Consider the following 71,823-nt stretch of genomic DNA (forward strand, 5'->3'; position numbering starts at 1 on the left):
CTGGCCTCTCGAATGACGCCAACAAGAATATCTTATGTTGTCTACCTTGCGTGCTACGGGCGTCAGAAAAAAAGTATTCGGCATTCCCCCAACTTCCCCTACAATAAACTTGAGTTATTATCGTCAACATAACCAGGTCTGTCCCAGAGCCAAAGACTCGTTCAACTGATTGATGTCAGAAAAGGAAAATTGCCAAGGAATTTCAACTCCAACTTCAGGAAGTAGGAACTTGCATAGCTCTTCCTTTAGCCGATAACTAGCTAAGGCAGTTCCACCATGCGTTTCGGCCTCTTCCCAATATGTATCAAGTTATTTTGCGTGTCTCGACATGTAGCGCAACATGAGGCAGCAATCTACCTCTGTTCCTGCGTCACCGATCTGGCTGCGTCACAATCGTCGCCGCACCCGCCGCGTGGCGCGGTCAGCTCTGTCTTGCGTCGCCCGCCCGTCCAACCCGACACTTTCAAGGTCAATGACGTCGGCCGTCGTGATCCTGTCCGGTTGGGCGCCTCCGGGTCTGAAGGCTAGCCGGGTTAGACACAGCCCGGGAGGGTCTCCTGTGCTCGGCTCGGCTCAACCCGGCGGGCTGAGATGATAGATAACCGCGGTGCCTAGACCGTCACGGTGCAGGAACGGTGCAATGGCCGCCGACCGGACCCGCGGGGAAGGAAGGACGGTGCCCGGGGCTGGAACGGAGTGTGGGAACTCACGAAGAGCCAGGACCGGAACAGAGAGGTGAAGGGGTGAACAATCAGTAGCGGCGGAACACCCTCAAGCAAGGGGGGGGGGCACTGCCGACTTTTGGTCCTATTCTTTCCATGCAACGCCCATAGGGCTAATGTTAAAATGCCAAAATCAAAGGGGGGCACGGTGCCCCGGTGCCCTCCCCGTTCCGCCGCCTATGTGAACAATGATAGTCATATGGGACTTGGGAGCGCGTGGGTAGGACGGAGGACAACACTCAGCCATCAGTGCAAATATTTTGCATAGAACCACTGCCAACTGGAGGAAAACAGTTGCTGCAGCTGCAGAGGACAAAGAATGTGCGTGAAATTAACCGGTCGCATTGTTGTACTTTATAAGCCTGCAACGGCGAGTCGGATTCACTTCCGTTATTGCAAAGATCTCAAACGATACCGACACTATTGTTCTTCATTTCCTTGCTGCAGTAATAAAATAACGAAAACATTTTTACAGCTGTTGAATATAACAGCAAGGCTATTCAGCCGTCATAACGATGCTCGTTTAGAGCCAGTATGTTGACGTTCGGGCGATGACGACAAAGTAACCAATTTGAAGAGTGTTCTCCTTTCCTCACATGTCTCACTACTCGTCTCGCCAGCCTTCATCGGAACCGAGTGAGCACGACTGAATTCGCCTCTCCTTCAACACCCAGCCGTTGACCTGGGGGATGGATGAAGATGTCTGGGAGGAAGGGGATAGAGAGGCCCGAACCGATTTTAGCCGTTGGGTCACCGGTATTTCTTTGCCCTGTGCTGCGGTACTTTCATGAGAGATTATTCCCTATGTCCAACGAACTTTGCGAGCAGCGTTTGACAGTCCCGCGTCTTTCCGTTTTCCACAGGTTTTCATTATGCTGTGCTGCTTCATTGCCGACTGACCCAGCCCGCGGCCGAGCGGGCGACCCCACGACCTGCCGCGACCCGTGACGACGCCGGCCGTTGTCATGGCGACCACCGCGGAGTGGACCGCCCCCGGGGACGCTGCCCGTGGCGGCGGTGACCTCTGACCGCTGCCCCTCGTCCCAGGGGAGGGGCGCGTCTCTGTGGCTGGCTGCTGCCCAGCCCATCATGCCGTGACTGTGATGCACGGGTACAAACGACAAATACACACCATCGTGAGTGTAACTGACGTGTTTCCATGGGGCCAGTGACGGCTGTGACGAAAAGATAGCGCAAGACCTACTCAGGAATGTTAAACATAAGCATACCTATGTAGCTCAGCTTCACGTTGCTTGCTTTGCACTGCAGAGAAAAAGTCCCAGGCGTCAAGTCAGGCTAGAGTCACTTTCAATCTGTCAGTATTCACGACTAAGCTTGCGATGCACTAACAGGACACAGCCGAGGCAGAGGAGGCATACCTACAGATGGGATCGGTAGAGGAGGGAGAGCCTGAGCAGCACACGGAGAGGAGGGAGGGGAGGGCGGCACACCGGTCGCAGGTGCTGCAGACCGGTCTGGCAGCATGCCAACCGCACGCAGAGGCGGAACCAGCGACCAGACGGTGGGGAGACGGGAAGTTTCCGGCCGGAAGTGGCGGAGATAGATATCACTCGGGAGGGGTACCAGAACAAAGGATGCGGAACCGAATAAACGGGTGACGAGTCGAAATATCCACTGGACAGGCGACGAGCAAGGGCGGATGCAGGGATCTTCCAATCCTAGGCGTGAGCACCGGGCAGGGCGCACCAACAAGGGGGCACTACAAAGGCATAACCGACCTTCCGCACACCATCGCTCATAAGCTACTTGAATAATCCGGGTGCCTCATTGAATTGCAAAGATAATTAATACGCATTCCGCAATGCTCTTTTGAAAAGAAACACCTTTCTCCCACATTTCTATCTTTCCAAAATGTTGATCACAATTTCTTCCGATTCGCGGTTCACATCAAAGCCTTACTTCAGTTCTAATCGATCCTCTGGCGCAATACCCCATCCTCTCAAGCACCAAAACTCATCGTTCAGCACTTGCGATAAGGCCAACAGACGCCAAACCTATTCTACGACGCCACAAGCGGCCGTGAATCACGCCTCGCGTCAGAACGTGATCGAACTGACAGCGAGTGCCGCCGCCGGCCCTCGAAACTGCGCCGTATTGGAGTGTCCATTGCCCAGCTCAGCCCAGCCCAGCGTGGACCAGGGCAGCGGCAGCTAGGGCGATGGTGGCGGCGGCGGTTAGGGCGGAGGCGGTGAGAGCAAACAGCTGTGTCAGCGGCGTTATCATCGACACAGGCAGGCGCAGGCCGTTGACCCCACATGAGAGAGAGTGCAGGGCGGCAGGACAGAGTCGCCCGGGGCTAACACGACAGCGCGCTGTCAGCTGACTCGGCAGTGGGCTCAGTCAGCTGGCTACACCGGACATCCACGCCCACCAGCCGTTACCACGGCCCGCTCCACTGAATCGGCACAGGACAGGCAGCCGTCCGGCCGGTCCCACAGTCCGCTCCACTATGTATACCGGCACAGGCCAGGATAGGCTAGCCATCCGGCCGGTCCCACAGCCCGATGCTCTGGAGTTCAGGGGAGAGAAGCGGCATATTTGGTGGAAGCGTGTGGTCAGCGGAACCACTAGTTACCAGGTCCGGTGGCGAGACGATTGGTTCGCACCAAATGCAGTAGATGAAGCAGCTCCGGGTTTCGAATGAAGCCCGGAGGTGAACAATGACCACCAGCCTGCAAGTACACACAAACAAAGCAATCCGAAAAGCAATGCAATGCTCAGCAGGCGAAATGCATTCACAAATGCAGCCGTAATACCTCCCCCGCATTTTTCTTCCAAATATCCGTCCATCAAGGCCCACAGGCCACGATCGACTAAAAAAGTACCCCGTACCATGCGGATAGGCAGTAGCATTAGGACGAACAGCGGAAGCCAAATAATGATAAGGTCGCGGATAGCTCCAACACAACGGAATAAAGCAAATAAGATATAAGGACACATCCAGGGGAAAATGTGGCCACAGTCTAGTCTACAGTGAGACTTAACCCTCGCATGTGTAGGGGGGGGGGGTCGGATGGACCCCCCCATGGTTTTTCGCGAATAACTCGCGTAAAAAGCGGCCGATCGCGACGAAACTTTCAGTACCCTCGCATTGATCAATTTTACACCTACCCTGAAAATTTCATGACCCTGACCCAAATGACCTTTGACCTGTGACCTCTTTTCCGAGACCATGTTTGGCCGGAATCGCGATTTCGCGTATGTCGGCTCGCACTAGCCGCGTGTTTGCAAGCTTTTCGTGGTTTCAAACGTTCAAACATGTGATTTGATGTAACTCCCGTGTGTGTCAAGGTCACCTGAAGGTCAGGTCAGGTCATTGACCTTTGGTGACCTCGGGTGACCTCGGGTCACTTTTTCGAGTTTTACATGTTTCTAGGCTAGTTTTTGGAGCTGAATTCGAATTTAGCAACCATTTGAACATTTACGAAGTAGTTTTGGTGACTTCGTAACATGTTACGAAGCTGTCAGAGGCGGTTGACACGTACTACGAATACCCGTCACGACGCCTACTGGTTGACCTGACCTGACCTGACCCGACCTGGTCTAAATGCTTCAAGACATCATCTGTGATCAAAACTAACACGATATTCGTGATCAGCACCCCGAAAAACCCCTTAGCAGCCACACTTTACGACTTTCTAACAGGTCCCGATTTTCCCGACTTTGGGTCATTGACCTGACCTGGAAGGTCAACCAATGACCTAGGACCTTAAAATTGGGTATCATCGGCTTCCTCTCGTCACGGGCAACACGCTCGTTTTTTCCGCGAAGCTCTAGCTCGATCAGGGGCCAAACGGCAAGGGGGGGGGGTCCAACTGACCCCCCCCCCCCACATTAGAAGCTGGCAAACGCCGCACACATGCGAGGGTTAACCCTCGCCGGACCTATTGTTTTTTTACATACGCGCCGGCCGAGGGGCGGGGGGGGCGGGTACGACCCCCCCTCGCCGTTTCGCCCCTGGTGGTGCTAGCGCGGCGCGGAAAAAACGAGCGTGTGCGCCGTTACTACAGGGTGCGGAAAAAGTTCTGTCATATGCATGCTAATCTCGCCTACGAGCGCTGCGGTTGAGTTCTGGGCAGCGAATAGCCGCAGGCGTGACCTTCGGTGACCTAGCCACCTGGCCGGAGGGCAAAAACTACCAGCCATTCACGGTCAGTCATGAAAAGGCAGGCTAAACGACGCCTCGTCGCTGGGTGCCTGCGCGCGGCGGCCAAATCGGGCATGACCGATAAGCAGGTTACGGCAAAATGTGGAGTCACCTGGCGAACAGTCATGCGCATTAAAGCCAAAATACGAGCAGGGGAGACCAAGGGGGAGACTGTCGATCCGATGGTTCGATTCAATCAGGTGAATAAACATCCACACAAGGTGATGGTGCTCGGCGTGGTGGGTTCGGACGGCAAGAAGTGCCCGATGCTCTTCATTGATGCTAATGAGAAGGTGAAGAGGGTGGTGTACGAACGTCTGCTGAACAATGACGTCATCCCATGGATCCTGAAGACCTACCCACTCGGCAATTTTGTGCTCCAGCAGGACGGAGCGCCCGCGCACACTGCAAGTTCCACCCAGCAGAAGCTGACGGAAGAGCTCGGGGGAGGCCCATTTCTGGCGCAGGGAGATGTGGCCTCCTCAGTCATCCGACCTGAACTCCCTCGACTACGGCATCTGGAGCGTATTGCAGGAGGAGGTCCAGGGAGTGTCCCATCCTAATGTGGAGGCTCTCGAGGCGCACATCGTGAAGACGTGGGAGGCGATGGACCCCGCCTACATCTTCAAGACATGCCAGTCTTTTAACCCCTGTGTGGAGAAGGTCATCACCGCTGAGGGGGGTTATATTGAGTGAGGGGGGAGTGAAAGCATGTGGTAAGATGTGGCAAACCAGTGTTTGGTGGTTTTATTAAATATAGCTGCTCAGGTTGCATTTGTTTGTGGAAATGCGGAGATATGACAGAACTTTTTCCGCACCCTGTAGACGCAGAGATTGGTACCCGATTTTAAGGTCCTAGGTCAACCGGTGACCTCTGAGGTCAGGTCAAGTGCCCCAGGGTACGGTTCAGTTTTTGGTGAATAACTTCGCAAAAAACGGCCGCAGAGCCGCGATTTTGGCAGCATCGTGTTCGCCTCGCTCAGGCGCGTCGAATGATATACTTTTTGTTCGGGTCAGGTCAACTTGGGGTGTTGACCTCAGGTCAAGGTCAGGTCAGCACCCCCAGGTCACGAAGTTGGTGGAAAGAGGTCATGTCGCATATCATTCGATTCGGCAGGTCTTCCTGAGTCCATTGGTGGTTTTGCCGACTCGCTAGCTCAATTTGATCAAGAGTTATTGACGAAAAACTAATATAACCTTGATGACGTCATAAATGACGTCACGCAAGGTCAACATTGCAAAAGTGACGCATCTCACCTTGCAAGGAGTGCATCAAATCACGATTCTGTGTGCTTGAGATAGTTGGAGATCGTTCCCGGCGCCAGAATAGCAGTTTTCATTTTTCCCCATTGACTTATCCCTCGCCCTGGCAGGGCATTTTTCATAACACGGCCTGGCAGGGGGGGAGGGGGGTCGATGCGACCCCCCCTCGCGATTGGCTCATATGGCACCTAGAAACACCAAATTTGGTAGGTAGGTGGGCCCCCTGGAGTTCTCGCCCCTGTGCAAATTTGGTTGCTCTAGGTCAATATTTAGGGGGGTTTTGGGGGTGGTATAAATGTAAAAATTTCGCTAAAATCAGGTCAAAAGTTTTTCGCTTATAACTTTTGATCTAATTAAGATAGAGCAAAAAAGAAAAGCACCAGTGAACTCAGCACGTCAAGGCGCGTCGAATGGTATACTTTTTAGCATGCTTAAGTGTACTTAAAGTTGTTCTTAAATTTTAAGTAAACTTAAATTAATAAATTACGTTAAAGTTAACCAAATTGCATCATATCGTATATCATTCGATTCGGCTGATCACCAGGAACACAATGATACCATTTTTTTAAGCTCTAGCGTCATTATGTGCCAAGTTATTGGCAAAAACGTCATTTGACCTCAGTTGACCTCATTTGACCTGACCCATGGATAAGTACACCAAACAAAGAAGCACCAAGTGACCTGCTGTTAAGTACTGTGGTTTCAAAGCACAAAAGTGATAGAACGAAGCGAATATCTCCAGTATTTTCCGAATTTATTATTTTCCCATAGGCTTAACATTACGACGTAATGACCTCTAACTGACCTCAGGCCAGTGACCTCAAAAAACCCGAACTATATGTTATACAACTCGGTGAACTTAGCACATCCTGAAAGTTTGAAGGAAATCAGTGCAAAACTGTGAGTTGGACAGGTGCAAAAAGAAAATTGAAATTTGACCATGACCTTGTACCGGTTTTTCTGACCTGGTGACCTGACCTAAGGTCACCCGGACCTGAAATTTTCAGGTCATATGTAAAAAGGTTGCCCCATAGGCTGTGCCAAATTTGGCGGCGCTGCGCGCCGCCGTTTTTACGCTATCTTCCAAAAACCTTAGGGGGTGGGGTCGCATCGACCCCCCTGCCAGGGCGAGGGTTATAATGGTGAGGTCACGAAAATGACCTGACCTCATATGACCTTTAGAAAAAAATCCGAGATATACAAATTGTGAGACTCATAATGGATACTAGATCCTGCAAGTTTCATTTCTCTGTGACATCTCCTCTGGCAGTGAGGGCGTTGCGAAGTTGCGACATCTGAAGACCGTGCAGAGGTTCACTTATGACGTCATAGGTCAGTGACCTAACCTGACCCAAAAATGCGGTTGGTGTCAAAAGATGCGGCTTGGATCAAAGGTCAGGTATGCCAAGTTTCAGCTCTCTATCGCCGGCGTGTTCGGAGCTATCACGAAGAAAACCCTAGGGGGGAGGGGGCGGCACCCGCCCCCCCCTCGGCCGGCGAGGGTTAAATCCACAAACCAAGGCTTACGGATTGATTAGGTTAGATGGGTGTTGGATCCGGTTTAGTTAAGGACCACACCACATCAGCAGAAACCAACTAATGAAACGCTCATATCAAACACTTTTACAGCCTTTTTCTCTCGATTTATTTCGACACAGCCATGGATCCGATGAAGGATAATGAGGAGAGTCTGGTCCAACGCCTGCGAAATGTGACGTGCGTGCACATATGTCTGTCACATATCAGTGCGACTAGCTGCAGTCACATCACTCTGACTCATATATCTAATGGCTGCATAAAACACAATTGAACAATGCATCTCTTACTTAAAATCTCAGAGATACGAAAACTCAGAACAATTGTTATTGATTGATGACAAACCATATCAATCAACAAGGGGGGGGGGGGCGAGAAGCGTTAACTACTGGATGGCACATTAAAACAAACGCGGCCCTGCAAATAACAACATTAAGAAACTCAATGCATTCACCATAGCAAGTGACTGAGAATTTACACAATCAACTAAATAAAATCGCCCTGAACATTAGCGCAAGCTATCACCCATCCATAAATGAAAAAGCGTCCAACATAGCCGCGAATTCTCCATTTAGCCACGAGTCATGTCAAACGAGTCACAGAAAAAAAAACTGATCACACCATCGCTAACAGAAATTGGCAAAGAACAGCGCTATCAGTATCCTCAATTTAGCAGTAAATTGCATTTCACATGTATAATAAAACTTGTTCTGGTTAAAGTTACAAAACAGACGGTCAGCTCAGGGAATTCTGCTTACATAATAACCAACAAAACAGGCTCAAACAATCGATTACCGTTTGCTTCGGTGTCATTATGCCAGCTTTCCGCCGTTCTAATTTGAACATCCTTCCTCAATTGGATTACCTCCCAGCTAGAGCTAGTGTGGGGTCATAACTGTTTGGTGACTGGGTGAGTCACGATATAGTGGTAGGGGCTGAATCATACACCCAAAGCTGCACGCATGACCTGTAAGTGCGTGAAACGGACTCGACATTAAAATAAATGTAATGAAGTGACTAAAGGCAATGAACTGAATAATGTAATGAACTGGATAAATGTGAAGAACTGAAAAAATATAATGAACATTGGCGTGGACGACGCTTGAAATGAGACACTTCGTGCAAGTTTAAGCTCATATTTTGATTTTCAATATTGTGTTTGCCGCAAACAAGTTTGAACTAGCATTCATGAAATAAAATAAACCATTACTCACACAATCGACTGTGTCACCAGGCCGTGTCATACAATGACAGTGGTGTCAGAATACCGACACGTCATATCGACCAGTCCGTTATACCCAGCCGACAGCCAGTCGCCTACCCCCTCCCCCTAGATAGCCCGGCACAGGTGTGTGCGGCGCGGGGGGGGGGGAGGAGAAGCCCAAGCCAACCGCTCCAATACACCGCAACCACCTGTGTGTGTCCCAGGGGAGCAGGCCCACATACAACGCAGAAACCACGCGCGCACATGTGTGTGATGAGTGATGACTAGTGATCGATATGAAAGAAAGCCCACGGAAGGGGTTGCCTCAAGTCAGAGCGGATTTCCACTTGCACATTATAACGATTCATTCACGTATGGACAAACTCCTCACCGAACGGACCTAGCTAGGGCGAACCCATGCCCACTTCAGACGCAGTTCAGCCTGAGATCACAGTAGGCACTCAGCAGAAGCTCAGTCGGAGCTCATATCACAGCTCCGAATAGAGCGATCACCAGCCACTCGGAATACCTTGCTCGGGATCGACAGGAACTGGGACGTCGACCAGCCTTGCAGTACCAACTGCGGGGGGGGGGCGGGTCTCTGCTGCACCTTTTAGCAGGGTAGTCCTATGTGGCGTCTATAAGATCCACCTGACTTCACATTTCTTCGACGGAGAGCGTCATGGACGGAGACGCGGATACGTCGTTAAGTTCCTGAAGAGGGTGGGCTCACCAACCCTCCTGCCGACGCACCAAAACGCACCCCGCCCCTCTCCATCGGTGAGATATGGCGGGGCCCCGCCGTGAGCGATGTGAAGCAGAAGAGAAAGCAGAAGAGGTGCTAATCAGCTCAGACTCAGTTGGCTCTCAGACCGTACCTCGGAGTCGTCCTCACGTCCAGGGCAGGCCGTTGCTGAACAGACACGTTCCCAGCACGGCGTAGCCGAGGAAGTAGAGCTGGACGTAGGTGCCGGCGCGGGTTCGAGGCTGGGCCAGCCACCGGAGCGACGACTGGCCGCCTGATGTGAAGGTGGCGGGACTGCCGCCGCCATCGCCCGAGGGCTGCAAACAAAGACGTGCTTCAGCTACATGACCGATACCACGGACAATTAATCAACGACATATAGCGCAAGCAATAGGGTGATGTGAATACAAATGGCTACATATTTGGGGATTATACAGTTAATTAGAACCTTCGATCTACTCTTCGTAAAAATAAATGTTAAAGGTAGTGTGCCACCTTTGAAAGATTTCCCGTTTTATTTTTCCTAGGATAAGAAGCTTCTGTTTTTACCTAATATCGCAAAAAAAAATAAAAAAATGGGCCTGGAATAGTGCCTTTTTCGCCTAAAAGTTTATCGGTTTTTAGATATGTATAACAACTGTAGTGGGCTCACCTGCAAACAGGCGTCGGGCAACAATCGCGAATGCGGCGCACTTGTGACAATAAGCAAAGGTCATTATAGTGTTACGACCATACGACGTACGGGAATGAGTTATCAGCTGTCTAATCGTAGACAACACAATGTCGAGCCTTAAACTGTAAGCCTGTATTGGTATTGTTTCTTAAATTTGGCTGTCGAACATTAATTTGTGGTTTGAAATATGATTTTATGTAAAATAATTGATATGAAACAGCCGTCTCTTAAGTTATGACCCCATTACACCACACGCAAGTGGCAGAAATGACAATGATCAGCTGACGCATTTTTCTTGGCCGAAGTCAGAGCGCGCGGCCCGACGCACCACGCGTATTTGGAAATTCCGACCTCGACGAGCATCAGAAGCCACCTAACAGGCGTGTTCGAAACCGCAGGAGATGATGATGAACGGGTTTATCGAAACTTGATTGGATGAGCCTATCGGTAATAGCGATTTTAGTGTGTGCATTTATTGTTCATAGTGGTGTGAAATGTGGTTGGGGTACGACCGACAACCCGTCGGGGCGAATTTCGCACTGGGGTACTCAAAATTTGAAGAATTTAAGACGTTTCCATAAGTTTTGAAGGTATGGATAAGTTCTAAAAATCCGGTTCTCCTTATCCGGGTCATTAACTCCATATGGTCCAAGAAAGCTGGCACACTACCTTTAAATAAACATTAGCGGTATACAAAATAAAAAAGTGCATTTTTACCTTCTCATCAGAGGAAAAATGTACAGCACAGGATAAAGATAAAAATACCATAAGTACCACTATTTTTCTTTAGATCTGAAGCAATAAATTGAAACCAGAGTAAAGAGCTTAAAAACACTGTCTCATAAATAAACTTATTCCTAGAGATGGTCAGAGGACAGGGCTCGTCTAGTTACATTGGGGACGTTTTGGCTAAATATTTGCGCGGTCTGACAGCTGTTGATGGAAAGCATGGGTGGCGGGTGCTTTTAAAAAGCGTGCTTAAACAAACACTGTGAAGTAATTAGAGCCAGCACTGGAATTCAACAAAAGATACGCCCGAGTCATTGAAGTGTTTTCTTCTTTTTTATAGAAATGTTGTCCGAATGGATGACTGGGTGGCTATGGGCCCGGGTGCCCCGCTAAGCAGTGCTTGTTGCGAATGACACCACGGACCCACCACCCCACCTTGCCCGCGCCCGGTTCACCGGTGATAATTTGGAATAAATCTTCCCGCAACTCCTTTCATATGTTGCAAAAGTACCCTGTGCTTTTCTTAGGTGTTGTTTTTATCCGCTGGGACTGAGAGCGTGAGATGATGTTTTTATCCCCGTATAGCCCGTATAGCCCAAATCTTTAACGAGCTTGCAAAAGATGACTGATGTCATCACTGTCAACCGTGGCAGCCGTATGGCTACCCATCTACGCTGGAGTACGAAAAACATCATCTCATACCCTGTGCTAATAAAGAGGACACTGAAACGCCAGAAATCAAGAGCGACTTACCACACAACTGTCAAAATTCATACATAGCGACAGGTAGCCATACCTCAGACAGGCGTCGTCTGGATGCCAAAACGCTGTCTTCTGACCGGGCCGTGTTACCCTCTGGCCGAGAATTCTCATCACCCGTCCTGCCGTCCTTCGTCTCTGGACCGTGTAGAAGGTCGGCGGCGAACCAGTACAGAACCGGAGAGCTAGAGGCCAGCACTCTGGTCGTTACCTGGAAACAGTACAGGCAACTGTTGGTCAGAACAGAGAACAGGGTAGATCAGGTGACTGGTAAGGGTAAATGTCAGTTCGGCTGGTTAGTGCTATGTTGGGTTAGTGACGCGGCTGACCTTTACCGTTACAGCTTACGGGGCGGATGAAATCGACCTTGAACCGGGCAAAATGGCTCACCGGGGGAATCTATAACGCGAATGAGCTCCTAGACGAGTCTGGCTGGTCGTTTAGTAGAAAGTGCAAGTAACATTGATTTATGAACAAATAAACATAGGATAGGATAACGTAAAACGTTCAAGACCCGAGAGCAACGTAGTGAAACTTGGTTGATTGATGTCGAACAACATATGTCAGTTGAGCCACGGTGACTCATGAGCATTCAAAGGAACAAAACGACCACAGCTGTGTGGCTGGCTTTGCTGAATCACGTTGCGTTTTTGCGCATATGTCACGGCGTTTTTGCACCAGTGCCTATGAGCGACAAGGCGCTGGCACCGCGAACAGAGTGCTTTGGGTGAATGCACTCTCATATCTTTACACAAATGGCAATAAAAAATACACTGGTACCCCGACAGGACAGAACATTCGTCAAAATGATGGAAAGCCTGGTTTGACCTATCTGATGACCATCCCTAAGCATCATTCAAATACAAAACTTCAAATTATGTAGATTGTAGACTGTGCTAAGGTATCGATTGATTCGAAACGGCAAACAGTAACTTAGTTTTTTTTTGGGGGGGTTAGGCCCTTTCGGTCCAATTAGACCATTTCAGAGCCGGAAGGATGATAGGAATTAGGGGGAGACATTGGTCTGGGCAGGCACCCTAGTGAGTCGCCGGGGCTGAGCCCGTCCAGAGGACAGGCCACCCAGCCCCAAGGCACTCACTGCACCCGGCTACGGGGTGCGCTCCCTCGGGAGCAGCGGTGCCGCTCCAAGGGAGCAGCCCGCATGAGATAAAGTTGCCTGTCCAGCCCGGAAGGGGTTGCGGCGTGGAGGAGAAGGATTTCAGTATCCTGAGGATAGAAGCACGGAACGGTGAACAGTAACTTATGTGGTACAACTCACCTGAACGTGAGCACACGTAACCATAAAGCAGGTGAGGGCGGCCGCGTGCAAAACGAAGGGGAGGAGCCGCATGTTGACAGCAGCGCCATCGAGCGGGCGCCGCAGAACTGTTAGTGTCCATCGCCGCAGGTAGGTGGCAGTACCGTGCAGTATAAGGATCACCGTCGGCGCAGCCAGGAGGAAGTTGGGCAGCTGCCGCAGCCTGTAGTACCGCAGGAAACCGACGTCCCAGTAGTGGTCCTGGAGAAAAGAAAACATGTTTAGTATGAGATACACTGGCAATGTAAAAAAAAAAAACAGGTGAAGTAAAGATCAAAGTCAAGCGCCTTGCTGATGAAACACCTAGGTATTTCAAATGTTCTTACATTCCACGGTGTCATGTAAAATTATACTGCCTCGACTTCGAGTCCCGACTAAGCAACAACTCAGCTCAGTAATCTACCGATAATAGTCAAAATCTGAAAAGCAACTAATCAAGACGAGTACCACAAGATCATATGATGCGTGTCCTTCAGCTTTTCTGATCAACAAATGTCAACCCGCCCCAAGGCCGGGCCAGGACCATTGCAAAACACCCCGTATCTCGCCACCCCCACCTGTATGTATCCATAGGAGAGCGGCAGCGTGTAGTTGCACCACGGCGAGGTCATCGCCCCCGGTCGGACGGCCTCCGTCTCTCGTAGATACCGCTCCACGTGTGGGGCCGTGGGGACGTCTCCGGGCGTGCAGAACAACACAAAGGCAAACAGCTGGTACACGACGAACGCCGTCAGTGCCAGCAGGGAGAGGACGGCCGCCTGCAGCAGCCGTCCCGTGCCGCACAGCGTTATCTGGAGATACAGGGGAGGTGAAGGAGGGTAAGACATCGGGGAAATCGTGCACGATGACCGCACAGACGTAAGCTATGTACAACGGGTAAATACACGTTTCTTGACTGAGAGTGGATACACGGATTACTATAATGGTCAAGTGATACTAGAAATGATTTCCCAATTCCCAGTCACGTTTTAGCAAGCCAACACAATGGCAGGGCTCAGAGACTGCAACCAGCCAGCGGAAATGGTCAATCAACAGCTACTGACTCACCCACACAAGCGATGGCCTCAAAACATTTTCTTTGGTCTTCTTGGGCATCATCATCGCCACCTGTTTATGCAGCAGGTTGTACACAAGGAACCCAATCAGCAGCGTGCCGTTCGATCTGAAAGCAGCATGTCACATACCTAATCAAAATACGTCCTGCTGTGATTTGGGGAGTGAGGACTAGGTAGTTACTTGATACTTGGGTTCCAGATAAGTGAAATGTAGCCCAGCATCAACCCAACATCACCTACAATTAAGCTGTAGTCAGGTTTTGACGAATAAAAAAGTGAAATGCCATTTCACTATAACCATTACAATAATCGAACAGGAAATTGAATCCAAAATAATGAGAAAAAGTCACTAATAAAAAAAAGAAAAACACAATGGCCAGCTTAGAAACTCGTAGCAACACCAGTACCATTCCAGTCACACAACATCCCGGAGTGTTGTGAGTCGCCACCCGCCCCAGACACCTTACTAACCTCGTCACGGCGGCGAAACCGAACGCTGCCGCGGCTCCCCACAGCCTGTCCGTCTCACAGAACAGCATGCCGGTGAACCCGAGACAGGCGAACAGCGACTCCGAGTAGGGCGCCGCCAGGAACACGGTGGCGGGCGACCAGCAGAAGAGGAGCGCGGCCGTGCGTGCGCGCCTCCGGTCCGCCAGCAGACGCGCAGACAGTGCCAGCAGCGCCTGGGCGGCTAGCGCCGACAGGAGAGCGTTCAGAGCCACCGCCGACAACAAGAGAGCGACCGGACGACTCAGCAGACCGGTGGCCTCCAGAGGCACCGCACCGGCTGCCGTCATCAGCGGCAGGCCCGGGAAAAAGGCGAGGGTGGCCTCGTGGGTGTAGCCGTGCTCGGCAATGTGCAGGAAGTACTGGGCGTCCCATCGGTGCAGGCCCCCGAGGAGAGCAGTGGCGAGGGAGTCCAGAGGCGCCGGGGAGGGAGTGGGGTCTCCGTCGGCCGGCTGCGGTGCCACAAACGCGTCCGATATGTGGTCTGGCAGGAGGTGGTTGACCATACACTGGAAGGGAGATACTGGTCACGGCGTTGCTATCAGTGGGAGTTGCTAGCATAGGATGGGGTGACGTGACAAGAACATGACTATTTGATCCAGCTTGAAATTTACATTGGTCAATTCAAATGAAAAGAACATGTATATCTCATATATATTGTCAATGAGGATTTAAGATGATGAAGAACTATTGCCAAAAAAATCATGGAAGGGGTGCAACCCATAAGTTCTAAATAAATTACTAAATCCATACAGCACAAAGCTCATTTGTCTTCTTACCTTGTAGTTCAACATAACAATACAGATGAAAAAGTTATCAAAAGCCCAATTAGAAAACATACTTTACCTGTAGTAAAATGAAGGATGCTCTTATTTGCAAGCTCTGCTTGAATAATGTCAGATCCATTCTTAAGGATGGATACCAATTTCAAGCTTTCATTTCATATCTGAAAAAAATATGCAGCAACTCAAACAAACCAAAATGATGCACCTTGAGTTCCAAAGTTGTTTATTGTCTGATGGTGCTGGTGATAGGCAATGACAATGGAATACTATTTAATGATTGAAGACACATGTCTTATCAAATAATTTGATTACAACTACCTACCTTTTGCACCTTCTGAAGTCTAAGAACTGGAGAAATTCAAAGAATAAAAACATGAAGGGAAAGAACACATCCTTTTAAGCATGAAAAGTGACTCAATACATCAATATTCAATGCTTACAATAATTTTTACACAAACATTTGAAAGCTACACCCAACCACCTATTGAATAAGGGGTACTGGTAAGGCAGATCATGCTATGTCTGCAGTCTGCCTCTCTGATACCGAATCAGGTAAGGTTGATTTATGGTTGATCTAGGTTGATTATATGGCTTATGACAATATGGTGATTGGTGAGGCTTTTTATTTAATTTTGATTTGAGCCCAGGGAGCAAAAGAAACTTCAAAAACTGATGTTAAATTAATATTAATATTTGGCACCTGCGCAGTGCGCTGTCTAAATGATGGATAATAAGGATCACACTTGCACTGGAAACTGTCAGAACTGTTAATTTTTATTAGCATTACAATGTTTACTGCTTTAAAAAATATGAGAAAACATGCCAAAATAATACTCATTACATTGGCAACGCTTTGACGTTTGACTGCCTGACGTTTTGACGCTTAGATAGGCGATAGCTATTAGCTACCTACCAAATTGGTAATGGATTTCATGTGGAATGGTACCTTCAGGACCGTAATATGAAATTAACGCTAAGACCTTACATTTTTGTTGTTATCCACTTACCATACCATAACTTGACCAACAAACGCACACAAAAAAGCGCATTTCTGTGCCGCATGAGATAAGTTTTAGGGCCTTGGCATGAGATGCCGATGCGTCATAACAGAAACTACCGCGTCAAGTTTCGTGAACACTTTTCCTGCCATATCAGCTGTGCTACCATATATGCTTATGGAATTCCTTCAAAAGTAACTAATTACGAGCGAGCGAGCGCAGCGAGCGAAGTGAGTCTTGAATATAACCAGTAGCGGCGGAACACCTTCAATTAAAGGGGGGCACTGCCGACTTTTGGTCCCATTCTTACCACAAAATTAGAACGTACAATTGCAAAGGATACAACCGCGTAGCATACAAAATTGTAAGCTACAAAAAGAGCCGATCGTATCATACAAAAGCGCATTGTCTAAAATCGCAAGGTACAAAATGCCTCTAGTTGCCGCCGAGTGAACTGATATTTAACAAGTCAGCCGCTAGATGGGGTAGTGGTACTGTGGCAGTGTGTTTTTTGGAGGGCACCAGGAAGTACAGTGGAATGCCACTAAGTCCCTAAGAAACACGATACCGATTGCCGCTGCACCGGCCGCCTATCGACGCTGCGGGTGGTCGGAGAGTGCCGAGGGGACCGGTGCCGAGCAGGCAGGAACATGATACCTCTGGACGCTGCACCGGCCGACTATTGACGCTGCGGGTGGTTGGAGGGTGCCGAAGGGACCGGTGCCGAGCAGGCGACGAGGAGAAGCGGGCATGAAGACCGTGAGAAATATATTTTGTTGACGGGCGCGCACATAAGGCAAGCGTGCGTACTGCGTATGTAACAGCCTTATCCTTGATCACACCCACTCTTAACCCGCGCCCTGCTGGCGCCTGGCGGGGGGGAGGGGAGTGTTTGAACACACCCTCCGGTTTGGTTTTTCTCGAATATCTAAAAATGGCTGCGCGGAGCGCCGCCGTTGTTTGCACACCTTATCAATTATCATACATCTTTTCTACACATTCTGTTAGCTTAAATTTTAGACCAAGGTCACCCAAGATCAGGTAACCAGGTCACGTCAGGTGAACATACCTCATAAAAAGTTTGAATGCCTGCCATAGCTTCACCTAGTCACCGATCACTTGAAACTTTCAGCAATTGATAAAACCAACAGTATAACAAAACGCATATCTCGGAATTTGGACATCAGTTAGTTACCTAAGGTCAGGTCAATATGGTGACCTCTCCATTTTAACCCTATTAGTGGCAGGGGGGTTGTTTTCATCCACCCCTCAGGTTTTTCGGGAATATCTCCGAAACCGCTGAAGCTACGATGCTGAAATTTTCTGACTTTTCCTAAAACTAAATTGGGCATATTCCCTGAAAATTTCAAGTTCATAACTTTACCAGGGGCGGCTCCAGAGCACTGGGAATTGGGGGGTCCTATTCGTGGAGCGAGTCATTTGGGCGAAGATCACGATGCTGCACCAGTTTTACGAACAGTGAATGAAAGGTATCATGTGATAACATATACAGTTATTGTGCATCCTCTTTTGACACGTTTTTGCTATAATAGGCGGATCCAGGCGTCCAAAAATGGGGGTTATGTTTTACCTCCCAACATAGGTGCCCTGACACCGCCTATGCATGACCAATACAATTGTAGTCGTTCTCTCATAAGAAAATTGTAACATAACAAGACCATTACCACCCTTTTTAGAAACAGTACCAACAAAAACCTTATTTACTATACTTTTTGTGTACCCCCAATCTCACTGATCTGTATCCGCCTATGATTTTTGAAAATGCATATTTTTAGGATCCATGTGAATTCCTGGTTCATTCTATATCGATCGGCAAAAGTTGCGTTAAGATTGGTTCAGAAACCTGGCCGTGATAAACAGTCTAAAATGTATCTGCAATTTGCCCGTTTTTACCCCCTCTACCCCCCCCCCCTATTGACATTTTTTTATTTTTATTTTTTAGAAATGTAGATCACGTTGAGCGAAATCGAACGCCGTTTGAATTTTGAAAATCGGCCCGTTAGATCTCGAGATATCAAGGGGGGGTCGTAAACAGCCCCCCCTGCCACTAATAGGGGTAGCCAGGAGCCTGCCACTAATAGGGTTAAGCATTAAAGGGACCCTCCCACCTTCAAAAAAGTTTATGAATTGGCTTGAAAGTGATGTCGCTCGGTTCAGAAAGGGCGAAAACGAAGATCTACCAAATTTCACCGAAAAATATTCACCGGTTTTCAAGATATTAGACTTTTACTTTTGTTTACTTTTTGGGATCTCCGCTGTTCCTAGCGACTTTATTTGGAAGCAATAGCACTTGTTGCACGCAAAGCAGCATATACCACCGCGTGCTACAAAACGTTTTAGTCAAACATTTAAAAATCGTTAAGATATCTGCGCTGACTTCACACATTCAGAGGGGTATTCCTATGCATTAGCCCCTCTGAATCAAAATGCTGCAATTTTGAAATTCAATATTTCCGATTTAAGGCATTTCTCGATGTTGTGAGTGCCGAAACCGGTAATTGTGAGCCAGGGACCCCATTTTGGCTATCTTAACTCAAATCTAATGTTAAGGTGGGAGGGTCCCTTTAAATGACGAAAATATTTTTACCCCCCACCGCCTCAGGCGATCACGTGCCGTCAACCACCTGGACCCTACCACCCGTAGGGGGTGGGGCGCTTCGGCTCCCCAGAGATCTTGAAAATTTACCGGCCGATTTTCAAAACTCAAACGGCGTTCGATAGCCCCACCGGGGCTGTCGAACACTACCTTACCTTGTGACTAAATTTCATTGACCTCTGTCTTACCGATGACGTTACACCATTATGATCATAATCACGAGAAATTGCCAAGATTCCGTTCGACATTTGGAAAATTATCGCGAATCGAGGATAGCCATTTGATTGTACAGGCCGGTCACGGATGATATAATTCTAATACTAGGGTAAATCGGGTTATTATCTAATCCATGACAGGGTGTTGACAGTCCCTAATCGATCTTCGTCTTTTATGTGTTTTCATATGATTTTTGGTCATATGCTGTTTTTTGTTCAACACTCAGACATCATGACGTTACAAAAATCTCAATATATCTCCAATATTTTCCGACCGATTTATTTTTGAGTTTTGTCACAATAAACTTCAATTATTTGTTATAGGTACCCAAAGTTTGGTGCGCCATAGCGCGGCGAAAAAAAGTGTGCGCCTGTTATGGGCGGCTATTGGCTCCCGCAAGAAGTCTTTACCCCCCCCCCCCCCAAACAAGTCGCGGGATAGGGGAAGCCGGGGGAAGCCCGGCATAGTAAGCTCTTTTTCATTTTCATTACATACCTTGCGTGCTGTATAAAATGTTGATATCCAGTTAGCTATATAAGTTAACTGGCCGTGTTTCCCCAAAAAACTCGGTTTTGTGGAAAAGTATATAGTTGCGAAATTCGAGTTTTAAAAAAGTATTGATTTTTCTGGGGTAACGCCGGCATAAGGGTAACCCCGGCCACCACTCCAGCGCTTTACAACGAGTTGATGAAGCCTTTATGTGACTTTAAAATCTTGACGGAAAGTGAAATATTAATGCAATCTGAATCGCTGCTACTTTTTACAAGACCTTCTACTCGTCGTTGTTCTTTGCTTTCAGCGACTGATCCCCTAGTGATGACTATCCTCAGTCCTCACGCAAGATAGGATGAATGGAGCTAGCAATTAAGCCCTTGATTAACCCGCGCGGGGCTGGGGGGGGTAAATTTTACCCCCCCTCGCGAATTTTTGCGATATCTCAAAAACGGCGGCGCGCAGCGCCGCCAAACTTTCAGTACCTTTTCTTACATCAATTTGACACGTTCCCTGAAAATTTGAGCGAAATCCGTCGGAAATTTTTTGAGAAATTGACGTTTTAGTGACGTCATGTTCGCCATTTTCGCCTCAAAAACGGCAAAAGTTCAAACGCCGCTAACATCTTCATTTTTAAAGGAATCAAGACGTAACAAAAAAGGTTATACGTAATTTTACTTTGTCTATCAAATGGATATCTCGGTTTTTTGAAAATTTTGGATTTTGGCCTAAATTTTTTCAAAAAACTGACTTTTTTGGGAAAATCATTATAAAATCCAAAATTTTGAGTCTATCGAAAAAACCGGAATATATGTCAGAGAAATGGTCTATGTGCACCTACATACCAAATTTTAGAAGAATCGGTTCAAAAATGTGGGAGTTATTCAAAATTTTATGACGTCACGACACACAAATTTTTTGAAAAATGACTTTTTTGGAAGTTCTAGACCTCGTACGGAAACAAAAATAGCACCATTCGATTCGCCGTGAAAAACTGCATCAGATAGACACCTTTTTAGGCCTTAACAACCAACTTCAAAATTTGACCTCACTTGACCTGACCTTGACCTGACCTCGACCTGAAATTCATCCAGAGGTGGTCCATATCACTTATTGAGTGTGCCTATTGAATTCTATGAGTAAAATGACCCATAAAACATGTGTCGCACATGCCCTTTTCTATATTTTGTTTTTTGGTGACCTGACCTGACCTGACCTGACCTTGACCTTGACCTCTGAATGATATTGTATGCAACGAATATTGTCTTGGTAGCCTAAGAACACGTTTTGGGCGATCAGTCTCAGTCCATGACTCCATTCTTCGGCAACTACGGTGCAAGGCCGATACTGTAGAAACTTGCAATTTGTACCCTTGACCTGACCTTGACCTTGACCTCAAACTTAAAATTAAGTACATGTTTTTAGTAGTTCGTGATGAGAGCTTTCGATTGGCGTTTGAATTTTCCAAATCGGACCATTAGTTCGGGAGATAACAGGGGGGGGGGGTAAAATTTACCCCCCCCCCCCAGCCCCGCGCGTTCGGCTGGAGACCCCAGCCCCGCGCGGGTTAAGCCCAAAAAACATATCGAAAATGTTACAAAACACTTCTTTTGAAGGCGATGAATTGAACGGTTTTGGAGCCTCACGAAACATGTTTCAGATATGACGCGTCAAACAAACTGACGCATAAAGACTGTGTTCAAAAGTGTGAGCGGCAGCTCCGAAAGCACTTTTTGCAAATGAAAATCGTAGGTACTGCCCGGTCGCCATAGCAACAAGTAAGCGTCACAAATTTCGAACACTATCTGAGTGCGCCAAGTTCGACTACATCGAGGACGATGGGTGATGGTTGCCAGCTGATTAAATTAATGAAACGCGAATAACTTCACTTTTGTTTGAGATGGCTAGTAAAACTGTGTTTCTTAATTTCAAATATCATTGAATTAGTTTTTGTATATAAAACAACTACAAACGCCTCTGTGCAAGGAATAAATCAAGGCTTATGAAATTCGTGAGTAGGGCTGGGAAAAGCAGAAAAAAGATCACGTGACTAGCGTCCCAACCTTATCTGTAAGAATCTTGGTAGGGTCCGCCGATAGCCGTATGGGGTGCGGGTAAGTGAACTTCTGCAAGGTCCTCAGATGTTGCAACCTTGCAACGCCTTCAGTGCCAAAGGAACTTTGACAGGGGGGAACTATTGATCTATTCCACGATAGATCGTACCAGGCCCGTCACCCTCATCTCTCAGATTTTAACGAAAATCGGTTCTAGGGGGTAATCATAGGCCCCAAAGACGCCTGGCAAAATATCAGACTTCTCAGATCAAAACTTTTTTAGTTATATTGCATTACATTTTTTTAACTTCGGCTTGTAACGGTGAGTTTGATGGTCTATAACTCAAGAACGGGCTTAGCAACCAACAAACGGTAAACAACACTAAGCTTGCAATGAATCAAAAATTAATATTTCTTTTTAAAAATTCCAAAGAAAATTTTTTATTGTTGAACAAAAACCTTAATTTTTTTAATTTGCCTCTAATGACTTTAGGGACCAAAATTTTTAACATTTTTGTTCTTTCAAAATAAACTTCATGTCATTGCAAATCGACATGCAAAAAATTAGAAAGGTGTTCTTTCTGTAAGTTCCTCATTTTCCCGCAAACAAAATGGATTTCGGAGGGGTTGATACGACCCCAGCACGCCGTTTCGCTTCTAATAGAGCTAGAGCCTCGCGGAAAAAAACGAGCGTGTGTGCCGTTACAAGTCACAGCGATTGGTACCCGACTTTAAGGTCTCAGGTTAATCGGTAGCGTCTAAGGTCAGGTCAAGTGACTGAAGTTACAGGTTCGGTTTTCAGTAAATAACTTCGCAAAAAATGGCCGCAGAGCCGCGATTTTGGCATCATTGTGTTCGCCTAGCTGAGGTGCATCGAATGGTATACTTTTTGTTAGGGTGAGGTCAACTTAAGTAGTTGACCTCGGGTCAAGGTCAGATCAGAGCCCCTCAGGTCACGAAGCGGGGCAAAGGGTATCATATGACATATCGTTCGATTCGGAAGGTCTTCCCAAATCCATTGGTGACTTTCCCGACTCTTTAGCTCAATTTGATCGGGAGTTATTGAAGGAAAACTCGTACGACCCTAGTGACGTCATAAATGACGTCACGCAAGGTTAACAATGCAAAAGTGAAGCATTGGACTTTGCAAGGAATGCATGAAATCACGATACCATGTACGTGAGATAGTTTTAGATCATTATCGGCGCCAAATAACAGTTTTTATATTTCCCCATTAACTTATAACAGTGATGTCACGTGACCGACCTGACCTCATGTGACCTTAAAACATTCCCCAGATATATAAGTTGTGAGACCTCTGAAGGACATCATGTATGCGTCCTGTAACTTTCAGCTCGGACAGCTATGGTCATTGGCGTCCAAAACAATGTCAGAACCAAACAGCCTTTTTCACTCTCGCGTTATAGGAAAGAGGGTTGGATGAACCCTCTTTTCACTTTTTTAGATGACTCAGACTACAATTGAAATTTCAGTAGCACGTGATGTCACTAGGCAGCTTTACTACGCCATTTGTAAGCTCCCCTCCCGAAATCACTATTCGAAACCGTTATCGTGACGTAAAATAAATACATTTATAGAAAGAACACCTTCCTAATTTTTTGCATACTTCTTCACAATGAGCCAAATATTTTTTTGAATAAAAAAAATCCAAAAACTTTGGTCGCAAGGTCAAAAAAACAAATGAAAGAAAACCCGATATGTTATATATCAAAAATAGCGTATTTTTCAAAATTTAAAAAATACATATTAATCTCTATTTCATTGCAAGTTCAATGTTATATAACATTTGGCATTTGAATAATCCGTCTTAGAGTTACAGCCCGCCAAACTTAGCGCTGCAAAGCAAGATCCAAAAAATGTCATACACCGTAACTCAAAAAATACTTATCTGATAAGCCTGAAATTGTTACAGGTGGATTCAGAGCCCCTGATTACCCCTGGGACCGATTCTCGTCAAATTCTGAGAGATGAGGGTGTCAAATTGGAAAAAAAAGTGATACGATCTATCGTGGAATGCCCCAGGGAGATGAAGCTTACAGTATCCAGAGGTCCCACAACTTTATATCTCGGATTTTCCCTAAAGGTCACACGAGGTCAGTGTGACCTCGTGACCTCTGGACCTCTGGACCTCTGGACGTAGTATCCAGAGGTCCCACAACTTTATATCTCGGATTTTCCCTAAAGGTCACACGAGGTCAGGTCGGTCACGTGAGATCACGATTATAATCCAAAAGGGGAAATATTGAAACTGTTATTTTAGCGCCGGAAATGATCTAAAACAATCCCAAGTACATGGAATTGTGATTTCATGCACTCCTGGCAAATTCCGGTGCCTCTTTTTTGCATTGTTGACCTTGAGTGACGTAACTTATGACTTCACGAGAGACGTTTTCGTCAATAACTTCCAATCAAATTTAGCTAGAGAGTCGGGAAATCCGCCAATGTACAATGTACATACTCAGAAAGACCTGTCAAATCCAATAAGTAATTACATGCAATATGACCTCCTCCGACCAGCTTTGTGACCTGCTGAGAGACTCCAACCCGACTTTGACCCGAAGTCAACTCCTTGAATGCCCTCGCCCGAACAAAAAGTATACCACTCAACGCGCCTGAGCTAGGCCAACATGATGGTGCAAAATCGCAGCTCTGTGGCCATTTTTTGCCGAATTATTTACCAAAAACCGAACCCGTGCCTTGTGCCACTTGACCTGCCCTCAGAAGTCATCGGTTGACCTGATACCTTAAAATGAGGTACCAATCGCTGCCTCTCGTAACGGCGGACACGCTCGCTTCGCGAGGCTCTAGTTCTATCAGGGGCGAAACGGCAAGAGGGGTCGCCCCCCCCCCCTGTCCGGGGTGTATGTAAAAAGCCAATAGGCCCGGTGAGGGATAAGTGACCCCTGCATGCTACTGACACTTGTGTAGCACTTAGATGAGAGATTATGCACAATCCTAACACAGTTTTTGACGAGGGACGTCCAGAACGAGGTTCTGAAGTCCATGCTACTAAAAGCCCAATTTCAGGTGTTTGGAATAACTCTAACCCTCGCCGTATAGGCGGTGGCCGAGCGAACCCCCTCCCCCTCCTCGGTTTTTCTCGTATAACTCGCGTAAAAAGCAGCTGGACGCAACGAAACTTTCAGTACCCTCGCATTAATCAGTGTTACACCTGCCCTGAAAAATTCATGACCTTGACCCAAATGACCTTTGACCTGTGACCTACTTTTCGAGACCATGTTTGGCCGGATTCGCGATTCGGCGTATGTCGGCTCGCATTTGCCGCGCCCTTGCAGTATTTTCGTGGTTTCAAGCGTTAAAAAATGTGATATGATGTTGGTCCCATGCATTAGGGTGGGTGTCAAGGTCGCTTGAAGGTCAGGTCGGGTCATTGACTTTTGATGACCTCGGCTAACTTTTTCGAGTTTTACATGTTTCATCTATGCTAGTTTTTGGAGCTGAATTCGAATTTAGCAATCATTTGAACATTTACGAAGTAGTTTTGGTGCCTTCGTAACATGTTACGAAGCTGTCAGAGGCGTTTGACACCTACTACAAATAACCGGTTGGACCCCTACCGGTTGACCTGACCCGACCTGGTCCGACCAGGTCGGGCCAGGTATAAAGAGGCATAAGGTATAAAGAGCCTAAAGACATAAAGACACAATCTGTGATCAAAACGGCTAACATTCAACAGTCCGCACGCAGAGAAACCTCTCAGCACCCACACTTTACGAGGTTCTAACACGTCCTGATTTTGCCGACTTTTGGGTCATTGGCATGACCTGGAAGGTCAACCAATGACCTAGGACCTTAAAATTGGGTATCATCGGCTTTCTCTTGTCACGGGCAGCATGCTTGTTTTTTTTCCGCGAAGCGCTCGATCAGAGGCCAAACGGCAAGGGGGTCCAACAACCCCTTGTACGTTCGCGGCTGGCAAAACACCAATACGGGCGAGGGTTAACTCGACCTGTGACTTTGGAACTGAACTTAAATCATCAGAAGTGTCTCGTCACGTTCTTTTGTCAGCCGCCTCGCCCGTTTCGCTGCGCCTATTGGTTCTTGAGTTAAGTTATCGGCTGGGAATGTTTTACGCCTCCCCCAAGCAAATGGTGTGGCAAAATACTTCAGCAACTTCCATGTTAGGTTTTTTGAAGCTCATTGGCAGTTTTCAATTTGATTTACCAATTCTGTCCCGGTAGCTCTTGTCAATATAAGCAGAATGTGACTCGATGCACCAAGCGTCGTCTCGCTCTCCCAGAGAAGGCAGCGTCGTCTCGCTCTCCCAGAGACGGCGCGCCGGGAGTGGGGACGTGAGCCACGGGGACGTGGCCTTGGACGTTTCCTGCGGGGCCGCGCCGTCTACGGAGGAGGGGAAACCTTGCCCGGCCTGAGGGAGGGAACGGCGGCGGCACCGGGACGCCCCGCCGCTCCGAGACCGGCGCTCACTGTATAAACAAGCAAAAAACATGGGCTGTGCGAAGCCTGCCTGTGCGTTGATAGAGGAGGCCTCTAGAGGAAAGTTTCGTAACTGCGCAAACCTGTAACAAAGATGTCGCTCGAAGCGCAGTGGAAATTGTAGGTTTTGATCCAAGTGAAAATTGACATCTCAAGGACGACGAAATGATGAAAATTAATGTGGAACGGTTTTGCATGATGCGTAATTTAATTAATGTCATTAATTATCTCCTGCCTTTTTGTGTGAAACGATTTTGTACCTTGCGCTTTTGTATGATACGATTTTGTACGCTGCAGTTTTGTATGTTTTGACTGTCCCCTACCCGGCCTGTTTTGTAGGTTTTGCGCGTTGTATGTTACGGTTTTGTATGTTTTAATGATTGTATGCTAGGATTTTGTACGCTTTGATATGGAGCCGCCCCGGTGCCCTCCCCGTTCCGCCGCCTATGAATATAACGGAAAAATCTCAGTATGAGCGGCCCGGCCCGGCCCGGCCCGGCCTGTAACGCTTTTGAGAAGCTTATATCTCAGCAACCGCCGCGCTGGACCGATTGGCCTGCGGTCTTTTTTGTTGGGTAGCCCCATCCCTTCTATCCCGTAATTGACTACTTTTGATACATCTCAGTGACCGTCGTGGCACGTGCCACGTGAAAAGTCAAGGGTGTTCAAGCTGATACCCAATTTTAAGCTCCTAGGTCATTGGTTGACCTTCCAGGTCAGGTCATTGACCCAAAGTCGGGAAAATCGGGACCTGTTAGAAAGTCGTAAAGTGTGGCTGCTAAGGGGTTTTCGGGGTGTTGATCACGAAAATCGTGTTACTTTTGATCACAGATGCATCTTTAAGCATTTAGACCAGGTCGGGTCAGGTCAGGTCAGGTCAACCAGTAGGCGTCGTGACGGGTATTCGTAGTACGTGTCAACCGCCTCTGACAGCTTCGTAACATGTTACGAAGTCACCAAAACTACTTCGTAAATGTTCAAATGGTTGCTAAATTCGAATTCAGCTCCAAAAACTAGCCTAGAAACATGTAAAACTCGAAAAAGTGAACCGAGGTCACCAAAGGTGAATGACCTGACCTGACCTTCAGGTGACCTTGACAGTTGACACCCACCCTGATGCGTGGGAGCAACATCAAATCACATGTATGAACGTTTGAAACCATGAAAAGCTTGCAAACACGCGGCTAATGCGAGCCGACATACGCGGAATCGCGATTCCGGCCAAACATGGTCACGGAAAAGAGGTCACAGGTCAAAGGTCATTAAGGTCAGGGTCATGGAATTTTCAGGGTGGGTGTAAAATTGATCAATGCGAGGGTACTGAAAGTGTCGTCGCGATCGGCCGCTTTTTACACGAGTTATTTGCGAAAAACCATGGGGGGGGTCTATCCGACCCCCCCCCCCCTACACATGCGAGGGTTAAAGGGACCCTCCCACCTTCAAAAAAGTTAATGAATTGGCACGAAAGTGATGTCGCTCGGTTCAGAAAGAGCGAAAACGAATATCTACCAAATTTCATCGAAAAATATTCACCGGTTTTCAAGATATTAGACTTTTACTTTTGTTTACTTTTTGGGATCTCCGCTGTTCCTAGCGACTTCATTTGAAAGTGCGGCATTTGTTGCGCGCAAAGCAGCATATACCACCGCGTGCTACCAAACGTTTTAGTAAAAGATTTAAAAATCGTTAGATCTCCGCTGACGTCACAAATTCTAAGGGGGCATACCAATGCACTAGCCCCTTAGAATCCGAAAACTGCAAGTTTGAAATTCCATATCTCCGAATTAAAGCATTTGTCGATGTTGTGAGTGCCCAAACCGGTATTTGCAGGCCATGGCCACCAATTTGGCTATCTCAACTCAAAACTAATGTTAAGGTGGGAGTGTCCCTTTAATCCATCATAATTGCCGAAGTTATTTACAAGAATGACCTTTTATTTACCTACGAGTCTTATACTCTCTCAGCTGTGAACAAATTATTTGAAATTAATGATCTATATGATTATTTACATAGGTACAATTTCAACACCCAGCCTTTATGATCTTATAGCTCCTTGGTAGTTTATCCTGGTACCTATCAACCAGTATAACGCCTTTTGGGGCAACTAACGGAGCGAGCGAGAGGGTGAGCCTTGCAAGTGCGAAATTTCGACGGGGTACCTCCAGCTGACTTGTGCACGGCACCCTACTATACCGGTCTCTAGCGATGTGCCAAATTCGATCACAATCGGCCCAGCCGTTCTCGAGATCTGGAAGCGGCACCCTGCACGTGCGCACGTGCAAAATCGGTCCCAACTGACTTTTGCACGGCACCCTACTAACCGGTCCCTAACCATGTGCCAAATTTGAGCGCCATCGGTCCAGCCGTTCTCGAGATCTGGAATCGACCCCTGCACGTGCGCACGTGCAGCAGCACCCCAACTCTGGCACATGGATATGTATTGCCTAGTGGGTGCCTACCTACATGCCAACTTTCAGCGCAATCGGTCAAGTAGTTACCGAGATATTGCAACAATTACAAAAGTGACACCTCTTCGTTTTGCACGTGGCACGTGCATAAGGGGTCACCCACATGCATCGGGAATAGTCCAATACTTGGTAGAATGAATGAAGCTACCCTACAAAAATTACCGCGTGTAAATCGGTCAAGTGGTTGCTGAGATATAAGCGTCGCAGAATCGTGACCACGGCCGACCGGCCGGCCGGCCGCTCATACTCAGAAATTTCCGTTAATCTAAGGAAAGACTACGCTCGCTTCGCTCGCTCCGTAATCACGATTTGATAGGGCGCTGGAAGCATAAAGCATGGAGGCTAATCTAATGGACTGAATGTGCAAACACTACCGAGGAGAAAACTAAGTTTTCTCGAACATTTTCTACATAAATGAGAAATTTTCAGGATATACTGCCGGCCAGATAGTCGTTTTAGCTGGGCTATTCATTTGCGTCGGAATGATGGAGATTTATAGAGCCGTAGCTAAGTTATTGCCCCGCAAGCGGCGGAAAATGGTTTAAAAGACTGCTGTCTATTTTCAGGATAATCTATACAATGCATATAAAAGCTGTCCTAAAAATGACCTAAATAAAGAGGGCCATGGCCCATGTTTTATCAAAGTGGATTGACTAAGCCCTCACATAATTGATAAATGGGCGTTGGAGAGGTATCCTACACGTGGTACTTACGTGTTGGCTTTAATTTAGAAGTTTGTGCATCATCTATCTAAGCCTGTGTTTGTGTGCTTACTGCGTAGTGCGTATAGTTATTGAAGAGGGACTTACTACACTCTAAACATCATAAAATGCACGGTAATGATTTAGAAAAGCTGAGCTTAGAAGTTGCGCCGCGTAGAACTGCAGGAGTAGAGTGTAGTTTGGAGACAGAGATGGTGTGACGGGAAACGGAGCAGTCTTGGACCTTGCCGTTCTGCATTAGTGTTCGCAGTAGCCCGCGGCGTTTTGTTAAAAGAGAAGAGGGCCATCTTTATTGGAGTCTGGGGAGCGGGCAATTTGTCTCTGGAATTGCGCACTTTGTCGCTGTCGCCGCAGACACAGGCACACAGACTGACTGTGCCACAGCAGTGGTCACACGAGGCCGAAAACCATACGAGGCAATAGTTACAGAGCTACAAAAAAGCAGCATCCGACATCCATAATTTATCGAATTTCACACCAAAAGTACACCATGTTAGATGTTAATGGTGCAGAATCATCACCATTTGAACGAACGGCACCGGCTGTGTACGGTGGTGAGCTGGCTGGGCTCTGAGCGATTGGATGCCGTTCCCCATGGTTACCACGTTATCCATAAATGTCGACGGATAACCGAACAGCCACTGTGATAGTGTTTTTCCACGCAGAGTCGAGCGCTGACTATGTATATCATCATTCATCATTTAACAAGATTAGTCATCAGATCGGATTTCACTATAAGACGTGCAAAATAATGAATTCTTTATACATTCCTGAAATCGCTTATACGCTCAGAGCCAACAATGTTCTCGTTAACATTGCCATTCTAATGAAGTGAAAGTTGGCCTAGTTTATAGTCTAAAATGTACCGACACCAAAGCATGGTTCATACCATTGCCGAGTTGTTCAGTCGTTAAAACACCGCGATAAGCGGCGTTTAATGTTTATGTCCTGGCCGGCCTGCACACAGAAAAATATTGACAACGTTAGCGGTGTAATTGCACAGTACATATCTGAGCACTTGAGGAAAGTTAATTTAGTCCCTTCCCCGCTTAAATTACTCGCGCTTCTAAATGAACACCAGGAAGAAGGTAATAGAACACTGTTAGGAGGGTTGGGTGTTTTACTACATGTAGCAAAACACCCAACCCTCCTAACAGTGTTCTATTACCTTCTTCCTGGTGTTCATTTAGAAGCGCGAGTAATTTAAGCGGGGAAGGGACTAAATTAACTTTCCTCAAGTGCTCAGATATGTACTGTGCAATTACACCGCTAACGGTGTTAATATTTTTCTGTGTGTGGAAAGGGTCACTCTTTTCCCAAATTGTAACGTATCGCCACCAAGTTATATGAAGCGGTGGCTTCTCCTTATGCCCTTTTTATCCAACGGTCTTCAAATCGTACTTAGCCCCAAGACTTGACGTATTCAAACACCGAGCGCAGCATATTTGTTTGCAGGACTGCGCGCTGAGGAGCTACTTGCCCTACGGCAGTATATTTAGTGTGTCGTGCGTCGCTTTATTTATTGTTATTACACGTCAGATTTTACCCAACTAGGCCCGAGAACAAATCAACCGTGAAATTTATGGCGACACACAATGGTGACGGGTCTGACAAAGTGCACGTCCATTAGGATAAAGTGTCCTAGGTGGGAAACCAGGAACAAGGGGACCGTTCCTCAGCCGGCGTCATGCCTATTGTTTGTTCGTACGTACATATATACAATGGATTCTGGTACGATACATTATGCTATTTATGATACCTAGCATTTATGCGGTTTAGTCTGTTAACCCGGCACCGCCTGGGCTATTTCCGTACCCACGACAGCCTGGGGGGAGGGGTCGGATCCGACCCCCCCCCCTGTTATCTCGAGAACCAGTGGTCGCATCGAGCCCCGCGAGGCGGCGTTCGAAAGGTCTCTACGAGACCTTCCCAAAGCACTCTAAAGATTTTAAGATTGAGGTGAACTTTTGGGTCAAGGTCAGGTCAAAGGTCAACTTCTGGGGTTTTGCATGATTAGGCTTACGGACAGCGGAATCGATAGCTGCTGCTCGAAACTCATCAAAAATGACCTCAAAGGCCTAGTGAAGGTACCATGTGCGTATAGGGGCCGTACTAAGTACGGGTCAAGGTCAGGTCAGGTCACGAAAGGTCATGGTTTTCACTTTCTGCTACATGGGCGTGCGACACATGTTTTATGGCTTATTTTTCACGCCGAATCCGATGGTAATGGTTATATGTGACCCCAAGTCACTGTGCTGGTGATAAGTGTGCATTGAAAGCATAAAAAATCGTTTATACCATACATAACTAAACGAGGGCTGAGAAAAAATGGTCAATTTTTCAACTTTTTATTTTTGACATAAAAATGCACTTTTCTAGACGAGCTTTGTCCCCGGAATCTAGTGGTGCCATTTGTTTTCACATGCGATGTACAGAAGTGCCTCTAATTCACGAAAATGTTTATGACGTCACAATGCCCTATGCATGTTGGAGCTATTTTTTACAATTTGGGGGTCAAAAATCAAGATAGAAAGTTGAAATTTGGGACATTTTATGTTCTAATAGAGCTCTATAACATACATTCCGGTTTTTGGAAATTCTCAAAATTTTGGATTTTATTAGCTGTTTTCCAAAAAATGTAGTTTTTTGAATTTATAGGGGTGAAAAACGCATTTTATGGAAAATCCGAGATAGCCATTTTAAAGAACTTATTAAGCTGCGTCTATTCATGTCCTTAATTTGCAATTTGCTTTAAATCCTGATTTTTGGCGATTTTTTAAACATTTACCACTTTTTGACTAAAAACGCCATGTAGTTACATTACTGAAATCGATATATTTAAAAAAAAATTGGAAATTTTTTCTTAAAAATTACACAGAAGACGTCAAATTGATGGGGGATAAGGTATGCCAAGTTTCAAGTTGATAGCGTAAGCGGTTCTTGAGTTATTCAAGAAAAGACGGAGGGGGGGGTCGGATCCTATCCCCCCCCCCCAGGCGGTCGCGGGTTAAGTTTCGATGCAGCGGCAGTCATATAAAGTCCAGGCAAAGTTGATTGATGATAAGAACTGCTCGATCAAAATCAATCGAGAGACGAGATTCAATGAAAGAAGTGGATTATTATTCAGATCGAGTCGAAATTGTTCTCAGAAAGGACAGTTGGGACTTAAATATCGACTTAAAAATTCTTCTGATAAAGCAAAGCAATTTAGCTACAACAATTTTTACCTAATCCTGGATTTTATTTTCGAGTTTCGTCCCTGCTGTATGTAGGTGTAATATTCTTCCTTGGTGTGTTTCTTACCTTTCACCTATAACTATAGTACCTATGTAAGTAATGTAGAGTAATGTAGATAGTATGCATATAGTAATGTAGATAGAATGTAGTATATAGTAATGTAGTAGAAGTAATGTAGATACATGCATATACAATATACATGCATGCATATAAAGGTGAAAAACTCAGTTCTGATCTGCGCTCTATAAAACAGTCATCAATCTCAACCGATTCAACCTTTGGTCAAATCAGCTGCGGTGAATGTTCCATCCGGTGTTCAGTTCGCGACAACAGTGATAAATGTTGTCCCGCTTCCGGACTTCGCAATCTTGATTGAGGTGAGTGATTATCCCAATAATCACCACTTCTCAGGGGAACTCGGACAGCTCAGTGCTATATGGGTTTGATATGCATAAAGGCTACCTATAGATAACGTAGCCGCAGGTTGTTTGAAATACGAGTAGACAAACACTATTCGTTGGCATTGTATTTTTCTATTGAAAAGAACCGGATAATTCATGCATATCAAGCAGTATCCTACGACACCATTTACTCCTCGTTCCGTGTACCGCAGGCGCCTCCATTGTTCCGGGTGGTCCCCATCTTTCAGCAGCCTACACCACCACCCTGTCGTTCGCCCCCAATCCCTCATCCTGTTAGAGACCTACACTCCCGACGTTGAGCCTCTAGCGCCCTCCCGTACGTGCTCCCTTCCTCCCCAGCCGCAGCGGCACCCCACGAGAGCCCGGCACCTCGCCCTCCTCCCCTGAGCGCAGCGTCGAGATCGATGCGTCGCTGTCGTGCCGCAGATGGAAATCGTGTTTTGTCTGGAAATATTCGCCGCCGTGCTGAGATCAAGGTCCCAGGCCGGGCGGGCCGGGCACGAGCGGGCGTCAGCCATTGTGGCCAGTCCGGAATGGATGGCGGCTCGGCAGGCGGCGCCGCCTCTCCCGACCAGGCGGATGCTGCCGCCGGCCCCCCGGTCCGGGTCGTTAACCTGATATCGACGAGCCCCGCCGGGAGCCGTGCATCTTTGCTGATCTTAAATGGTGATTTATGCGGCTAAGGGCCGTTCTCGCAACGTCCCACACATTTTGTATTTTCAATGCTCGCCTGTCGGGGAGGTGAGTTGCAGAGCTGAGAGTTGTTCGGTGCTGCATGAAAAATCTTGGAGCTGTCTTCAGTTGTCTGGAGACGTTTAGAGCTAATTAGACTCGCTAGTGTCCATGCTGTCTGGAGCTATAAGCACCAAGTGAAGCTAACTTTAACTGTCTGTTGCTGAACAGAGATGCCTGAGTGCCTGAGGCTGACGGGACCTGTCTGGAGCTGACAGACAGGGAGCTGAATGAATTTCGCAGAAACCTGAGCAGCCGGCGGCGCTGTAACTCTCCTCTCGTCGGGCGCTGGGCCAGCCGCGAGGCTCTGATCGCACTCATCATCGCCGGCCATCCCGGGGGCGATTGCTGATCCAATCTGTCGTCCGGGAGAATCCTTTCTTCCCGCCAAAGACGGACAGAACCAATCTGTGGAGGAGCGGCGCGGTATTTCTCCGGTGGCTCCGCGGCGCGGGGACGTCTCCATCACGACGGAGCTGCTGTCAGCCGTCACTGAGGCCAGAGGGAGCCGGCGTCTACCGGAAGCGGGGAAACTCGCCCCCCTGTTTTCAGTTACATTACAGCAAGGCAAGGAGTGCGATATAGCGTAAGGGTGATGTGAGGATACTGGAACGACCTGATAGTGACACGACATGTGATTTCGGCGTTTTGTGAGTTATGCGTTAAAAAAAAAAAAAAAAAAACTGAGCAAAGTAGCTATTTGCGGGAGGTAAAAGTATGAGATGTAAATAACCCCAAATTTAATGAAAGCCCTCCAGACGTAAAAGTCGAATGTCAGAGGATTGGTTTACCTTGATCATCAGACGAAAATCTGCTACGCATAAAATCTTAATTTCGACACACCATGCACTGTAGAGTGTAGAGTGCTGGTGCACATATTCTTCTTGGCTAGCCTAAAATACAAGCCTGTATATTGAGCCCATATCAGTGAACACTTGTCTCACAACTCATTATTTGTCTTGCTAGAAAGAGCATTACAGGGCTTGATACGCTTATGATGCTCAATGAATCGGGTTGATGAGCGATGCTCAAAAGCAGTTCGGTGTCGTTCTAGAGACACTATATCTCACTTAGACGGTAGACCCCTACCGGGATGGCTCTCAAGCTTAATTAATTGACATGTCACTCTTAGGATTTAATCCTGAATTTAGGCCTGGCGCGTGGCAGAGATGGAATTATTTCGTTGATAGAGTATGCTACGAAAAACACTGGCCATGCGTATATAAAGAAATAAAAAATAAAGAAACCTGTACTTTCCACCCGACCCATATATGGTACAATTTCAGCTAAACCGAGTCCATCATATGCACTTTTGGAAGTAAATGCCCTGGAAATTCCGTAATCATAATTTGTCTGACCGTCTACTTTTAGAAACGCTGACCAAGCTGGGTCAGACATGCATACAAATGAGACCAGCTCATTATCTAATGCTGGTGATTAGTGTGACTCCCACCCATGGCACGCCAGCCGTCACCATCAGACGACCGACCCAAACACAGGCGCGGCCGTCCGGCGGTCCGACAGCGCCTACTGCCTAGTGCCCACCGTGGCCATCGCTGTTCATATAGGGTGCCTGGCCGCCACGGTGTGACATATAGCTGCATTTGGACTTTGGCCGAACTTACATATCACACCAGGTAACGTCGAATGGCCAGCAGATAGCTAAGTACGAAATATTCGGTAGACTTAATTAATTTCTAGTCTCTAGGTATTCGTGCGCTGGAGACTTTACGCACTTTAGACCCTGGACAATAGACAGAAGACCCACCGAAGCTTGTTGTCTAGTGCGCCCATCCTTACATCATAACAGCCCATAATCCAAGTAATGGTGTAATAAACACCCGCGCTAAAAGCGACGCTTCCATAAAAGACCCTCACAAGCTCCGAGTTTATATTTCATAAAAAGAGAGCACATCGATTCTATACGACATTCAGCAAGAATGGATACGCCAAGCACCCTATCAAAATATAATACGTAGCTGACACTGTTTGAGTGTGTTAAAAGACACAACATGGAATGCCCAACGATATTGTTGTCTGGATGTCTGTTGTCAAACAATAATTCTGAACACATATACCAACACGGAACACGGCGACACCCTGCTTAGTGAGTCATTTCGGTTGCATAAAATGATCCTTAATATTTGCTGCAACAAATGCATATTACATACATGAAACATATGATATACGAAACATACATGCATTGACGACTATGATCTCGTAATATCATCCAACAAATGGTTACTGGCGTAGGTACCCCATTGACGCTCTGGAAATCACGGACCAGTCGGCCTGTCTTCAAGGATAGGAGTCTGATGCAAAATATCCTGCAATTTCACATGCAGGCATCTTTCTCATGACTAGAAATACGATTTGTTCATTACCTCCCCCAGTGTATATCTACAGCACTAAGCAGTTTGACGATGATTCTGAAGCAAGCCACCGACAAAATACACGGCACTGATATGTCGAGAGTCGAACAGATTGCAGCCGTGGCTGTCAAGCGCAGCATCCGGCAAATGCCCACGCCGGGTTCGTCCATGATTTTGGCCTTTGTTGCCAGACGGCAAACATTCGCTCGGAGCTGTCTCAAACTGAGAAGGTCATGACCTCTCTCGGCGCCACAGTGCACCCTGTCTGGCAGACGCAATATTACACATTCCAGGAGCGAGGCCGGTGGATTCGGGCAGAGGGCAGAGGGCAGAGGGCGCAGGGAGGAGGGATTGCGGGCGGATGGTGGCGCGGTCAAACTGTACCCGGGGGAAATACGGGGCCCGCCAGACGTGTGGCGAGGCGAGAGCCGGTGGTGCTGCCGCCGTAACGGTACCTGTGGCTGTCGACGACCGCTGAAGACCACCGTCGGGCCGAGCCCGGAGGAGATAACAGCGCATCAGTCGGGCGAGCGCCGGCGGAGCGAGATTGCGGCCTCCGACACCGCGGCGGGATTTTGGCGAGATTGGAGCTGGGACGTAAACTGGGATGAGATAGGTTTCGATGGAGTCAGCAGTTAATGATGGAAAGGTTCTGAATGGAGTGTGTAAAAGTTAGGGTCAGATGACTTATAGATGGTCCTCTAAACCCAATATATCAATCAGACAAAGTTTGTAACTCATAAGTGTGACCCTGTCATAATAATTCAGATCATTTCTGCGCCCGTTGCATGCATCAGCACATTAATCAATCACACACATCAAATCAGTAGCACTGACTGAGTGCAGCCAGCCTGGAGACGCTCCATTGCATCTCGATCTGTAAATCCCAGGAACTGTTGCAGTTCCACACACCCTGTGATTCCGTTTACCAGTTTCTTCAACATGAGTGCGCTGACTGGCGCTGTGGCGCAGAGGACGTCACCACGGAGATGAAGACTGGCGGCAACATCTCCGATGCTTTCATTGCACAAAAGGTGCCAAGCCAAGACAAACAGCATTGTTTGTCGTGAGTTGCCCTATCGCAGTCCAAAGCATCTCCAGCCACTGGCGACCGTTCAGCCACCTCTGCGAATCATTGAGTCGCATGCTAGTCACTTGCATACTCATTGCTAATAATACACGCTACATAATAAAACCACTGAACATCATTATCATCACGGCCATCCAATTTACGTACTTAGGACACATCCATCTCTCACTTGATGCTCTCAAACCAGTTTAAGAACCCATCTTTGAGAGTCCGAAGTTTCAGAGAAAAGTATCTGAAGCACACACAGTTATTTCACCTCATTGCGCGAGTCTCCTTTGACCAGGCGCCACTCAAAGTGACTGACTGGCAGGCCTTGTGCGAGAGTTCATTAACCCGGCACTCGCTCAGACGTGACTAAGCGGCAGGGACTTGTGGGAGAGTGCCGGATTTGGCTCACTCAGCGTGTGCGATGTCGTCTGCGAAAAGGTCAGGTTGGACTGCATCAGCGGCCCCTGTGACGAGGTAGCCGGCAGTCCGCTGCCCGTCTTGCCCGACTGCAGAGACTGCAAAGTGGGCGCCTCGTACCTGCGGGCCAGCGGCGCCGGCGCCGGCGGTCGCCGACAGCCCAGCAGCACGCACCACGAGTGCAGCGTCTTGCGCGACCACACCCAGATGATGGAGGTGACGCCGACTGCCAGCGACATGAAGTAGCGCAGCAGGAACAGGTGGAAGTTGGGCACATCGTCCGGCTCGGCTTCGCACGGACAGACGAGCCGCCGCTCCCAGGCGGGTCGCTGGTGCTGCTCGTACACCAGACAGGCGATCACCACCGAGGCCGGCACCGTGTATAGCACCGAGAACACGCCGATGCGGAACATCAGCTTCTCCAGCTTGTCTCGGTTGCCGCGATCCTGCTTGATGACGCTGCGGATGCGGAAGAGGGAGACGAAGCCGGCCAGGAGGAAGGAGGTTCCCAGCAGGAGGTAGGCGACCAGCGGCGCCAGCACCAGACCTCTCAAGTTGGCCAGGCTCTGGCCTCCAACGTAGCAGATGCCTGTGAGGCTGTCGCCGTCCACGGCAGCAGTGGCCAGCGCGGCGATCGCCTTACCGGCTGGTATCACCCAGGCGGCTAGGTGGAAGTATGGAGAGTAGCCGGCGATCACCTCGTTCCCCCACTTGAGTCCGGCAGCCAGGAACCATGTGAGTGAGAGCACGACCCACCACACGGCGCTGGCCATGCCGAAGAAGTAGACCAAGAGGAAGACGACGGTGCATAGAGCGGCAGCCGCCGGCCGGCCGGGTCCTCCTGCGGCATCGTATCGCACCAGGTCACCGTCGCAGGCGGTGAGCTCGTGACCTGCACCCAGACGTACCAGATACCCGACCGAAACCATGAAGTAGCAGGCAGCCAGGAAGATGATGGGTCTCTCTGGGTACTGGAACCGGCTGCGGTCGATCAGAAAAGTGGCCACGGTGACGGCGGTACTGACGGCACACAGTACCGCCCAGCTGAGCACCCAACGCTCCGTAAACTCATGCTGCGCAGCGGAGAAGTAAGGCGCGCGGCACGGCAGCGCGCACTCGGCCACCTCGCCCAGCGATACGGACCGGTTGAAGAGGCGGTGGCCCGGCTGCAGCGGCACCGCGCGCGGCCGCTCGCACTTGCAGCTGCAGGGCGGCGGTGGCTGCGGCCGGCGCGGCGGCGGCGGTGCCTGGCCGTTCTTGTTGTCCATGCAGAGGTTCTCCGGGTCCATGTACTCGGGCAGCCGGTCACAGTTGAGTCGCTCGGGCCACGTGAAGTCGTAGGTCATCATGAACGGCTCGCAGCCGGCGCGGGCGCGTTCGCACACGGAACGACACACGGGGATGGTGCGCTGGTGTGACTCCAGGCAGATGGGCACGTACGTGGCGCAGAGGAAGAACTGCAAGTCGTCTGAGCAGTTGATCTCAACCAGTGGCCAGTACTGGTGGACCTCCAAACCTGCCTCCTCCTGGGTGTCGTGGTAGAACTGGTTCGGCATCATGGTCACGTTGTAGCCGATCTTGCGACACATGGCGATTGTGATTTTCTGACACTGAAACGGCGGCTCCTGCGCCAGCATCGTCGGCGACAGCACGAGCAGAACAAACAGCCAGGTTGCCATGGCGACGAGAAGAGGCGGCGGTCCTCGGTGACTGGTGGTGAGACAGCGGCTACAGAGAAGCGGTGACGCAGGAAGGGGACCTCCCGGCTGCTGGCCCGGCGCACACTGGGCGCCTCGATGATGGATTATAAATCCATACCAGCGCCACAGTGCCTCCCCGACCGTCCGAAGGGGACCTGCAATCGAACAAGGAACCCATTAGTGCCGGAACACAAACAAAGAACACACCACGGAATACGATAGCGAGACTGTGTGGCGATACGTAAACACTCATTTCCGGCGTCCACTGTGAATGGAAATTGTGGTAAACATAGCACCATAGAAGATATCGGTATGTGGGTTACGCTTTTAGTAATATTTCCCGGCTGTTGCTCGTGCCAAAAAGGCGATTTTTATTTATGTCCGACCCTTATGGTCGTTTTCTGGTAAAATACGATAAATAAATGATATTGATGGGTTTATGCAAAATAAATGGTTGGAGTGGTATGGATTTAGCAGCTGTGAAAAGAATGCATACATCGTCTAACATTGGCCATAAACAACCAAAATTTGTATTCGGGTGAAAGTGATTCATTATTCATGGGTTGTAAATTCTGCACACACTATGACAGCCGCTGGTATGTTTATGTAAAACAGAATATAACCTAAAACAAAAAGTTATTTCATACTTCTGGAATCACTAATGTTTGAGAATCACATCGTAAATCTAAATAAGTAAACACACATAAAACTATGTGACACATCGCCTAGCAGGGGCGGACCAAAACAGCGTCGTGTGTTCGCCGCCGTCGTCGGCAAGTTTCGCGGTCCATCACCCCACAGCCGTTCAAGTATCGGCCTAGTCTTGCAGCCGACAATCAACGCCATGGCTCGGAACGTAATTTCCTACACCATAAATCTGCCAAACGACCTCCGAAATAAAAGCCCGACCGCCTCGTCGGCCGCCGGCCTCCGGCGAGCTGTTGGGAACCAATCTGGCGTGACGGGCCGGCGGCCGCAGAATGTTTCAATGTTTCACAGTTTCGCCCCGTCTCGGCCGCCAACGGGAGACACAGGCGTTCAAAGGAGAGGAAACACACGACTCTGGCCATTTGGCGAGATAATGGCGCTATTAAAGGGTCGTGTAAATTTAGGAGAGTCCTGGGTCTGACGGGAACTTTATGGAGCCCATTTATCGACAGTCATTGGGAAACAGTGCAGCATGGCTGGCGATATGTCCCCCGCTAACAAATGGGCTAGATGAGACCACTAAGGTTCAACTATCAGGTGCAGTTGGTTAAATACATGCCATGGGTGGTAATACATCGGAACTATAGGATTCCTTCTAGCAGAAAGTTTCATATTTTCGGTGTTTAAATCACAACAAGACTGTTTTGCACAAATAAGTACCTATTGGGTTCACTGAATGCCGACGAGTACTCGAAACAATCTTAACATCTGGGCGTAAAATACTAAGAAACTATAAAAAGTTAAAAGGGAAACAACCTCTTATTCATATTTGCCAAGGGAAATCCTAAGTCTAATTCCTGCATACAATGATTTCCTCATACGTTTCATCCACTTTCCTTCAAAGTTACGGGGCCCTGGCCGCACAATGATAAATCACGCTATTAAGTCGACGGCACACCGTTAACTCAAAGTAAAACTGTGGGATGAAAACTTTGATGGCATCGGATAGGCAATCTCCAGCTCTTCTCATTCCAATTGCCGCCATTTATCCTTCTGTCACAAAGGCGCACGAAGCTTCCGGGCACGCTTTGCCGGCCAATCAGCGACGATTGAGGTGCAGGCGGTGGGATGCTGTGCCGCAACACATCGAGAAACGGCCAATCAGGACCGGCTACTGGCAAAAGCTACGATGTTTTGCCTGGTAATTTTCTGAAGGATGTGCTACGTTTTCGACGGAACTTCTAGCAATTTTCGAGCAAATTAGTTAGTTTTAGTTATACCTATAACGTTTCGGTACTATGTAAATTTAAAGATTTTGTATGTTTACAGCAAATACATTAAGCCAACGATATCTTGCCCTGTTTATAAAGCCAAATCAAGAACCGCAATCAATCATAATGACATGACGTAGCAACATCGCCTGGACGCAGATTGCAAAAAAGGTGGTCGTTTTCCATTAGGTTGTGGCGCGCTGGTAATCACGAGCTCGATCGAAGCTCATCAGCAGGGTAAAGCAGCGTCCAGGGAGCTGAGCTTTTGTGTGGGGAAGAGAGCTTCAGGAAGCGGCTGGTAGAGCTGAGGAAAGAGCACAGAGGATGTTTGGAAAGGTGCGTGGAAGGGGAAATTACTGGTAACGTACCCAATGAGCGAAATGACTGAAAATATAATTGTAGTATGCACATTACAATAAAGACAATAGATATACCCGAACGACAAAGGAAGATGACTCCCGAGATATGTAGAAAGATAAGAGGGAGAAACAGAAAGACAGCATGGAAGACGATTGTGAAATAAACATGATAAACATCTTGGAAGCATTCGAGGCTATGCTTGGAAAGACACCACTATTAGGCAATCTGTCTGCCAGCAATGAACATCTAGGTTACATCCAAGGGCATGGCTGACAAGAAAATATGGGAGATGTCGGACAAGGTCTCCGAGATGAAATTACTTAAAAAAAAACAAAGAAGACTTGGTGAAATTGTCCAGAAAAAGGCAGCAAATATAAAAGAAGTCTAGCCCAAGAAGCCACAAGGGAAATCCACGGTTAAGGCTAAGCAATGTCATGGAGTGTGTTAATGGGATGCGGTGGTTTGGAGATGTTGCTAACAATTAAACAAAAAAGCTACTTGATTAAACATTAAAGTTACAACAAATAACTTCATTGCTGAAGCGACATTCTAAAAAATAGCAATACGGGAGATATCAAACAGGGAGGCAAGGCATCTGATGGACATACCAGCAGTTCAGCTGGGAGACAAAGCTGATAATGGATCATGATTCTCTGATTCACCTCAGCGAAGGCGACGGACTGCTGATGACAATAATGTATCGTCTTATAAGAATGGTTAGGTGATGTGAACCGTCCTTTTTAAAGTTACGGGGCCCTGGCCGCACATCTGGCCGCACATCATGTGGCACATCATGGCCGCACATCTCCCGCGGAGATGTCAGGTATGCACTCGTGTCGCTGTGTCGCTGACGGTGGGAGGTGCTGCAGTATACCTTCTGTCCTCCCGGTCCCCACGCCGGATGACCTAGCAGAGTGGCTGGAGATGGAGGGAGATGGAACGCGAGTCCGGCAGCGGTGCGACGGAACGAGGGGTGGGGTGGTCCATGGCGTTTATTCTATAGACGGAAGAGTTTTTGCATTTTGTGTTCAGAAGCAGTTCAGTTCTGCCAGCTGTCCGACTTCCTACTAGGAGTACACGGAAGCTGAATAATGAATATTAACCCTCGCCCTGGCAGGGCATTTTTCATAACACGGCCTGGCAGGGGGGGGGGGGTCGATGCGACCCCCCCCCTCGCGATTGGCTCCTATGGCACCTAGAAACACCAAATTTGGTAGGTAGGTGTGCCCCCTGGAGTTCTCGCCCCTGTGCAAATTTGGTTGCTCTAGGTCAATATTTAGGGGGGTTTTGGGGGGTATAAATGTAAAAATTTCGCTAAAAACAGGTCAAAAGTTTTTCGCTTATAACTTTTGATCTAATTAAGATAGAGAAAAAAGAAAAGCACCAGTGAACTCAGCACATCAAGGCGCGTCGAATAATATACTTTTTAGGTTGCTTAAGTGTACTTAAAGTTTTTCTTAAATTTTAAGTAAACTTAAATTAATAAATTAAGTTCAAGTTAACCAAATTGCATCATATCGCATATCATTCGATTTGGCTGATCACCAGGAACACAATGGTACCATTTTTTAAGCTCTAGAGTCATTATGTGCCAAGTTATCGGCAAAAACGTCATTTGACCTCAGTTGACCTCATTTGACCTGAACCATGGATAAGTACACCAAACAAAGAAGCACCAAGTGACCTGCTGTTAAGTACCGTGGTTTCAAAGCACAAAAGTGATAGAACGAAGCGGATATCTCCAGTATTTTCCGAATTTAGTATTTTCCCATAGGCTTAACATTACGACGAAATGACCTGTAACTGACCTCAGGTCAGTGACCTCAAAAAAGCCGGAATATATGTTATACAACTCGGTGAACTTAGCACATCCTGAAAGTTTGAAAGAAATCAGTCGAAAACTGTAAGTTGGACAGGTGCAAAAAGAAAATTGAAATTTGACCATGACCTTGTACCGGTTTTTCTGACCTGGTGACCTGACCCAAGGTCACCTGGACCTGAAATTTTCAGGTCATATGTAAAAAGGTTGCCCCATAGGCTGTGCCAAATTTGGCGGCGCTGCGCGCCGCCGTTTTTACGCTATCTTCGAAAAACCTTAGGGGGGGGGGTCGCATCGACCCCCCCCCCTGCCAGGGCGAGGGTTAACCCTCGCCCGCACATGCCATTTTCCCATCCTAGAACGCACATGGGGGGGGGGGGGTGGTTGCCACCACCCCCCGCGCCATTTCGTTCCTGTTGGAGATAGAGCTTAGCGGTAAAGACCAAAAAGATTCTTTGGGAAGAGACGAATCCAATGATACCCAGTTTTACCTTCTCAGGTCAGTCATTGACCTTCCAGGTCAGGTCAAACTAAAAAATGTTGCTGTTTTGGGTCACCGTTGGATATCAAGTGCGCTGCTTATCATATACCGATGACGATGCCGTTTTCTGGTGCCAAGACAGCTAGAACCTCTTTGAAACACTACCCGACCAGGTTTTTGCTGCTTAGGTCATTTCAGGTCAAGTTAGGTCAAGGTCAATTATATGTGTTTGTATGTCTGTGTGTATCTGTGTGTATACTGATGTGTGCACCGATTGTTTATGTGTCCATATTACATGAAATCATGATCTGAGAAGCTTTTACCAAAAATGCAGTCAAAAAACTTTACAAAAAGTAAATTTCGCTTGCCCAAAACGCAATTATCTTAGATGACCTAGGTTGACCTTGACCTTGACTGACATCTGTACATCGTCGGACAACATGTTCCATGAAAGGTGGGAGGTAAGACTGGCAAAAAAGGCCGAAATCAAGGTGTCAAAAGCTCACAAGGCCCATAGCCAACGCAAGATGTTGAGAATTGGCCATTTGGGTCATGACATGACCTGAAAAACAAGGTCATATCTCCGAAACCAAAAACCACAGAAACTTGAAATTTTCAGTGGACATCAAGAAAGGATAGAGGAGCAGCTATACGAAAAATCAGCTTCCTAGCTCTAAAAATGTTGAGTGCAGAGCAGAAAGACTACCTGGGGGGGTGGCAACCCCCCCCCCCCCCATGTGCGGGCGAGGGTTAAGGATGTTAAATGAGGTTACAAATGTCCCAAGTATTTACAATAACAAAAACATTTAATGGTTTGGCGAAGAAGCGAATTTCTATTTGAATGTGCAAAACAATTGTCAAGCCAATAAAATTTAACAAATTGCCTAGTTCCCATATAAGTATGACTAAATCCGTAGATGGCTAGAACATACAATTTACAATTTTCCCCCTCGCCCTTCAGGTACTGGTGTGGAGTTGTAAGCTAGGAAAGAAAACGGTCATTCATAAAACATTTATGGACATTTAGTAGTTAGGGGAGGCGCATCACAAAATGCAGTTTCAGTATCCAGCCGTCAAATAAATGTGCAGTCGTAACAGTATATTCGCGCCTAGTCCCGGAATTCCCTAGCACTTAGTCCACCCATCGCCCGAGTTATAGCACAACAACAACATTTACTGACCACTGGGCGTGCTTTATTGGCACTAAAGCTGGTGGCTTACGCTGTTGATGTTCGTCCACGGGTCGACCTATTTGACTCGGCCCCAGAGAGCTCGGCGCGTCTCGCTGCCTGCTTACAGATGCCCCAGACGACGGAAGAGCTCATAGACTCCTGAGCCGGCCGAACGGCTCCAAATATACCGGCAACACTGAAGGCGGCCGGCGCAACTAAAGCGCCTCATTTTCGGGCGTGTCCGCGCGCGCCACAGCCTGAGCAGCCGAACATCCAACGGCCGGCGCCGCTGCCCTTTACTGGATGACCCGGCAAACGGAGCCGCTAAGCCCGACATCTGCATACACGGTCAGTTCCTGCCGCGACATTTCAGCCCATATTGACCGCCCACCGAGGTACGCTAAAGCCCTGCTTTCCGACGGCCCAGCAGGGATTCCGTGGGGCCGCGATGCCTCAGCGAGGGGCTCATGGGCTTCACGGGGCTTAGGCGGCCCGGTCGTTCTATTGGCAGAGGGGCGGTGGAACGAATCGGCCGCCGCCCGGGCGCAGTAGTGATGTTTGGATAACCCGTTCGTACAGAGGGAAGACGCACGATGCCAATGCGTTGTCGTTATGACGCGATTTGTCAGCCAGTGACAGCGGTGGATGTTGGACGTGCCACGCAACGAGGGAGAGAGGGCTGGAAATTTCGCCTCGGCGAATCTCCTTCCCTCTCTCTTGTGAGCTGACCTACAAAGTCAAACAAAGTTGTGCTTCGCGAAACAAAGAGCATTGCATTAGTTGTGCTCTGCTGTCTCAAATGGCTGATTAAAAACTTCAGATTGCGATGATTTTATGACTTCCGCTGTTCAGTAAGCATATCAATCTCATCCTAAAGTAAGAACTTGACTATTAATTTTGCGCTGGTGACAGGAAAATTGACAGCCGGTAAACGAGAGGGAGCAAGCTAGTGGCCGTTCCATATAGGCAAATGGATGGTAAAATTGCTAAACTATGTAACGAAGCCATACAAGCCAGTTAGCTTCATTTTGCGCCTATAGGATTGAGCCAAAATTATACTCTTGCAGTCATAACTCACTGGAAATTACCTGTATGCTCGATACTAAAAGCAACCGGACATAAATTTATCGCTTTTACTTTCATAAATGATCATCCGACAATGGATTTTTCATTGGTTAGCCAATTGATTATATTACCTAATTGTCCATTTACAATGAGGTTTTAAGTAAAACGTTGTAAACATTATTTTGAACCATGTATGCCTGACGTTATCAGTGATAATAACCCGAGAATTAGGTTGTTAGGTTTATTCATTCCACCGCAGGTACTTAAGTTTCATCGCTTATTAGTTTATTCTTACATACGCGCTGACGATTGATGCTTTTGGAATAGGCTCTGATCGGAGCTGGTTGGCGAAATTCAAAATACAGCGCTTAGGAGTCACTTTGTACAGATTCGCACACTTCTACGTGCAAGAAAACGCCGGGCGCCGTCTAAGTCAAGCGCAATTCGGCAAGCTGCCTGCGTAGGTATGCTGTCCCGCCGGACACGAGCGCCGCGCTGGGTAGGCTCGCCCGCAGTGCACCAGACGGCCGGGCGGGCGGCAGCGCGGAGCCGCTATTCAGGGGCTGCTGACCGACATTCACAAACGGCGTGCAGCATGTTTTTGTCGTCCCGTCATTACGCAGTGCCGTTCTATGGACTGTTTGTCGGCGTGGGGTTGTTCCATTTAACCGCAGCACGCTTCCCCTTCCCCGCCCCTCCCCAGACCATACAAACAGTGCGGCGAAGCCAGGTAAAGACAGGCCGCACAGTCGTAGAACGCTCGACAAACAACATTTCCTGAACACCTTCACTCGCGCAGAGTTTCCATCAGCCTGGGTTATAGCGGGCTTTTGGTTACTTTTGCTGCAGTCGTAAAGTTGAAGCACCTCGCCACTAAGTTTGGGCGGCTAAAAGTTTCTCTCGGACGAACTACCGAGCGGCGAAGTACAGCAAGACGCTTTCAGTCAAGATAGCGAACTGAGAAGCTCCGTCGTTTATATTGTTCCGAGTAAGTCAAGAATCATGCACGTTTCGTTCACCGGTAGAGCTCAAACAGCTTCATCGCCTCTAGATATAGTGCCGTGGTGGGCGCGTTCCCGCGGCTCGGTTACAACTTATGACACATTCGGGGTTAAGTCGCTCGCCCGCACCGGTAACGCAGCGGAAACATGCGAGCCGCTCGCGTAAACGACGCTGACGCACGCGCCGCAAGACAGCTGATGACACTATTCTGAACAGACCGGCCACAACTCGCCGGAAACGAGACAGCGCCACGGCCGACAGGCGATGGGGCAACCCGATTGTACCTGGTCCGGGAACAGCGGCTGATTTGGGAGTGTAGGACCGGGAAACGGATCCAGGAATGAGGATTAGTACCGAGGAATGCTTGTCTTTTTTTAAACAAGCAATTGTTGGCAACGTCTTGAGCAAAGGCAAGTCACAGCGACAGAGAAATGTTATAAGAATACCAAGATAAAATAAACAGGTAAAACCGTTTGAACCTAGGAAAACGCCATTGGACATACGCCATACAGCTTGATAGTTTACTACGTTTTTTGTAACAGATATCACATGTCTGACGAAGCAGGCAAGAGGATTTGCGGTGGTGCCGAGTTTCTTGATCAATTATCCGACACACTGGCAATTTTCGGCACGACTGAATTATAGTGTATTTGAAACCTCTAGGATGTTGACGGCGTTTCCGTAGCAATCATGAACTACCTGACAATCTGGGAACCTAGATGCCACCGCGCCCACTTCTTTACATCTCCAGTCTGTCGGTGACCGGCCGACCTTATCACTTTCTAGGTCACCTGCACATCTCATGGCCAGATTTTGAAACAAGACATCCCGCCTACATGGGTTCTAGAAGCGCTGTAACACGATCTTGCCTTCGTTGGTCATGGAGGGGCTGTAATGCAAGAAATTTCAACTTGATATGGTTATGTGTTCATGGAGGCCAAAGGGCTGTTATGTGAGGCCTTTCGCATTCCAGTGCTACATGAGCGGCTGTGCTGCGAGAAATCGCAGCTCCATTGGCCCTAGCCGACCGGTAAAATGACGCATCTCCGCGCCTAGTGTCATGGCTAGACTGGCGTGTGTCATCCCACTCTGCATATGTGAGGAAGGGGCTAATGGAATACGTTTCACTTCCGCTGTGATGTAGGCTAGGGGGAAGGGGTTGGACGAAGCCCTACTCGCTGCCGGGTACCTCCGGTGCTGACAGAGAGTCTGACGTTTTACGACTGTTTTTATGGATGCCTGGTGGAAAACCGAGTGACGTTGGTGACCAGCAACAAGTCCCTGGCGGCGGTCCGAGACGAGACGCGCGCAGCCGTCCGCCGGCTCCACGGCCGACGCACCAGCTGGGTGACTCAGCCCTCAGACGTGTCTCCCCCCGACGTAGACACTTCTCCCCCGCCGGGCGCGACACACCGTGCAACAACGGACGATCAATAAATGCCCCCGAGGCGTCGCGGTGGCGGGGCGAGTGGCGGCGGAGGAGCGGCCTGCTGCTGTTCTGGATGTCTATCGACACTGCCTGTCGTTGCCATGGCGACGAGCGCCGCTCCGACGCCGTTGGCCCGGTCGATATATGGGGCCGACGGTCGGCGGCCGGCGCCTGCGCCCCTTCGGCCACCGCTCGACGCCGCTCTTTACGGTCAGTTAGCGGGGCCGTAAAAGTGATCAGAGATCCGTACGACCTGAAGGGCTAATTGAGCGGTCGTCACGGCCGCAGATGGCCTGCTTGTTCCATAATCACTCCGGGAAACGGATTATTGAAGCTAAATCGGCGTCGGCAGTCAGCCGGCTGAAGGTCGACATCTCACGTGCGGCCAGGTACTCCGCAGCCCCGTTTACGAGCATCAATGTTGACAACTCCACTGGAACTAAAATTAATTGCTTTATCAGGTTGGCTATTCCCTGTTATCAATCCATGGTTGAAATTCACGAACATGTTCGTGAATTTCAGGAAAATTGCAGGAAAAACATATGTCACTTGGACATTTACGATCACAAAGGGGTTTTAGTTACATAATCATGGCAACCACCAGATAATTATATAAGGCAACGGTAAGGATAACAGCCTGCTTTTCAAAATTATTTCCTGTTTCCTTTGTCATTATACCTAATCCTCAACATGCGTCATTATGAGGTGAACATTTTTTATCATTCAGGCGATGTAACCGTTTTTATTCCTCTGATCTCCCTCCCTCCCTCCCTCTCTCTCTCTCTCTCTCTCTCTCTCTCTCTCTCTCTCTCTCTCTCTCTCTCTCTCTCTCTCTCTCCCTCTCTTCCACTACGCTTCCCCGTCGCCCGTGTCCCTCTGGACCAAGGTAGGGCCTGGATATTGCCCGTAACGTTGGCCCGGTGGGAGGGCTGTGGGCCGTGGGGAGGGACAAGTGGGGTGAACGGCCCTCTGCCTGCACTGTTCCACGGCTAGTGGCCAACGACGAATGGACCAACCGACCGACCGACCGACTGACTGACCGACCGACTGATTGACTGACTGACTACTGAACCGGCTCCCCGTGACCGTCACGAGTGCAGTGTTCCAGACAGATAAATATGAAGCCCGTGCTGCCAGGTTAGTCTTTCAAAGCTAACGACCGGTGATGCTTCTGCTTCACATTTTTTTTTTGCCGCCGTCTGCCGTGAAAACAAAGGAGCGTCCGCAGTTAGCAAATCGTGTTATCGTTGGAAATGCACTTAGGGAAGGTCCACAGAAACTGAAGGCAAATTGTAGTTTGTGTGTTGTTATTGTGGAAAATGGCATTGGAAAAACTGCAGGCATTTTTGTCGATTGTTTTGCACTGATCAGGTACCTAATCAAATATTTCAATCTATCGAGATGCGTAACAAAAACTTATAGGTGAGAGCCCAGTTATGTAGTGCGTCGTAGTCTCACGTGACTTAAATGAACGTCTGGAGAACAAAGCCCGAACAACTGATACCTACCTGGCTGGCGACGTGTATAACCTTTTTCAGGACCTTAATAATAAATTATCTGCCGACACTTCGGTATTAAACAACCAGACTCGGAAATCGGAATCAATACAGTGAGCATTGAGCGGGATCGGTTACACATTCCAGGGTCAGGCACGCGATATCACGTATCGCGCCCTAGCGTTCAATAAATCATCGGCTAGCTTACCAGGCGTATCAATCATTCATAAAACAGCCGCAGCGCTGACCAAGCGTCCCGACCTGGGCTGTCTTCCTTACTTCCCCTTATCACCACTGTCTTTTTTTCGGTCGCAGTGTTATCTGTCATGCTCCGTTGGTCTTTGCCTGTTCGTAATAACTGCAAGTGCGGAATAGTCCTGATACACTGACACTGCCACTGTTTGTTTCGCGGTGTCATTGATTAATCCTTATTGTTCTGTCTTTTGTAGAGATGTTCAGGTACAGTATCAACAAACTGATCAATTGGTTCAATTTGTCATTTTGCTCCATGCTGGTCCTGGTGGTATGGTGGTCCAACAAATATTTCACCCTTTTGGTCTTTTTGATCTCTGTTGGTCTGGGTGGTCCTCTCGGTTCCGGTGGTCTCTGAATTCTGATGGTCCCGCTGATCCCTTTCGTCCCGTTGCACCGGGACCAAAGGGATCGTGATGGACCACTGCGGTGGTCCATCACGCCACGCGGGGGCGGACCACCGGCGCTGACCAGTGGCACCTCCGGGGGCGGCACGTGGCGGCGACTCCCCAGCCGCTCGGCTCCGGGGCTAATTGGAAATGTATAGGGCGCGCCGGGCGTCAGAGAGCATCTATCACGGTTGGCTGCCGGCGGCGTTGGGTACCGCGGGGACGTCCGGGAGGGCCGAGACGGCTCTGGGTGAAACGTGACCACCATGAACGGCTCCGCTGGCCACAGCCCGACGCTCTGAAGCTCGCAGTCCGAGACAGTCCGAGCGGCGGACCTGAGTTCCAGGAATGCTGGACCGAAGACTGGAACGGTGCACCTCCTCCATGCCAGAAATGGCAGACCGAGAACAGTAGCGGCGGAACACCTTCAATTAAAGGGGGGGGGGGCACTGCCGACTTTTGATCCCATTCTTTCCATGCAACGCCCATAGGGCTAATGTTAAAATGCCGAAATCAAAGGGGGCACGGTGCCCCGGTGCCCTCCCCGTTCCGCCGCCTATGACCGAGAACCGAAACGGTGAGTCGAAACGTTGGATCGAGACACCCCGAAAGGACGGAATGAAACACCCAGAACTATGGACTGATATAACTAAAACAGACAAACAGTTGATTGATATACCAGAAACAGTGGACTCAGATGCCCGTAACGGCTCATCAAAACATCGAAATGGACCTTTAACCCGTCTTCAGCGAGGCGCCCAAGACAACCTAACTGATCTAGCTCAGCATAGTCAGCAAGCCATCATGAGACATCGTGCCAGCTTAGCGGTTCTTGTATGGGGCACTGACCTCAAGTAGTTACGTTGGCGCAAAAAAAAATTGCACCACTTGCACAGAAATGGTGTCTTTTTGGAAGGTCTGGCTATCATAATTCATAATCTTGTCAGGGCCAGTATGTAAGCACTTCGCTTCTTACTCACGCACTTCACTTCACTTGATACAACACTTCACTTATGGTCATCCAGGACAGAGCTCCATGACCTTCATCCAGTCCCGGGTCACTGGGATCAATCATAGGTCAGCCGTGGAAGGTAGCGCGGGGGCGAGCCCCGTAACGCCGCTGTCAGCAAGTTTGAGACCTGGCGCTGGCTTCGCCGGCCCGTCGGCCACATGTGCCGAGCTTTATGAAGTTCCACCGACCACGCAGCGCAAGTTCGCTGAACTGGCAGAGCAGGCTTTGTGCTGCCGTCAGTCCAGCCCGTCACCCGACGGCGCGGCGCTTCTGTCACAACGGGGACAAGTGGGACAGTGGGAGGGTTGAGCCTGGAGAGCTTTGTTACGGCACTGCAGCAAACATTTCACCTAATTTAACTTAACTTTCATTGAGAAAGTTTGATAAAAGTGAGTGTGACATTTTATGCTACGTCTTTTGCAGTCATCATGCGTTTACTTTTTGAGCGCTCACAAGGAGCATTGCCTGCAATTCCTGCTAGGTAAGAGCTGGAGGATTGCTCCTCCAGTGTTCTAGAAGTACATACGACAGCACGTTTCATCCCGTCTCATCTCAGCGGCTGCACGTGCAATGTCTCAGGCCGTCGGGTCGGGTGAATCGGCCGGCCTGTCAGCAGCGGCGGGTCCGGCCCGTCGGTCGCCCCGTCGGCGCCGGCGGTTGGCCACGGCGCATTGTCCGATCAGGACCCCATTTACGAAATGAAACAGTCGTCGCTTAGCGCTAATTGGGTGCCAGCTGGACCGGCGCCGGCTGCTCCAGCTGGGGCCGAAGTTGGGACCGAGGCCACACCTTAGTCTGTATAGGGCATGGGAGCTGGCCTGGAGGTCGCTGCTGCCGGGGCCGGCCGTGCCGGTCGCTTACAGAAGTATTTATCGGTAGAAATGAGCACTTCAATGTTTCGAAAAATTTAAGGACAATAAAATGAGATACCTACTGGCTTTTGAAGTTAGACCAGAAGTGTTTATGCTCGTTCAGACACTTCTCTATGAATATGCATGCGGTTGTTTGCAGTCCTTTCAGATTTGAATCTCGTTCTGCATTGTGGTTTGTTTGACAAAGTAAAGGTGGAACTTGGAAGTTCCGCGTAGCACAGGCAAATCAAGACTAATAAAACATAAACAAGCTCGATCATTTTTAACTAAACAAAACGAAATGTTATCCAAGCTTTGTAGGCATCGGTATCGACGTGTCAACGGTCGGTTGCTATGAGTCGAATATCATTCCTCGGCATTCAGTCATCATTTCATTCTCAGTAAAATGATCGATGACCCGGGTGATGATGTCGACGCGGGTATGGTGTCGGGTCGATATCTGATAGAGGACCTGGTACTCAGACAGCTGACACGGAATACACCTGAGACGGGCCGGGTCCGACCGGCGCCGGCCGCCGCGCCCGTCTCGGCCGCAGACAATGGCCTATAGGAGGTAACATGTAAGTAACGTGACATTTTATGTAGGAAATTCACCTGTGAACGGTCATTCATTCATAACCGTGCCCGAATAAATAGTAGGCAACGGGGATTTAATTGTTTTGATCTTTTCTTCATTGTACCGAAATTAAGAGTAAGACTGCCACCCATAGGCACTAAAAACCATCGTTTTAGTTACAGACATGTGTAGGCATGGGTGAAACACATACGACATTGTTCTTGCAAGACTTCGATGTTTTAAGTAGGTTCATCAAGTACCAACCCATAGTCTGACCACACAGCCCACCCATGCACTCGCACGACACTAGCCACATCAGTGATTATCACTGTGCAGTGCACCCCCCACCCCCATTCACATACCAATGGTACTGGTGACCACATTGCTGACACATCGGCCACGTTGGTGACACATCACAAACATATTCAAATCACCAGTCACATGGGTGACGCATCACAAACCACTGTCGCATTGCACACGACACCACACACATTGACAACACTCGCCACACTCCACAGGCCACATCATCACCTACCCTTGCTGCAGAGGAGTGCCGCTCCGTCCCCGCCGCTCCGTGCACCGCCGGGAGCACGCTCCGCCCGCCGCCAGGAGCAGCTGGGAGCACGCTCCTTCCGCCGCCGGCCGCCGGCAGTCACTGGATTCCCCTCGGGCGGCGCGTCAGCCCCGGCCCGAGAACCGACGCTGAATGAACGTCGAACGACGCGAGCGACGGCGGCTTGGCGGCAGGGATGGGGTTCGGCTGCACCGGGATTCGACCGGTCAGGTTGGCCGTCTGCTTCGGCAGGTCAGTGACCTCTCATTCATACATCGAGATGGGCATGGATCTCATGAGTCATGGTTCTTGGCTCGTTCAATTATGAATGTGGATCAGTCGCTGGTCAGCGTCCTTCGTTTATTCACTTTGATGGGATAGATCAGGAACAATCCACTAGGTTTCTGAAATGAGAAGAGGGCTTAGTAGTCCTGAAATATTTATGATGTGAAGACGCTTACTTTTCAGAAAAGGAAGTTTTGTTTTCGTTATAGGCTCAAGTTTCTAAGAACCTACATTAAAATCGCATACGCACATAGCTACGCGTTGCATAACATGATCACATATGCAATGACTAATTTGGGCATACATTTTAAACATTTTATGAACTGTTCTTACCGTTGGCGATGTTTTCGCCCTTTGCGCCATAAATTAAAACAAACTTTTACTGCATTTCACCGGATCCCCGAATCATAACTAGCCATTACATGTCTCGTTATTAAACAACGGGTAGAATAACGCCTGGAGTGAATTCCTGAATGGAGAGGGGAAACCTACCAGACAACCTACCAAATATTTTGTATGAAGCTGAAATACATGTTCGTTGATGGGACAATCGGTTGGTCGATAAGTGAAATTTTAATTAAGTTTATTCTGGGATAAATGTTTTCTCTGCATATGTTAATGTTTAAATCATTTGATTCACCACTTACTCTATACAGAGAAAGTGGCTCAAACGGATGTTATTAGCAACAAGTATGTAATAGCCCGAGGACTGAAAAAATCACACCACCCTTTCACAACAGACGGATGCGTAAAGTTCGTCTCTTGTCTGTCGTCTCTCGTCGTCTCGTCTGTCTCTCGTTTGTCTCTCTCATCCCTCTCCTTCCCCGTGCAGTTCGGAGCCCAGCTATAGCTGCGCCATGGCGCATTGAGCCAGCCCACAGACGAGGGGCCGCGCTGGCTGAGTCACAGCTGGTTTGCTGACGGGGAGGGGTAGCGAGGGGCTGCCACCGCTGATTGAACGCTCTGTTGAGTCATGGCACATTCGGAGGCTCCCTCCATGTCTGCACGCGCGCACTGTGGTGAGACTGAAATGTGAGAGCGATTAGCGTTGGCACCTCGCGTGTCACTGCTCACCCTAAAGGCCAGTAGCTCACAGCCCACAGTTCAGCCCGCACCGCTTGGCTCATAGAGACAGGTGTTATCGCTCCGTTCACAGCCCACAGTAACACAGCATTTGCATCTTATCGCACCTGGTTACCTAGTTCACGCCACAGCCCGTTCAACCCGCACCGTTCGGGTGCCGAAGCAGGTGGCAGCTCACAGCCCAAAGCCTCAACAAATGCCTGGCGTGCCATGGCTGTAAGCTCCTAACCACAGCTCATAACTAACAGCCTATTAAACTTACGCCCCATTGCCATGACAGACAACGGTAAATGGTTCATGTACCTCTGCTGATACATGGCAGAAAATGATTTACAGCTCACACTTCACAGCTTACAGATTACAGAACCCATCCGTCAGTTCTTGTACTGGAAAGCCATGCAGTCATCCCTCAGCTCAAAGCTCCATGTCATACCAATTGTGTAAGATTTTTTTTTTCAGCCCGCAGAACGCACGGCACACCTCTGCAGGTATCCGTACTCTCAGCCCTCAGCTGTATCCTCATTTACTCCGTCGCCACTCTAACCACACTCGGACTACACACTGCAACTCTAAGCACACAGCTCTCAGTCCGCGACTCTACGCACAAATCTCTCAGCCCGTGACTCTACTGTCTACGCACAGTGCACACGTCTCTCAGGCGGCACGCGGCGGCTCCGAGCACACAAAGCCCTATCTCAGAGGTGACGGACTGCCCGCCCGCTCCTGAAAGCTGAGACTGTCGTTCGTGCCGCCCGACTGCCCGCCGACTCCGGTGTCAGAGGGGTCCTGTCCCGTGTCGGAAGGGCGGGACCGGGGCGTGCCGGGCCGGCCATCATGACAGTGACAGCGTCTCGATATTGCCAACAGACTTCAATTGTTGAAATAGGTGGGAGGTAACGAATGGGATGACGGACCGCCATGAGCATGAAAGGCTCAATGGCCTGTCAGTAAGCGATTTGAGCCATGACTTACCATGAAGTGTAACAACTTATCTATTACAGTGATCTAAAAAAGATGGAAAACATCTGACATTATATTATTATCTGCTAGTGAAAGATCTAACAAAGACACCAACACCGTGATTCCATTGGTATTGATACCTACCATACATTGCTGTATTCCATACTGCGGTGCTCAAATATTTATTATCACATCATGCAATGCAGATTGCTGTCGCTATGCGCCATGCACTACTACAATAGTTACTTGTTGAAAGCGCCACGGACTTTGACACACGGCCCATCCACTTCACGAAGACAGCACAGCTCATTCATCACGGTACCCTCCTCACACCTGGGCGCGGCCACTCAGCGATCGGCAGGGTAACCACTTACACCGGCGGTAAGTGGCCAAAAATTGAGTCCGGCATCACCTCTGACTCGCCAAGGTGGCCGTTAGTGGACACAGTCCGTATCTACGAGTTGTCGCGGTCAGATGATAACGTCCTAGCTACAGCAGAACACCCAGACGGCCCATTCGGGTTCGGTGCGTCCGACGGGCCACGCGCGTTGGCGGTGCGCGCGCTCTCTCTCTCTCTCTCTCTCTCTCTCTCTCTCTCTCTCTCTCTCTCTCTCTCTCACACACATCACCATGACGAATCCAGTGCTCTCAGTGCTACCCGTCCGCTACATAGTTGTGGCAGTGACGTTCTTCGGCTTCATCATCAACTACATGCTGCGCAACAACCTGAACCTGGCCATTGTGGCGATGGTGAACCACACGGCGGTCAACTCGTCCGACTCCAGCGGCCAGGAGGATGGCCCGTTCGTCTGGGACGAGAACATCGTCGGCCAGATTCTGGGCAGCTTCTACTACGGCTACATCTGCACCCAGATCGTGGGCGGACGCACCGCCGAGCTGACTAGCGTCAAGTACATCTACGGCGTGTCGCTGCTGCTGGCCGGTCTGCTGACCTTCCTGATCCCGGCCGTGTCCTACTGGGACTACCGGGCGCTGCTCACTGTCCGCATCGCCATGGGGTTCGTGATGGGCGTGGGCTTTCCCTCCGGGTACGCGCTGCTGCGCGCCTGGGCGCCGCCCAACGAGCGCAGCACCATCATATCGCTGGCCTTCAACGCGTGCAACATCGGCACGGCCATCACCATGCCGCTGGCGTCCGCCATCATCAACGGCATCAGCTGGGAGGCCGTGTTCTACATCCAGGGCTCGTTCGCTCTGGTCTGGTTCATCTTCTGGGTGCTGCTGGTATACGACAATCCGGAGAAACATCCTTTCATCACCGACGAGGAGCGTCTGTTCATTGTCACAGCCATCGGCACCGGCCAGACCAATGAGCGGCGCCTGCCACTGCCGTGGAAGGAGGTGATGACCTCTCCTCCCGTCTGGGCGCTCATCATTACCAGCTTCTGCAACAACTGGGGCTTCTACACTCTGCTTAGTGACCTGCCGCAATATTACAGCAACATTCTTCACAAAGACATTTCACAAGATGCCGTCTTTACTTCGCTGCCTTTTCTGTTGATGTTCGTTTTCGGGGTCGCGTACAGCGTGTTCAGTGACTTCCTGCGAAAGAAGAACCTGCTCAGCATCACCAATATCCGCCGCCTGGCGCAAGTTGTTTCACAGGCGCTGGTTGCCGTCACTCTGGTCTGCATCGCGTTCCTTGGCGAGTACGAGACGGCCGTGGAAGCACTGGTGTTCGTTGGTGTGGGCCTAATTGGCGCCGGCTACTCTGGCTGGCAAACAGTGCCCGTCGACATGGCACCCAACTACTCGGGATCACTGGTGGGCATCTACAACACGTTCGGCAGCATCCCCGGCTTCCTGGCGCCGCTGGTGGTCGGAGCGCTCACCGAGGGGCACGAGACGCTCGACCGCTGGCGCTGGTGCTTCCTCATCCCGGCGGCGCTGATGCTCTTCGACACGGCCGTCTTCTTGGCGTGTGGCAGCGGTGAGGAGCAGCCGTGGAATCGGAAATACTATCAGCCGAAGGACGGTGGAACTCAGGAGACAGGGGTTTCTGAGATACGTGACCGCGGTGAGGCAGCACCAAAAGTAAAACCCAACTTGCAGGAGCAGCGCGGAAAAGACAATGTGAGCTACGACAATGCTCCTGTTTGAGCAGGCAACTAAAATATATAATGGTCATGGTGTGGAATATATTACAAGACAAGCAGACATGTTTAAAAAATGAACCTGGGTACGCAATTTAGTGCTGATACGACTTTTTCACGACTTGCTAGCAGGTAGAGATGCCCCAAATTTGCAATTTCATTACCCGCCCCGCCCCGCAGCTACCCCTTGCCCAACCACAACTACCCGCAAGCTGATTTTGGCTGGGCTGAACCCGCAAAAAAACCGCAACTTTAAAAACCTGCTTTTGCAAGAAAAAAAATACAGCTGGGTCAATGCTAGAGCTATATAAACCTTACTTGCTTCATTGCTGTTCAGAAAAAGACAGCCAAACAAATAGTAAGGACTTCAAATTGCTATGCTAAGTCCTCAGGAAGTGCACACTGGATAGTGGAAAATGAATAATGCATCAATACACTTTAAATTCCTTTCGGAAAGGAATTCAATTAAATCTTTCTCTCACCTTACCCTTCAGCATCAGCATTGGCTGAGGATCAAAATTTCACTCTGGCTCCCTCTCAATGTTAGGCTTCTGGAATGATATTGTTATCCAAATGAATGTTGATATAAAAAGATTTGCGATTTCCAGTTAAAAATAAATAGTGACACGTTGAATAATGAGTATCCAGTCGATCTACACATAAAACAAATCATGCAAAATCCCAGCGAAAACCGGACGACGGTGAAAACAGGGCGCCTGGGGCGATTTGATCAAGGTTCGTGAAATTCACACGTGACGTTTAGAATGTAGAAGGCATTGACCTATAATAAGTATAGACAGACTACTCTGGCTTAATCAGCGCCTGAAGGCCGTTCCCGCTGAGCGACACTAGCGCCACCGTACGTGTAAGGGCACGAACTAATGACACAATGCTTTGTCTATGGGAAAAACGCGAAAGTTTATCGACTTCTTTCTCGTAAATAACACGTTGGAACGGAACGAGACTGCGTCTACAATGTAGGAGCGTCCAAGCTTAATCACTTGAACATAGCACAAAGTCATAGAGTGAGGGACACGGCACGCGCCACGTGCCAACTAAGTGGTGACAAATTTGTTCGATCAACAATAACTTTACAACGAGACGGGGTTGATTGAGCTGAAACTTAGCATGTCGGTGGACATGCAAATGATAATGCATTTCCACGTGTCACGGTTTGGGTGCTGCTGCACGTGCGCACGCGCAGGGTACGCTTCCAGATCTCGAGAACGGCTGGGCCGATTGCGCTCAAATTTGGTACGTCGTTAGGGACTGTTTGACAGGGTGCCGTGCGTATGTCAGTTTGGGTCCAGCTTGCACGTGCGCACGTGCGGGGGTCGCTTCCACATCTCGAGAGTGGCTGGGCAGATTGTGCTCAAATTTGGTACACCGGTAGCGACCGTTTAGTAGGGTGCCGTGCTCAAGTGCATTTGGGTCCAGTTTGCACGTGCACACGAGCGGGGTCACTTTCACATCTCGAATGAGCGGCTTTGCCATTGCGCTCAGAATCATCATTTCTTGATCCGTTAAAGGAGGATTCGGCTTCACTATCACGTAGTTTTCCAGTTCTCATGCGCGTTTCTTTTCATGATTGCGAATTCGATTAATACAGTTTGTTAGTTGATTCAACATTATGTATTGTGTATTTAAGATGAAGGTCAGCATTAACATTCATGACATCATCAAAGCATAGTCAAAGCATATGAAGACGTGAAAATAATGTTCATGGTAGTAGAGACTGTGGGATGAGTGGCGATATACTCATACCAATCTGAGTGCACATAATGATACATGATTTCATTCACCCATGAGCCTCTTTAACCCGCGTCCGGATGGGCCTTTCAGCCAGCTTCGCCATAGTGATGGGAGGAGGGGGGAGTATTTGTCCACGCCATATTATCTCGCAAAGGAAGAAAGGTAGAAAGATGCGGAAAGGGCAGTAGGTAGCTCGCTATAAGAACTTTGAGAATCATCTAGACCATTTTTCGATCAGGCCATCGCTAAAGGTCACTGGTGATCACCAAAAGTTCACGAATTCTGGTTTTCGATTTTTCAACGTTCCACAAATCAGCGCACACACAAGTAAATGAGGGGCCTTCTGCTCTTGAGCACTTATGTTGAGCCACGCAAGAAATAATTAAGCCAGTCATTAGCAGGTCACACTTGGTAGGCATTTCGACTGTTGCAGTCTTGCTGAGCTTCCATTCAGTTTTCTTGACGGCTCCAGCCTCCATCATGTTTAATTGCAGTAGCAACTTACAACTGAAGTTCGTCAATCTTTACTTTATATGTTGGCCATAAGTCGGACTATGTCTGGTTCAGCTGGCAGATGAATTTCAGCACACACCAGAAGCCTTCCAGCAACAGGAACATAGGCCTGTGCCTTCTTAGGTAGACCTTGGGTAGACCTCTTCCAAGCCGTTTCTTATGACATTTGTGAAGATTGCAAGTGTCTCTCAGTTTTTTTTTCTTCTCTTGACACTAGCCATTATGATAAAATTATCAGTGCCTGACTGCTGTAGCAGATAAACAGGATAGATTTAAAGAAAATGAAATAAAATGCTTTAATTACATGAATACCAAATATCCCAGACGACACCGCTTGAAATGCTTGCTGTAATAACGTAAGTCAATTTTATCGCCTTGAAATGATTCACTTATCACGTGCAATATGTGCTTGATATTTGTTTGTGCTCTTTATTGGTGACAAATTATCTTTTCTTGTTTAATATGCACAGGACTGTCAACACACCTTACGCAATTTGCAATGCGGCAACCAGCCCCCACCGGACACGATTTGGTAGCCGAGGTCTGTGACGTCAGCCGGGCGTGAAGTTTTCCCTTCACCGTAGGCTTTACACACAAACTTGCCGAAGTTCATGCCAGGATAGCCCGGCCTGAAAGTGCAAAAATGAATAAATTTTGCCCTCATTAGATTCAGTGCTTCATTTTATAACTAAAAACGTCCGTTATTAGGCCTCAATGAAGGTACAAAGTACTCAAAATCGAAATTCAAGAAAATGCTGTCCGAGCACAATCTGGTAACATCACGTGACTTCTTTTCAGCAGATTATGGATAATTTCAGGATATATTCACACGATTGCTGCCTAAAACATCATAAATAATACATTTGCAGCATTTATTACTTCCGTTTAAGTCATAACCTTGTAAAATGCAAAGTGTATCATGGTAGTCACGTGACCAAAGGTATAACAGGGGGCTGGGACAAACACTCAAAGGATTTCGAGTTTATTAATTAAATTATATAATTTTCATGGTGGAATTGAAAGATTGTATTTTTTCCTAATAGCATACAAATTTTTGTATGTAAAATATTTTCCTTACGGGTGAAATTCTCCATATAAAAAATATCAGTGACGTCACCAGGGCTTTACTCAAAACATCGGATCTACCTGTTTATTATAGGTATCTTGGCGGCAACAATAAATGATGCCGATGACTTTGTTTATTCCGTTACCATGGAGACGATTTCGTGAGGCTTGACTTCAAACCTTAAACGTTTAAATAAATGTTTTGTAGTAAATGTTAGCGTCCTGTTACACATTTTAAAATAAATTAACGTTAAATATTTAGCAAACTTTTATTTCTACGTCCGTGTTTAAAGGTTAGGATTGCCCTTGTCCTGCGCTGTAAATTCATAAAACAATTTGCTTCTTTGGTCGACGAGGAACGCCGCAAAGACGCGAGTAGTTCGTCTATACTTATTATAGGTCAATGGTAGAAGGCAAGTAGAAGGCCCACGGAGGGGGAGAAGTTCTAAATATCACGTGACTAATATGCCCTCCGGCGCCCTGTTTTCACCGGCGTCCCGAAAACCATCTATAATCACCAATGAACCTGAATGAACCACGCATTTCTGAAAACATGCGTCAGAAGCGTCGCCAAACAGCTGATCGCAAAGAAAGTTACAGCCAAGGCCCTAAATACAAGGTTGCACGGACTTATTTCTACTAAACCTACCAGAATATAGTTTCACGGTTGATTATTTAAATAATTATTCAATCAAAATTTCTTTATTATTATCTCGTTATCATTTATAAGCAATTTTATAAATCAACTTTCAATTTGCTTGCCTTTTACTAGGAAAATAACTTTTCTAGTATTGGGTCAACATAGTGGTGTAGCAGTAGGAACCACATCTGGCAAAACCCCAATGCCTACATACAGCAGAAAAGCAGCCACCAGGTGTCGCCACAGTCGCCACTTGGTCGCCACACAGATGTCGCGCGCGTCGCCAATCGCCACACTACCGATTTCCATAAGGACGCATATGTACGGATATGTATAGGAAAGTCGCCCTTAAGGATTACGCTTACATCCTTTGCTTATGAGGTCGGTGGTTGGAAATTGGGAGGGACTCAGCTATTTTCGACCACGGATATGCCTTTATCACATGATGAGGAACATGCTGATAAGCGTTTTATGCGTCATAACAGCACAAAAGTATTTTTAATCATTTTTCAAAAATAGCCGTTCTGCCGTATCTTTCAGTGCAAGGTGCCGTCGGTCATCCCCGACGTGACGTCACGCAGGGAATTTGCCAGATTTTCCTACTAGACTTCGACACCCCCTGGTTACAGCGACTAAATTACAGCCGTAGTTAGTGCGAACTTGTCGCAAAGACAGCGTTGCATAATGCATATTCATGTGCCATTCTGATAAAATTATTTTACCGGTTAAGAAATAAAGAGACAGTAAATACTAAATGAAATGCAATAATTTTATAGATGGTCTTGGTAATGCTCTCCGGCTGGTCCTTAGCCTCTATCGGCATACAAATGATAAGGAGGTAAAAAGACAAAAGAAATAAATGCGACAAGCTACGTGGTTTTGTATTTTGTAACATGTATAATTGCTATTTTGAAGAAAACCAAGACAGAAAAATTGATTGTAAAATTATTATTACGTCATCAATGACAGCTTTCCTTCTCCTCAGCGACCAAAATTGACGCAGTCAAATGCCAACCCTTGTCAGAATGTCGGAAGTGCGCCAGTATTGTATTGCGTGATGTTTGGGCCGCATGTCAGTCAATATTTTGATTTTTTGTAAGGGTAATTGGTGTGTTATTTTCGTAATATGGGGTGAGACAGAACGTAGAGTAGGATAGGTAATCAATGAATTTGCATCAAATTTTGTTTAGCTGATAGCTCTTTTTATGCCGACCAGATGCAAATAAAGTAACATGTGGCATTTGCTCTGATTTTCAACATCTCATTTAAGTCTGGGTTCTTCCATAATGATTGTATAGGTACCTAGTGCACACTGCACATAGACTTCAGTTCAGCTTCCTATAAGTTTGCTTTCAGGTTCTTTTATGTTTTATGGATTGCTTTCATCAGCATTTATTTATGCTTTGTAGTTTGTTGTTTGTACCACTGGTTTGGTCATTGCTATAGACTGGATGCTATTGCTGGTTGTTTTCAGTTTTGCATTTGAAATGTGCTTCCTTGATATATTTTTCTATTTGGTTCTGTTTTAAAAGTTGTTTTGATGAATATTGTATTGTTAACCTGAGCAAATGCACTTGGCATTGTGTTTTGCATCTAAAAAAAAATATTTTTTTTTTATAGGTTCTAAGGTCTGATCGCCAAATACCCGCCACACGACAAGTTTTGCTTCTCGAACCCGCCAAAAACCCTGCGGGTTTTGAAAACCCGCAGAAAGCGGGTTCGCGGGTTCAAAAAATGCATCTCTACGAGCAGGCGAATGCACATAATTTGACCAAATCTGCACAAAATCTCTCTTACAATAAATATCTTCGTATCACGCAGAGTCTCGTCTAACATGTTAAATCGGGGGGGGGGGGGCAATGGCCTCCCCAGTCGAGCGGATTGCCCCCAACCCCCCAGCGACCAATTTTTGCCCCCCCCCCAGTCAAAGCGTGAGTTTTTTTTTCACAAAATTAGCTCTTCACAAAATTTTCCAAGAAATTGGCCCTGCCTTTCAGTCAAGCGCCCAGCACGGAGAAGTGTGTTTATCACTATCGGTGGGCCTTGGGGCAATGTCAGGGGGTAACAAACTAATATTAACCCGCGCCGGGCCGGGGGTGTTCGAACCCCTCGCCCCCTGAGGTTTTCGCGGATATCTAAAAAACGACGGCCGTTTTTGGCACACCTGTTTGCGCATCTTCTCCGCACATGTTGTGAAAATTTCAAACCCAGGTCGCTCAAGGTCAGGTCACCAGGTCACGCCAAGTGACCTCACCTCAGAAAAAATTAGAATGCTCGTCATAGCTACACCGATTGAACGGTTGCCTTGAAACTTTCAGCGATTGATAGGAGTAACAGTCTCTATAAACCGTATATCTCGGAAGTTCGATATCGGTGACCTAAGGTCAGGTTAATTTTGCGCCCTCTCCATTATAAGTCAATGGGAGAAAATTGAAAAGCGTCGGCTCTTTTGCACGAACGCCATTCTAGACGCGTATTTACAAATTGCAACCGAGCTCCGCCGTAGGGTATTTTATTTCCGCCGTAGTGTATTTCACTTGGGGTATTTTCTACCATACGTCTGCCTGAGCTTGGGGTAATTACGATTTGTCGGCGACGTTCAAAAATGATGCACCTTTTTTCGCAGTATAGGTTATCGCATGTGCATATTTTTACCTTTTTGGTTGCGCTTTTCCCTCGCCCGTATAGGGGGAGGCATTGAACGGACCCCATCGGTTTTTCGTGAGTAACTCGCGCAAAAACCGTCCGATCGCGACGAAACTTTCAATACTCCCGATTTTATCAATTTTACACCTACCCCGAAAATTTCATGACCCTGCCCTAAATGACCTTTGACCTGTGACCCATTTCTCGAGACAATGTTTGGCCCGAATCGCGATTCGGCGTATGTCGGCTCGCATTAGCCGCGCGTTTGCGTGATATGATGTGATATGATGCTGGTCCTATGCATTAGGGTGGGCGTCAAGGTCACCTGAAGGTCAGGTCAGCTCAATGACCTTTGATGACCTCGGTTCACTTTTTCAAGTTTTACATGTTTCTAGGCTAGTTTTTGGAGCTGATTTCGAATTTAGCAACCATTTGAACATTACAGGGGGTGTAAAGAAATTATCCGGACACCTTTCTTCCCGCTGTAATTAAAAAGCAAAACATTCTGGTACTTTTTCTTTTAACTGAGCATGTAGCCACCTTTCATAAAAACACAGTGGCGAATGTTCTGGAGCATTTCAGCCACTGGATTCTCCAGCACACTGGCTTTGATGCGGACCAACGCCGTCTAAACCTGTGCCTACGCTACGCTTGGGCGGTGCTTGTGGCGGGCGTCTCTTCAGTCACCTGCTGGCTGCTGAGTGCTGAACAAGAGCCCACAGGTTTTCGATTGAATTGGGATCGCGACTTTTTCCAAGTCATAAGCGTTAGCCCAGAATGATTGAAGGTTCTATCGGCATCACTTCCCGTTCTTTTAGGGACTTGTAAGTAGCGCGCCGCCCCGCATGAAGACAGCGTGCAGGCTTGAATCAGGCATCAGTGCGCGTTCAGAAACCGAGCCCTCCTATACCGTCTGGTTGAGCGCCTCCAACCATTCATTGGCCAGTATATTGCTCCGGTAATACTTGACGTTGATGGCGGTATTATGTGACACTAGTGATATCAGAGCATCGCTAGGCAGCTGAACATGCTCCAATTCTGGATATTGTCCGGATGTTTGACGGCGGCGAAGGCCAGCAAGTTCGAGCGGCTGGCCGCCCATACATGGCCATTTGACGGTTCAAAGGATAACACAGCTCGAACGGCTACCCATCCAACCAGACCACCTCACCCTTATCATTCTTCAACCAAGTGGACGCGATCTGGCGTGAGGCGAAAGGTGGTGAACTGGTTGTTTTCCCGTCAGTTTCGTTGTCTTTTTCAGTTTGAAGGGCACTAGAACTAAGTTAACCCTATTAGTGGCAGGGGGGGGGGTTGTTTTCATCCACCCCTCAGGTTTTTCGGGAATATCTCCGAAACCGCTGAAGCTACGATGCTGAAATTTTCTGACTTTTCCTAAAACTAAATTGGGCACATTCCCTGAAAATTTCAAGTTCATAACTTTACCAGGGGCGGCTCCAGAGCACTGGGAATTGGGGGGTCCTATTCGTGAAGCGAGTCATTTGGGCGAAGATCACGATGCTGCACCAGTTTTACGAACAGTGAATGAAAGGTAGGTATCATGTGATAATATATGCAGTTATTGTGCATCCTCTTTTGACACGTTTTTGCTATAATAGGCGGATCCAGGCGTCCAAAAAGGGGGGTTATGTTTTACCTCCCAACATAGGTGCCCTGACACCGCCTCTGCATGACCAATACAATTGTAGTCGTTCTCTCATAAGAAAATTGTAACATAACAAGACCATTACCACCCTTTTTAGAAACAGTACCAACAAAAACCTTATTGACTATACTTTTTGTGTACCCCCAATCTCAATGATCTGTATCCGCCTATGATTTTTGAAAATGCATATTTTTAGGATCCATGTGAATTCCTGGTTCATTCTCTATCGATCGGCAAAAGTTGCGTTAAGATTGGTTCAGAAACCTGGCCGTGATAAACAGTCTAAAATGTATCTGCAATTTGCCCGTTTTTACCCCCCTCTACCCCCCCCCCCCCCCTATTGACATTTTTTAATTATTTTTTAGAAATGTAGATCACGTTGAGCGAAATCGAATGCCGTTTGAATTTTGAAAATCGGCCCGTTAGATCTCGAGATATCAAGGGGGGAGGGGTCGTAAACAGCCCCCCCTGCCACTAATAGGGGTAGCCAGGAGCCTGCCACTAATAGGGTTAACCGGAAAATGGCATTTTTGACCCCTCGTTAGGTATGTCCCCAAGGTCATCTCAGGTCACGAAAAGCATCTAACAGACTAACAGTTTCTCGCTAATAACTTCTGATGAGGCATGCTAGAGCAATGAAAACGCCTTAGATGTGTTAGGCTAGATGATGCAGATCGACTGATATGTAACATGACCTTTTCCGGTCAGGTCATGAACTTGACCTGAGGTCAAATTTTTAAGTTGACCTTTCAAGGTCAAATTATAGTTCATTTGAAGCGTCTCGACGAGAGGAACACTATGCTGGCAAAAGTAATGTCGTGGCTCTTTTGAGTCAAATGTTATTGCCGAAAAACACTTTTCGTAAAAATGTTTTTTTATAGTTTTTGCCCTCTGGAGGCTAAACCGTTGACCTGGGGTCAAATCTGAGGACATGTTGGCGAAAGAGCTTTAAAAGAGCTATCGAATGCACTTTTCTGCGGCGCTGTAGCGCTATCGATTCCCGAGTTAGCCGTTGGCAGTTTCCAAAATGTTGAAATAGCCAACATTTTACCTTTGGTGACCTCTGGTGACCTGACCTTTGACCTGACCCAAAAAATGACTGAAGTGTTTTCGTCCTTATTTTGGACGTTCTTTCGATTGCCGCTTATCTCGTGTCGCCACGTGGCCCAGGAGCCGAGTTAGAAGGGGGTGTGTGTTCAAACACCCCCCACCCCCGGCCCGGCGCGGAAGTCTCGGAGCACCGGCCCGGCGCGGGCCCGCGTCCCGTAGGGGGTCCGAAACGCCCCCCCCCCTGTCCTTTTCCGTTGATATCTCCTAAACAGCTGGAGATCTCGCCACCAAACTTTCAGGACCCCTCCGGGCATCAATTTTACACATTGTGAACAAAAACTTGTACAGGGGCTATGATAGGTTGGCCACAAATGACGTAAGAATGACGTGATGTCCTGCCATTTTCGACCGAAAAAAGACCTTAGCGAGAAGAGCTGTCAGGCCTACAGCTTTTAAGATACAGAAAAATGATCAAGACATAAACAAAACTGCCATTTCGGATTTTTGAATTATTTGAGTTTTGACCCCAAAAAATCAAAAAAGCATTTTTTTATATATTAACCAAAAAAATCCAAAAAGTTTTTGAGTTTCGAAAAAACGGAATATATGTGATATTACCTACCATTTACTATCCATATACCAAATTTCAGATCGATATCTCGTCTTTTGGCCAAGTTATAGCGAAAAAAAACTGTTCAAAATGATGACGTCAAATTCTCAAACTCAATTTTTGGCAATTCTAGACCACGTAGGGCAAAACAAAGACAACCATTAGACTCCCCGTGACGAGCTGCATCGAATCGATACCCATTTTATGCAAAAATATGAACTTTGAAATTTGACCTAATTTGACCTGACCTTGACTTGACCTTCACCAAAACGTGACCTAAGCTGGCCCCACAAGCTGCCTGACCCACATAATCGCATTTGTCATGTAAAATGGACCATAAAACATGTACCTAAACTACCTATCACACGACACTTTCATATTGTGAACCCCCAGTGACCTGACCTCTGTGACCTGACCTGGTATCAGTGACCTCAGATAGCAAATTTTGTGTTTGACGAACAATTTACCATCGATGGTTTTCAATAACTTACCAATTTACTCGATTTCACAACACATTTCTTGAAATGCCTGTGAACGGTGAAAATCCGACCTTTGACCTGACCTGTGACGTCATCGGTTTGACCGGTCAATGAAATTTGGTCACAAGGTAGTTCTCCGGTGGGGCTATCGAACGCCGTTTGAATTTTGAAAATCGGCGGGTAAATTTCCGAGATCTTAGGGGGGGGGGCGAAACGCCCCCCCCCCCCACGGGTGGTAGGGTCCGCCGATAGCCCACGGGGCGCGGGTTAACCCGCGACCGCCTGGGGGGGGGGGGGGTCGGATCCGACCCCCCTCCGTTTTTCTTGAATAACTCATGAACCGCTTACGCTATCAACTTGAAACTTGGCATGCCTTCTCCCCCATCAATTTGACGTCTCCTGTGTAATTTTTAAGATTTTTTCCCTTTTTTTAGATATATCGATTTTAGTGATGTAACTACATGGCGTTTTCAGTCAAAAAATGGTAAATGTTTTAAAAAATCGCCAAAAATCGAGGTTTAAAGCAAATTGCAAATTAAGGACATGAAAAGACGCAGCTCAACGAGTTCTTTAAAATGGCTATCTCGGATTTTCCATAAAGTGCGTTTTTTAGCCCTAAAAATTCAAAAAACTATATTTTTGGAAAACAGCTAATAAAATCCAAAATTTTGGGATTTTCCAAAAACCGGAATATATATTGTAGAGCTCTATTAGAGCATTATATGTCCCAAATTTCAACTTTTTATTTTGATTTTTGACCCCCAAATTATAAAATATAGCTCCAACATGCAAGGGGCATGGTGACGTCATAAGCATTTTCGTGAATTAGAGGCACTTCTGAACATCGCATGTAAAAAAAAATGTCACCACTAGATTCCTGGGACAAAGCTCGTCTAGAAAAAGGCATTTTTATGTCAAAAATAAAAAGTTGAAAAATTGACTTTTTTTCTTAGCCCTCGTTTAGTTGTTTGGTATAAACGATTTTTATGCTTTCAATGCACACTTATCACCAGCACAGTGACTTGGGGTCACATATAACCATTACCATCGGATTCGGCGTGAAAAATATGCCATAAAACATACAGTCACACGCCCATGTAGCAGAAAGTGAAAACCGTGACCTTTCGTGACCTGACCTGACCTTGACCCGTACTTAGTATGACCCCTATACGTACATTAGGGTGTCTCGAAAAATAAAGTTGACATGCCTATAGCCCAAAACATTTGCAATCGAGTCTGCTGGTTTCGAAAATCGCAATTAAAAAATTATGAGCCATAGTCTTCAACAAGCGCAGTCGCGATTTCCAAAAGCCTGCACCTACTTTTCGGGCGTTGCAGTCTCCATTGGTTTTGCTTGGTGCTAGTGGCAGTAATAATACGGTGGTTTTCACGAAAGTCTCAGGCAGAGTTCGTGGTTGAAGAGTTTAAGCCTAGTTTCAGGTCGGTAGTTAATTGACTTTATTTAGTGTAGACGTTGTCGATACACTTTTTAAAGTCACGCCTGTAATGCGACCTTCGCTTCAGCGCAGCTAAACTCTGGACAAACCACGTCCGGCACCAGCCCATAATCTCAGTCGGAACTCGGACCAGACACGCTAGCGCCACAGACGCCTAGTCGACACTCGAGCCCCTCGAGCCCGACCGCGGCAGCAGCACAGTGATAAATTTCGTCTGCTCTAACCATAATCATAGTACCCAAGCCACAATTGTGAGCCGTCTCGTGTCCAGAGCCTACTTGCCACTTGGCGAGGACGAGAACGACGCCCGCTGCCGCCTGGAGGCTTGGTGAGTTTCACCTCGAGGGGCTGCGGCCGCCAGTGTTGATTGAACTCTCCTGATGGTGTCGACTGTCGATGTATGCATTGGTGGTGAAGTTACTCATTCATTCTCAGGCCATGGCAAAGCCCGGTCCAAGTACCCGTAACCAGACCGTGGTCCCGGTCCTGAATGTCCACCCAGCAGAGCTTCCTCCAGCTCCAATGGTCTCTTACACTGGCGGATCTGCAGGGAGGGGGCATTTAGGGCTATGCCCCCTCAAAGGCCTAAAGTGGCCTGTTTGCCCCCCCCCCCCCAACGATAATGAAACATGGTTCAATCAGTGCGTGGCCCAGGAGCCGAGTTAAACAGGGGGTGTTTTACCAGATTCCCGGATGAAAAGTCAAAACGTTAAAAGTAAACGGATAAAAAGTCAAAGGACATTAGGTCAACAGACAGAAAGTCAACATCGGAAGAAGTCAAAGGGCAAAATGTCAAATGAACAAAAAGTCAACCTGCCAAAAAGTCAACATGCCAGAAGTCAACAAGCTAAAAGTCAACACGCAAGAAGTCAAAAGACATAATGTCAAAGAGACAAAAAGCCGACATGTCAAAAAGTCAACGCGCTAAAAGTCAACACGCTAAAAGTCAACACGCATAAAGTCAACACGCAAAATGTCAACGCACGAAAAGTCAACACGCAAAAAGTCAAGACGCTAAAAGTCAACTCGCCTAAAAGTCAACACGCTAAAAGTCAACACGCGAAAGGTCAACATGCTAAAAGTCAACACGCTAAAAGTCAACATGCTTAAAAGTCAACACGCTAAAAGTCAACACACAAAAAGTCAACACGCTAAAAGTCAACACACAAAAAGTCAACAAGCAAATAGTTAATAGGTGCGCGAAAAGTTGATGCGCAAAATGTAGTCAACAGCAAAAAGTAGTCTTTAACAGCAGTCGTTAACTAAGTCGGTACAAGTACGCCGCAGCCCGCGTCTCCGGTCGGCGACTGACTCGCGCCGGGCCGCCTGATCCCCGGCCGCCGCCCGCTGAGCGCCGGCTGCACCGCATAGCGCGTCTCGGCGCGTCCCCGTGCGTGCCCCGACACTACCGATAAGAACGTTCCTACCTATTTTTACTTTGCTTTAAAAAGTATATTGGGAATGTGAACTTATCTATATAAAGTTGGCTTACTGTGCCTGCTGGTGGCGGGGGGGGGGGGGGGGGGGCAGTTCCGATAAGGAGACGTAAGGCGGAGGCGAAGATGAAGGAGAGGGACAGTAACTGGTGGCCACAATGCGCTATACTTGTCACCTCTCTTTGGACTTCACAGCTCCGAGGTCATAAAAAATTGTGTTTT

The 71,823-nt window shown here is 47.9% G+C and overlaps 3 protein-coding genes and 1 long non-coding RNA gene across 5 annotated transcripts in view; 2 read left to right on the plus strand and 2 right to left on the minus strand.

Annotated features, from left to right (window-relative positions):
* Positions 1-1,868, plus strand: part of LOC122393321 — a 7,668-nt gene extending 5,800 nt beyond the window's left edge. Inside the window, exon 2 of the long non-coding RNA XR_006258677.1 lies at positions 1,586-1,868. This is a non-coding gene — a long non-coding RNA (uncharacterized LOC122393321). The remainder of the gene's footprint in view (positions 1-1,585) is intronic.
* A 5,915-nt stretch (positions 1,869-7,783) lies between these two features.
* LOC122393322 (GPI mannosyltransferase 2-like) lies at positions 7,784-16,569 on the minus strand. Of its 2 annotated transcripts, none has more exons than XM_043389239.1 (8): positions 16,472-16,569; positions 15,526-15,625; positions 14,644-15,188; positions 14,165-14,279; positions 13,675-13,908; positions 13,079-13,318; positions 11,837-12,010; positions 7,784-9,955 (listed from the first exon to the last, which is right to left on the minus strand). In XM_043389239.1, the coding sequence occupies exons 2-8, from the start codon at positions 15,583-15,585 to the stop codon at positions 9,785-9,787; spliced, it is 1,539 nt and encodes a 512-aa protein (XP_043245174.1). In that variant the 5' UTR covers positions 15,586-15,625; positions 16,472-16,569; the 3' UTR covers positions 7,784-9,784. The 2 variants fall into 2 exon arrangements, with proteins under 2 accessions (XP_043245174.1, XP_043245175.1); XM_043389240.1 differs by having other exon boundaries at positions 16,477-16,531.
* Positions 16,570-35,778: 19,209 nt separating this feature from the next.
* On the minus strand, positions 35,779-53,998 carry LOC122393323 (frizzled-5-like). The gene is made up of 2 exons (XM_043389241.1): positions 53,828-53,998; positions 35,779-39,623 (listed from the first exon to the last, which is right to left on the minus strand). Exon 2 carries the CDS (start codon positions 39,445-39,447, stop codon positions 37,708-37,710), a length of 1,740 nt encoding a protein of 579 aa, XP_043245176.1. The 5' UTR covers positions 39,448-39,623; positions 53,828-53,998; the 3' UTR covers positions 35,779-37,707.
* Positions 53,999-56,700: 2,702 nt separating this feature from the next.
* Positions 56,701-58,342, plus strand: LOC122393324 (vesicular glutamate transporter 2-like). The gene has a single exon (XM_043389242.1). The coding sequence runs from the start codon at positions 56,804-56,806 to the stop codon at positions 58,292-58,294; it is 1,491 nt and encodes a 496-aa protein (XP_043245177.1). The 5' UTR covers positions 56,701-56,803; the 3' UTR covers positions 58,295-58,342.
* Positions 58,343-71,823: the final 13,481 nt, after the last annotated feature.

The sequence above is a fragment of the Amphibalanus amphitrite genome, unplaced genomic scaffold (assembly GCF_019059575.1).
Source record: "Amphibalanus amphitrite isolate SeventyFive unplaced genomic scaffold, NRLGWU_Aamphi_draft 000530F_arrow, whole genome shotgun sequence".
NCBI classification, from domain to species: domain Eukaryota; kingdom Metazoa; phylum Arthropoda; class Thecostraca; order Balanomorpha; family Balanidae; genus Amphibalanus; species Amphibalanus amphitrite.

What these genes read in the sequence shown, in the direction of transcription:
- LOC122393322 (XM_043389239.1), bottom strand. Translation starts at nt 15,585, where the DNA reads ATGGATCTGACATTATTCAAGCAGAGCTTGCAAATAAGAGCATCCTTC. An exon ending in TGAGGCCATCGCTTGTGTGG is followed by an intron (nt 13,909 to 14,164) that starts GTGAGTCAGTAG and finishes CTGTATCTCCAG; the next exon opens with ATAACGCTGTGCGGCACGGG. An exon ending in TCTCCTATGGATACATACAG is followed by an intron (nt 13,319 to 13,674) that starts GTGGGGGTGGCG and finishes TCTTTTCTCCAG; the next exon opens with GACCACTACTGGGACGTCGG.
- LOC122393323 (XM_043389241.1), bottom strand. Translation starts at nt 39,447, where the DNA reads ATGGCAACCTGGCTGTTTGTTCTGCTCGTGCTGTCGCCGACGATGCTG.
- LOC122393324 (XM_043389242.1), top strand. Translation starts at nt 56,804, where the DNA reads ATGACGAATCCAGTGCTCTCAGTGCTACCCGTCCGCTACATAGTTGTG.